Genomic DNA, 60,948 nt, shown 5'->3' on the forward strand with positions numbered 1-60,948 from the left:
TATAACAATACAAAATCCCTGCATGTTTCCTTCATGGAAGTGGGGTCTTTAACAGAGATGTAGGGGGTTTTGTTTAGTTTTGAAATACACCTTCATGTTTCCAATTCCTTCAGTGCAGTTTTGTAGGGACTTTGTTTGATAGAGGTTGACCAAAACAGAGCTGTTGTAAATCTTCACATTTATAAAAACAGACCGTTCCTAGTATATTATCTGTTAGGATGATGAGGTTCCAGTATTATAGATGGGCCCTGACCTAGCCAACACCTTGTAAACCATCACAGACATTGGGTGCGATCAGCAGAACGCAACATTTAGGAATGTTAAGTTAGAAATATAATTTGTAGAACAAACAGGCTTCTCTTTCATGTAGAAAATAAGTACATTGTGGCATTTCTGTCTGCAACATTCCAACGTTTGACTACTGAATGTGGCACTGATGAACCAAACCCTCTGACCTACACAGCTCTGACCGGCATTACAAAATACATTTACTGGCAGCATAGCCTGGAGCAGCATGCACATACCGATAGAACACATGGGGATTGATTAGCTCTGTTTGTACCAACAAAACTGTGGTTATATGTAGAGACCAGACAACAAAGTTTAAATCAAACCTCTAATCTTGATAAATCAACATATCCCCAAGCAACTGGGAGAGTGTGAGTGATCAATTTTGTACAACAGCGAACCAATCAGTTTGTAAAACAGTGCAACTACACGAATCCGACAAGTAATATTTTTCCCTAAAAGGAAAAGACAAAGAGCAACTTGGAGACATAAATGAGAGTAATATACAGTTCAATGCTATCCAGGAAAACATAGCTAACATACTCTCAACAAAACAAACAAATTGCTACAGTCTGTTGTTAAAAAGTACATGCACTCGAAATGAAAGTAGAGGCTATCGCGTCAGACATGCACAAACAAGGCATGTGCAGGAACGAACACGACAACAAAATGTGCCTTTTGGAAACAAAGTTGCAAACTTTAGAAGATTAATTGGTCCAGCAAGAAAACAGAATGAGATTAAAAAGCATGAGAATATTGTCTTTACCAGAAGACCAGCTACTTGATCGAACAGATATCAGAGAAACTTGAAATGGGTGTAACACCAGAAGATCTTGAATGACTCCAAAGGATTGAGGTGAAACACACTAAATTCCCAGCATGGTAATCTTCAATGTGGAACTACCAAACCAAAACCAAAATTCTGAAGGCACAAGGGGGAAAGGAGATCAAAATCCAAGGCCAGACCATTCGAGTCATCCAGTATCTGTCTGCTAAACTGAGAAAAAGACGCAAGGAATACCTTCCAATCAGTCACTGGACGAAGAGGGGATTAAATCTCATTCCCAGCAGTGTTGTGGGAATGGAAGGGAACGCAAAGGATGGAATTCACAAGTGCTGATGAAGCCCTAACCAAGCTGCAAGAAACCTTTCCAGTCAAAGTCCTACAAACACTGCGTATAATTGAGATCTCCACGGGCAAAGTAGAGTCCCCTGCACTGAGAAGATGATGAAGTGGGAAAAAGCTATGAGCACACAGTGGGCTACATACAGTGCGGCCTGAGACCAGCTTATTGTACGTTGAGACAATATTCGTTCCACCCCCCCCCCCCCCCCCCCAATATAATCTATACTCTACTTTCCCCAATTCCCCAAGTAACTGTTCTTGTCTTATGGAGTAATGATAGAAGTAGCTAATGTCAATGGGCTACATGGACACTGACATGACAATTCAAAGGGGGAAATCAAATATGTGTGTCAATAACTGTTCTGTGTGTGTGTGTGTGTGTGTGTGTGTGTGTGTGTGTGTGTTTATAGCTAAGATCCAATGGTGGTAATTGGTGAGAGTGGAGATGGACTCTATCTGAGGGATTGGGACTCGGTAGCTGGGAGGGCATCTGACACTTCCCTGAAGAACGTGAGGTTCCTCCAATAATCTCACTTCGGTCTTTCGGTGGACCCATTCTCCCCGAGTATAGCCCCACCAGCCACTAAACTTGAATTACAAACTGACCACAGTCCTTAAATTCCAGCCTTTCTCTTTAATCTATTTACAATAACATAATCCACAGATTTTTGGTACATTAGAAGTGGAGTTTAATGAGGGTGAAAAACCCAGAAGCGTTGCAGTTCTTGACAGAAACCAATGCGCCTCGCACCTACTACCATACCCTGTTCAAAGTCACATATATATTTTGTCTTGCCCGTTTACCCTCTGAATGGCACACATGCATGTCTCAATTGTATCAAGGCTTAAAAATTGTTCTTTAACCTGTTTCCTCCCCTTCATCTGCACTGATTGAAGTGGATTTAACAAGTGACATCAATAAGGGATCATAGCTTTCAACTGGTCAGGTCAGTCTGTGTCATGGAAAGAGCAGGTGTTCTTAATGTTTTGTACACTCAGTGTACATATTTGTATGTAAGTAACTAATATTTACAATAGCCCTGTTGTGCATGGCCATTCGTTTCCTCTAAAAACATCTTGAGTAGTCTGACGGTGGCACGATTATATTTTTTGTACAACTTCTATGACACTCTACAAAGGACCCAGGGCTCTAAAGTGTGACCAACTTGGTCGACTATGCGGCAAAACCTTTTGCAGTGTGACCAGGACTGTGCCATCATAGGGCATCGGTCAGAATGCTATGACGAGATGGAGAAGATGGTACAATTCCATTTATTTCACACACAGCAAAGGCAAACACAGACACAGAGTGGGGGGGGGGGGGGGGGGGATTTTGATCCTGGATTCTGTTGGCTTGTAAGTTTGGTAGGTAGGGTTAGGAAGGATGTGAGACAGAGGTTAGCTTGAATGATGCTGTGGAGCGGTGAAGGTTTCAACTTCTTGCCTGATGGTCCACAGTGTTACGTCTTCAACTTCACCCTGTAGCTGGAGGTGTCAGGCAGCTGGTTGTAGGAGGGGGGGGGGTTCTCTCAAAAACATAATCAGGATTGCATAAGTGTCAAGGGATCTTTCTCTGTTGTGTAGGGTTACCTTGACTAGTTTAAGGAGAACTCTGTTGTTGGTATCAGGTCTGTTGAGGTAAAGAGGTAAAGGGTCCGTACAGTTGAGGCACCTGTTGTTACCCGGATGCTGGTTGACCTCACGTAGGATCTGTAGGTGTCTCCCTTTGCAGGTTGAACAAGGTTTCTTTAGTTAAATTTGAAAAGCCTGGCGATTACGTGCGCCAGCAACGCCGTTACTCCTGTACACAGCTCAGCCTTTAGCCCCTTGACATATGTTGGAATTGATCAAATCTACTGATGTGGTGGTCAGTGGAGCTTTAATAAGGACAGGTTGGGGAGTTTGTCACTGTTTGGAAATATGGTGGAGGAGGGTTACTGTCTGTGGTCTTTTGGGTCCCATGGAGGATGGTGGTGGCACCCCAGCTGGACCTACGGGACTTCCCCTGTGGAACCTGAGCAGCTGGGTAATGCTCCTTTCTTGGCAGACATCTTGCTACGGTCTGGAGCCAGGCAGAGAAGTCCCGAAGGTCATAAGTCATGGAGCTTGTGTGGTTTTGGCAGATTTACCTTTTGAAGAGAATATTGTTCTGTCGGCAGCTTTTCCTGCATGAGACCCACAGAGCAATTCAGCCTGACCTCTTCCATCCATTGTGTGTGTGGCCGATGTGAAATGGCTAGCTAGTTAGCGGTGATGCGCGCTAATAGCGTTTCAATCGGTGACGTCACTTGCTCTGAGACCTAGAAGTAGTTGTTTCCCTTGCTCTGCAAGGGCTGTGGCTTTTGTGGCGCTGGGGGTAACGATGCTTTGTGAGTGAATGTGGATGATGTGTGCAGAGGGTCCCTGGTTCGAGCCCAGGTTGGGGCGAGGAGAGGGACGGAAGCTATACTGTTCCATTGATGCTGTTGACCCGGATAACTGGTGCTGTGGAGAAGGAGTAGGTCAAAAGGGGAGTGAGTGTGGCCAATGTGAAATGGCTTGCTAGTTAGCGGTGGTGCGCGCTAATTGCTCCACAAGGGCCGTGGCTTTTGTGGTACGATGGATAACGATGCCTCGTGAGTGACTGTGGTTGATGTGTGCAGAGGGTTCCTGGCTCGAGCCCAGTTTGGGGCGAGGAGAGGGACGGAAGCTATGCTGTTGCATGTGCATGAGGCCAACAAGGGACTGGACGCATAGCGCGAAGCCATCAAGGGCATTACCATCTCCTGGCCTGATGGATGGCAGGTCCATGATGGCTATTAGTTCCCTCATGGTCAGCTGCCGGGGTTGCCCATACCTCTGATCCAGAGCCGGTACTGCCTAGCTAAAGGAGGAATAAAGGCATTTCAATTAATTATATGTAGAGTGCCTTGGTCCTCCTTTCTTTTGATGACCAATTCACCCCTTTTACCAAAGAGCACCTTCTGTCTACCAACATTTACTATTGTGTACCTTAGTAGCGCTTCCCTTCCTCCTCTTTCTACTAGGTAACATATAAATATGTTCTTGCTCTTAACCATCTCATCATATTGTAGTTTCACTTATCTGCGAACATTTGTCTGAAATAAGTCGGTTCTGGGAACCCCCCGGGTGCACGCTTTGGTTTTTTCCCAGCACTACAAAGCTGTTTCAAATAACAAACTCATCCACAAGATTTGATTATTCAAATCTGCTGTGTAATGCTAGGGGGAAACCAAAATGTGCACCCAGGGGGAGCCCCAGGACCGATTTTGTGAAACCCTGGTTTAGAGACCATGTGAGAAAACCAGATTGGGCAAGAGCAATAGTGGTTTTTATGTGCACAAACCCTTATGAAAAAAACATATGAATTTCACGTGAACACGTGATAACATAAAACTACACATGGTAACATGTTAGCACATGTGAGAACATGATCTCATGTTGAATACACATGACAACATGGGGATGCAAAATCTCAACATGTGATACCATGAATGTGATGCTGTATTCTTACAGCTAAATTAAGGTGGTCATGTGAAAGTACAGTATGATACTGTAAGCTGATTACTTGGGACTCAACCTCACTTGGGATTTGGTCCAGCAACAATTAGGACTTACTTATTGTAAAGAATGCATTTCTGCACTTTGCTTAAAGCTGCCCAGAATCAAGTAAATACTTGTCCAATTATAACCACCAATGTAAAACTAGCAGTGCTCAAGGACATTTGACATTGGAGAGTAAACATGAATTCTTTGGGGATTTGAACTTGCGACCTCTTGGTTGGGAGAGCATTCATGTTTCTGCAGTGGCACCAGGTTCATACTTATTGCTTGGACCATCTATTAATATGACAGTGTTATCCATTTTATCACTTTATTTGTATATTTGATTAGTAAAATAGAGTTATAGTAATGATTAAAGTCCAGTTACATTTTGTTTACACAAAATAGAAATGAAAAAGATTATAATAATATAACCTGCCATGTCACAGGTGAAATGATTAGCAGTATTACTAAACTAAAGCACCATTGCATAAACAATTGTAAAGGATGAATTGCATAAAGAAATATTAATGGAAATATATTCATGGCAAGATATAAAAAAAGTAATTTGTTAATTGTATTGGACACTGTATTGTGCCCTTATACGCGTGCCTGTGCCTTCACACATGAATCAATCTCGTCTTCTCTTTATCCTTCGGGTCCACAGTCAGCACAGAGCTTCGAGGCTTTGTGCGAACAAGCCTCACAGACAAATCGGTTGCACTGCACAAAGTTTTCATGGGCCTTGATTCGTGTGCACCTGCCGCAGGTGTGGCATAATCTCTCTGAAGCAGCTGTGTGGCATGGTCTCTCTGAAAAAAGTCCACCCCATACCGATCAGATCAAAATGACTCCATATCAATGCTCTTTCTGCCGTAAGCCCTGTGGACATACAAGAGTGCAATAAATGCTTTGAGTTCATCCATAGACATGACCCATGTACTGTTTCCTTTCCCGCGTGCATGAGCAACACTACACACTCTGATGTGCTCCAACAAAATTAGATTTGACACATGTGCTGAATACAGGTGAAGGGCTTGCAGTGAAATGCTTACTTTACAAGCCCTTAACCAATGATGCAGTTTTAAGAAAATGCCTAAACAATAAAAAGGTAAGAGATCAGAAAATAGTCTGGGTAGCCATTTTATTAGCTGTTCAGGAGTCTTAGAAGCTTTTTAGAAACCTGCATGTTACAAACTGCTCACTATTTTCTACCCAAACTGTGCCATCCCTCCCAGACACCTGTCTCACTGTCTCAGTTGACTCTGTTCTGCCTCTGGCGAGGCTCAGGAATCAGAGGCGGAAGCTTGAAGTCAACTTCAGAATCAAATGAACACTGTTCATCAGAAACGTTGATTTCAAGCGCAATACCAGATCCTCCATCCGACTCCAACTTATCTAAATTCTGCAGGATTTTGCAATGCTGGCAGTGCATCCATTCGTTTGGTTCAGCTTGCCATTGTGATCTACACACATTGTATGTTGTATTCAGTTTCTGATTTCTCTCAGAGTGGAAATTATATCCCATTTCCAGCCATTCATAAAAAAACAATTTGACTGCCCACAATTCTTCATCATTACGCTATTGTTCTAAATTCAATCATCCTCTTCACCCTCATCATTCAGATTGATCAAATTGAATCACCATCATCATTCAGATCTGTCATGATGTTGCCCTGTTGGGGTAGGTTTATGACCCCCCCATAAATACCTTTCCCCCTTTTTCTCTCCACTCTACAGAATGGACTCTTGTAAAGCTCTTTGTTAACATAGAGAGAGAATGGTAACATCAAAAGTTTGTTATTTTCACCAATCTTTCTGTAATCCAACCAGTTGAAAGTGTCCATTGATACTTGACGAGTATGATGTCAGATCAGTTGTCATCTGAGACATTACTACTGATGATAGGACAACATGAATTTAATCTTGGAAATTCTACACATTCTAGTTATCAGATTCACATGGAATTGTTGTGCAATTTAAATGTTTAAATATGAAACTATTTGTGAAAAGATTAAATGTAATTTTAGCTTCTAAATGAGAGAATTGTTTTCATAAGTGGGCATTGGTTGAGAACTATGAATCACACCTTCTCTGCCCCACTACAAAAGCACGTTCACGAAAGTCAACCGGCGTTCCCAATAACGTGAGGACTGATATCAATACATTTAAAAGAGCTAATATCAACGACAACCTAACGAAATTAACTTTAGTTCCCGACGACGTGAGGACTGGTGTCCATACGTTCAAAAGGGCTAATTTCAACATAAAGGTAACGATCACCATGCTGGAAGGATACATTTCGACCACACCAGCCAGAATACAGCACGAGCTGAGTATGGCAACTTGGTATGAACTTTGAACTCTTATTCACTAAAGTGAAACATCCCAGATGTTGAGTTATCAGCAGCAGCTGTGAACGTACTTGGGCTAAGAAAGGACAGACAATCTCCTGAACGACAGGGTGCAATAATGTATCCGTTCTACTATACGACGACAGACTTCAATGTATCTGCCCTACGACCAGAAATATTCTTCAAAGGACAAGGGCTCTCTCTGCTGGACAACCCAGCCTTCCATCTTTGACCAATCTATCAAAGTGCAGCTCAGAGTAAGTATATTTCTGGCATTTTCCTTCTCCGAATGGGCGGTTATGTAAAATGCATAAGATTCTGTATTTACGATAGCATAGCTTCATAAGGTCTGATAGAGACCCAATCCTTTTGTTCCTCAGTCTTCCCGCTCTTTCATTCAAACCCAACCCTGTCTTTGTGTAACCAGGCGTCATATCAGTTTTGTCCGCTAGAGACGCTTTTTATGACATCATTTGTAATCAATATATGATCCATCCTGTGTATATGTCATCCTGTGTGATTATTTAGTAAATCAATAATTAAACCAAATGTTGTATTGCTGATTCAACTTGTTAGCCAGGGTTCGTGAAGATGTTACCAAGAATGTTACGACGCTCAGGTGAGACTGAGAGAAGGTAAAGAATAATTCATGACTGACTGCTATTGATATAAAAGATGACCAAATCTTTAAGAGTATATTCGGAAGACAAGAGGTCTATAAACATTCTTCCATGGTGCCCCGATTTCCTAGTTAATTACATTTTCATGATTAGTTAAAACTTCTTTGTGATAGGGGGCAGCATTTTCACTTTTGGATGAATAGCGTGCCCATAGTGAACTGCCTCCTACTCTGTCCCAGATGCTAATATATGCATATTATTAATACTATTGGATGTAAAACAGTCTGAAGTTTCTAAAACTGTTTGAATGATGTCTGTGAGTATAACAGAACTCATATGGCAGGCAAAAACCTGAGAAAAAATCCAAACAGGAAGTGAGAATTCTGAGGCTGGTCGATGTTCAACTCATCTCCTATTCAAATCCCTGTAAGATATAGATATGTTTGCACTTCCTACACCTTCCACTAGATGTCAACAGTCTGTAGAACATTGAATGAAGCCTCTACTGTGATGTTGAGCCGGATGGGAGGTGTTTCAGTCATTGGTCTGCCAGTTCCTGGTCACGCGCATTCCAAATTATATCGTCTTGCTTTCCATTACTTCTAGAGACACAAAGGAATTCTCCGGTTGGAATGTTATTGGATAGTTATGATAACAACATCCTGAAGATTGATTCTCTACTTACTTTGACCAGTTTATTCGACCTGTATAACTTTTTGAAGTTGTTGTCCGGGTTCGTCTGCAGCTGCGCGAGCGTTTGGACATGTGCACTAAACGTGCTAGCAAAAGTAGCTACTTGGACAAAAGTAATGGACAGTATCGAACAAAACAAATATTTATTGTGGAACTAGGATTCATGGGAGTGCATTCTGATGAAGATCATCAAAGGTAAGGGAATATTTATGATGTAATTTTGTATTTCTGTTGACTCCAACATGGCGGAGAAATGTTGTTATATCTGATCGCCGTCTCAGATTATTGCATGGTGTGCTTTCGCCGTAAAGTTTTTTTGAAATCTGACACAGCGGTTGCAATAAGAACAAGTGTATCTTTAATTCTATGTAAAACGTGTATCTTTCTTCAAAGTGTATGATGAGTATTCCTGTTATTAGATGTGACTCTGCAATTTCTCTGGATATTTTGGAGGCATTTCTGGACATGGCGCAAATGTAAACTAAGATTTTTGGATATAAACATGCACATTATTGAACAAAACATACATGTATTGTTTAACATGATGTCCTATGAGTGTCATCTGATGAAGATCATCAAAGGTTAGTGATGAATTTTATCTCTATTTCTGCTTTTTGTGACTCTTATCTTTGGCTGGGAAAATGGCTGTGTTTTTCTGTGGCTATGCACTGACCTAACATAATCGTTTGGTGTGCTTTCGCCGTAAATCCTTTTTGAAATCAGACATGTTGGCTGGATTCACAGCATGTGTAGCTTTAATTTGGTGTCGCTTTGAATTTGTCGCGTTGCATTTTTTCTGGCTTTTTGCCAAGTGGGACGTTAGCGTCCCACATATCCCCTTACAAGTTAATCAGGTAATATTAATTGGATAATTGATTTGATAAAATAGCATGTCATATATCAAGACACTACAGTTCATTGAAGTCACATGGACTATTATCAGCTTGTATCTGGTTTCTATCTCCCATTAAGTTAATCGTTTTTGCTTAGTAGCCAGAGCAATGCCGCCGTGTGAGTGGTCATATACTGAATGCATAGACAGCATGGATATTCTTGGAAAAAGTGACATTTGTAAATATAACTGCACCTCTTAGGTTTTGAGAGTTATTTGACGGAGGTAAGAGTCATAGAAACTGCAGAATATGCTCTTTCTGATATTATATAGAAATCAAAATATTTGACCTGCATGTGACTGAAGGAGGATTTGATAAAGTGATGCTGCTTTTCCTGCATCTGTCAATGACAAGATACACCCATCCCTTCATGTATTATTTGACAACTGATACGCCTAATTTGGTCACTTATCATATTATTGTCAATTTAGTCATGTCTATAGGCTAACTCTTATGTGTGAAATTAGTTTCAGTATAGTTTAGGTTTCGATGGGCCGGCTGTGCAGGCTGACTGGTATCATTTCTTTCCCTTTCATCAACTTAGTCAAGGATATGTTTTATACTATTCTAAAGGCCTACTGCAACATGTAGCATGTTTTAGTTTCCCTTGCAATACATTAGAATGGTAACAGAGTTATGGTAAATAAAACAGTCCCATAACAGCTTCTTTTTACAAAATGTAAAAAGAGAATGGTATCAACCCACACGGCACGCAGTCAAATTATTTGCTGCTGATAAATAGGCATAACACAAACTTATCATTACACTATTGTCTTTCTAAATTAAATCAACCTCTTTACCCTCCTTATCATTCAGGTAGGCCTAATTTAAATTAAACTGAAGTAAGGTGCACAATTATCGCCCGTTCATCCATTCATTCAGTGAGGAGAGAGGGAGACGCATTAGCACCTGGCTGATTACCAACATTATTTGTTACAAAATCAAACGTCAGTGGCAGTTCGCCTGTGGCCATTCTAGGGTTAAATCAAGAACAAAACATTATTAATGAAAGCACTCTATTTTATTTGGTTTTTGAAAACAAATTTGTTTACAAGCATGACAGGTGTACTTTTAGTTTATGATTTACGCAGCTTGTTGGCTTTTAGAGTTCAAAGCATGTGAATGCATCCAACTGGTGTTTACGATTTCCCAAATAGTTCTAGAAACAGCATTAAATGGAATATATTGGGTAGAAAACATTATACTAGATTATCTGAACATTTACCCTAAAAGGGATCGTCCAGTACCATGTGAGTTCCTCGGAGGGTGCCTTATTGTACACCATGGAACAACACCGTATCGTAACTCAGATACACCTCTGACACTGCCAAAACACCAGCTATGCGGGTGTCGACTGTCCCATTTTACGCTTGATCTGATTAAATCTGGGCATTAATGTCATGTGTCCCTGAGCAGTGCTACTTTCTCATTGGTGTTGTCAGATAATCTCACAATTATTGACTTGATTTCAGGCAAGTTTTCGCAACGTGCAGAAACGTACACTGAGTACACAAAACATTAAAGATGCCTGCTCTTTCCATGACAGACTGACCAGGTGAATCCAGGTGAAAGCTATGATCCCTTATTGATGTCACTTGTTAAACCGACTTCAATCAGTGCAGATGAAGGGGAGGAGGCAGGTTAAACAAGTATTTTTAAACAATCGAGACAATCGAGACATGGATTGTGTATGTGTGCCATTCATATTAATACCCATGATATTGGAATGAGTTGTTTGATGAGCATGATGATGTTTGAACCGCCACTTTTGGTCATGTTGTGTGTGTTAAAAGCACTGTGTGTGAATCATAATGACTCATTTTGTTGCAGGGCATAACCTGTGAAGCCTCATGTGAAAGTTTGAATCCACATGTGAATGGCTATGCGATCGTGTGAAAATCCATGTGAACTTCACGTGAAATATCACGTGAATTCTTCCAAAAGACATGGTTTCACATGATTTTACATGTACAAAACGTGGAAATGTCACATGTGAAATCGTGTTTTTTTCCATAAGGGACGCCATCATGCACAGCCTTTTATCTGCAACAAAGTCAGTCTGATGGAAACACCTCTGGCGGGGAAATGCACATATTTTTATGCAGATTTTATGCAGATTTTATTATTCACATGAATCTGTTCACAAATTAGATGGAAACCTAGCTGTGTCTGTGTCACTCTCACACATAGTCATAGGTCACCCCCCTCTTCAAAGGGGGGGACACTCTTGACCCAAACTGCTACAGACCTATATCTATCCTACCCTGCCTTTCTAAGGTCGTTGAAAGCCAAGTCAACTAACAGATTACCGACCATTTCGAATCCCACCGTACCTTCTCCGCTATGCAATCTGGTTTCAGAGCTGGTCATGGGTGCACCTCAGCCACGCTCAAGGTCCTAAATTACATCTTAACCGCCATCAATAAGAAACATTACTGTGCAGTCGTATTCATTGATCTGGCCAAGGCTTTCGACTCTGTCAATCATCACATCCTCATCGGCAGACTCGACAGCCTTGGTTTCTCAAATGATTGCCTCGCCTGGTTCACCAACTACTTCTCTGATAGAGTTCAGTGTGTCAAATCGGAGGGTCTGCTGTCCGAACCTTTGGCAGTCTCTATGGGGGTTCAATTCTTGGACCGACAGGGTTCAGGGTTCAATTCTTGGACCGACTCTCTTCTCTGTATACATCAATGATGTCACTCTTGCTGCTGGTGAGTCTCTGATCCACCTCTACACAGACGACACCATTCTGTATACTTCTGGCCCTTCTTTGGGCACTGTGTTAACAACCCTCCAGGCAAGCTTCAATGCCATACAACTCTCCTTCCGTGGCCTCCAATTGCTCTTAAATACAAGTAAAACTAAATGCATGCTCTTCAACCGATCGCTGCCTGCACCTGCCCGCCTGTCCAACATCCCTACTCTGGACGGCTCTGACTTAGAATACGTGGACAACTACAAATACCTAGGTGTCTGGTTAGACTGTAAACTCTCCTTCCAGACCCACATCAAACATCTCCAATCCAAAGTTAAATCTAGAATTGGCTTCCTATTTCGCATCAAAGCATCCTTCACTCATGCTGCCAAACATACCCTTGTAAAACTGGCCATCCTACCAATCCTCGACTTCGGCGATGTCATTTACAAAATAGCCGCCAATACTCTACTCAACAAATTGGATGCAGTCTATCACAGTGCAATGCGTTTTGTCACCAAAGCCCCATATACCACCCACCATTGCGACCTGTACGCTCTCATTGGCTGGCCCTCGCTTCATACTCGTCGCCAAACCCACTGGCTCCATGTCATCTTGTTACTGTAATTGAATTATGCCAATGTGCTTTCATCAATTTTCTGTACAGCACTTTGAGATATCAGCTGATGTACGAAGGGCTATATAAATAAATTTGATTTGATTTGATCAATTGAAAGCCCTTAATCTATTTTATGAGAATTTCTAAGATTTCTTGTTTGCATAAAATAGACGCAGACCAGTCTTTCAATAATAGGTAATATAATTTATTCTCGGAGCGCGATCCCACTTAAACACGTGCAGCAGTTTATATACAGATCATGACGTCATTTCATTAACAGAATCCCCTCCTCTCGACCGGGACAAAGTGAGGTGAAAAGTTCATTCTAACTTACTAGCACACTCCCAGATAACTTTTGACCCCTCAACATTATCGATCACCACTGAACTGACAGTTTTAATTAACAGAAAAACTAGGAATGCACTCACTGCCTTATCTAAACACCCCAGAGTTAAGTTTCTGTAGGGTCAACCATAGGCTAACGACCTTATCTGTTTTCACAGTCCACAACCCATTCGTTCTATTCCTAGTTGGAATGGTGTTCATCAACTTTTATTACTCTTTGTCCGTGTCACATAATCCCTTCTTATGAACTCATATTGTTAATCAGATATAATAAAACAGAGTATAAGTTTACTTAGTTACAATTCTATTTAAAATGGGGATATTGTTTATTAATTTATCCATAATAAATCCAACACATCTACAAGACCCTGCTAGGTAAAGTCCCCCCTTATCTCAGCTCGCTGGTCACCCCGAAAACCAATACTTTCTTTGGCCGCCTCTCCTTCCAGTTCTCTGTTGCCAATGACTAGAACAAACTACAAACATTTCTGAAACTGGAAACACTTATCTTCCTCACTAGCTTTAAGCACCAACTGTTAGAGCAGCTCACAGATTACTGCACCTGTACATAGCCCACCTATAATTTAGCCCAAACAACTACCTTTTTCCCTACTGTATTTAATTAATTTATTTATTTTGCTCCTTTGCACCCCATTATTTTTATTTCTACTTTGCACATTCTTCCACTGCAAATCTACCATTCCAGTGTTTTACTTGCTATATTGTATGTACTTTGCCACCACGGCCTTTTTTTTGCCTTTACCTCCCTTATCTCACCTCATTTGCTCACATTGTATATTGACTTGTTTATACTTTATTATTGACTGTATGTCTTTTACTCCATGTGTAACTCTGTGTTGTTGTATGTGTCTAACTGCTTTGCTTTATCTTGGCCAGGTCACAGTTGTAAATGAGAACTTGTTCTCAACTTGGCTACCTGGTTAAATAAAGGTGAAATAATAAAAAAATAAAAAAAATAGTGCTGCTAAATGCAACACCTAAAAGGAAACTACGCCCCTCACCCTGACCACAGATTTTAACGTCTTCTTATTCTTGGGGTTGTGTTCAGTAAAAGTTTGGGAACCCCTGTAGTAATCGGTTTAGACACAACTGTTTAGACATTGTCTCTAAGTATTCAGATCCTTTGCTATGAGACTTGAAATTGAGCTCCGGTGCATCCTGTTTCCATTGATCATACTTGTCTTTGCCAATCTTTACAATTTAGACAGTCTTTCAACCATTTTGAGATTGAAAGGTAGAGCTAGTATAAGCAGTCTAATGTCTATGGTGAGGCCAGTTAGGAGATGTTTATTAATCCCTCTTTCTCATGTGCTTTGCAATCATCAGATCAATGTTATAGCAAATAAGAATGTGGTGCAAAACAGCCCAGATCTGTGCAAAACATACTGTTAATCTAGTTAAAATCTGGAATTGTTATTCATTCTTTATTTTTTTGTTGCAATGTGCCTCCTTAGAAGATCGTTATTTAACTAAAACACTCTTCAAACTTTTCACCACAAAGAAATACCCCAGTGAGTAATAATAGTGTTTTCAGAAACAATTCAGACCCTTTCCCTTCTTCCACATTTTGTTACGTTACAGCCTTATTATGAAATTGATTAAGCAAATTTTTTTCTCATCAATCTACACACAATAACCCATAATGACAAAGCAGGTTTTTAGACATTTTTGCAAATGTATTACAAATAGAAAACAGAAATTCCTTATTAACATAAGTATTCAAACCGTTTGCTGAGACTCGAAATTGAGCTCAGGTGCATCCTGTTTCCATTGATAATCCTTGATGTTTCTACAACTTGATTGGAGTCCACCTGTGGTAAATTCAATTGATTGGACATGATTTGGAAAGGTACACACCTGTCTATATAAGGTCCCATAGTTGAAAGTGCATGTCAGATTAAAAACCATGCCATGAGGTCGAAGGAATTGTCCGTAGAGTTCCGAGACAGGATTGTGTCGAGGCACAGATGTGGGGAAGGGTACAAAACAATTTCTGCAGCATTGAATGTCCACAAGAACACCTTGGCCTCCATCATTCTTAAGAGGGAGAAGTTTGGAACCACCAAGATTCTTCCTAGAGCTAGCCGCCCGGCAAACTGAGCAATCGGGGGAAAGGCGAGGGGACCAAGAACCCGATGGTCACTCTGACAGAGCTCAAACGTTTCTTTGTGTAGATGGGAGAACCTTCTAGAAGGACAACCATCTCTGCAGCACTCCACCAATCAGGCCTTTATGGTAGAGATGCACAACATTCTCTGGTCTGATGAAACCAAGATTGAACTCTTTGGCCTGAATGCCAAGCGTCACATCTGGAAGAAAACTGGTACTATCCATATGGTGAAGCATGGTGGTGGCAGCATCATGCTGTGTGGATGTTTTTCAGTGGCAGGGACTGGGAGAGTAGTCAGGATTGAGGGAAAGATGAATGGAGCAAAGTACAGAGAGATCCTTGATGAACACCTGCTCCAGAGTGCTCAGTACCTCAGACTGGAGCGAAGGTTCCCCTTCCAACAGGACAATGACAGTAAGCACACAGCCAAGACAACACAGGAGTGGCTTTGAGACAAGTCTTTGAATGTCCTAAAGTGGCCCAGCCAGAGCCCGGACTTGAACATCTCTGGAGAGTCCTGGAAATAGCTGTCAAGCAAGACTCCCCATCTAACCTGACAGAGCTTGAGAGGATCTGCAGAGAAGAATGGGAGAAACTCCCCAAATATAGGTGTGCCAAACTTGTAGCGTAATACCCAAGAAAACTCAAGTCTGTAATCGCTGCCAAAGGTGTTTCAACAAAGTACTGAGTAAAGGGTCTAAATACTTATATACAGTGCCTTGCGAAAGTATTTGGCCCCCTTGAACTTTGCGACCTTTTGCCACATTTCAGGCTTCAAACATAAAGATATAAAACTGTATTTTTTTGTGAAGAATCAACAACAAGTGGGACACAATCATGAAGTGGAACGACATTTATTGGATATTTCAAACTTTTTTAACAAATCAAAAACTGAAAAATTGGGCGTGCAAAATTATTCAGCCCCCTTAAGTTAATACTTTGTAGCGCCACCTTTAAGAAATGGCTTTCTTCTTGCCACTCTTCCATAAAGGCGAGATTTGTGCAATATACGACTGATTGTTGTCCTATGGACAGAGTCTCCCACCTCAGCTGTAGATCTCTGCAGTTCATCCAGAGTGATCATGGGCCTCTTGGCTGCATCTCTGATCAGTCTTCTCCTTGTATGAGCTGAAAGTTTAGAGGGACGGCCAGGTCTTGGTAGATTTGCAGTGGTCTGATACTCCTTCCATTTCAATATTATCGCTTGCACAGTGCTCCTTGGGATGTTTAAAGCTTGGGAAATCTTTTTGTATCCAAATCCGGCTTTAAACTTATTCACAACAGTATCTCGGACCTGCCTGGTGTGTTCCTTGTTCTTCATGATGCTCTCTGCGCTTTTAACGGACCTCTGAGACTATCACAGTGCAGGTGCATTTATACGGAGACTTGATTACATACAGGTGGATTGTATTTATCATCATTAGTCATTTAGGTCAACATTGGATCATTCAGAGATCCTCACTGAACTTCTGGAGAGAGTTTGCTGCACTGAAAGTAAAGGGGCTGAACAATTTTGCACGCCCAATTTTTCAGTTTTTGATTTGTTAAAAAAGTTTGAAATATCCAATAAATGTCGTTCCACTTCATGATTGTGTCCCACTTGTTGTTGATTCTTCACAAAAAAATACAGTTTTGTATCTTTATGTTTGAAGCCTGAAATGTGGCAAAAGGTCGCAAAGTTCAAGGGGGCCGAATACTTTCGCAAGGCACTGTATATATTTTTATATAACATTTATATATATTTTTTTTGCTCTTTCTCAATTAATGAAAAACACAATTGAAGAAGGTGATGAGATGAGTAATGAGATGAGTAATGCATGAGTAATAAGATGAGTAATGCTCCAGTCACCATGTTTTTTTCTTCCCCCAATCTTTTTCAATTCACTCAGTCTTTACAGAGATCATAGAATGATGCCAGACTGTATCTCTCTCAATTCTAAATTGAATATTCTGTGGTTTCTACTCATCCTGACAGGTAATCTATATACATTTATTTTAAGTGACTGAACAGGATCTTAAGGACAAAAAATGTCTAACGATTTGTATGAATTGGTTTCATATATCAATTGGAATTGTAAACAATGTTATGATTTGAGAAACATTTACAGATTCAGGTACCAGTTTTGGCACGTGAGCACTGCTTAAAAAAAATACTGGCTGATATTATACAAAACGGACAGATTTACTAAATATGGACAGATTTACTTAATGGTGCACCTGTATTTTCCAAAGGGATTAAGCATTGAGGACAGAAAAAAAAGTTAAAATAAGAATTGTAAAAATACATTGAAAATGAAAATGTTTTAGCCTGGTTTGTTTTTGGTGTTTTTCCCTCGCTGAAAAAACGGGTGCAACCTTTTCCTCTCTTTAGATACCTGGGCTGAAGACGCTCCAATTGACCAGTATGGGTTGAAGGGAGGTTCAGTGTGTCTGACTGTAGCAGAACAACCTGAGGAACTTAAAGGACTTAGATGGAAGGTCAATAGTACTGTAATAGTTGATAATAAAGAGATCTCTCCTAAATACAAGGATAAGGTGGATTATAATCCAGTGAACCACACTCTGTGCATGAAGAATCTGACAGACACAGACAGTGGCATTTACATTGCAAATACAAAGAAAAACGATTGGACAGATTCAACGTCTTCATACAAACTTAAGGTGTTGGGTGAGTTTTGTGATTTGTTGTGTTTTGGTAGCCTGCTATAGTGCCTTGCGAAAGTATTCGGCCCCCTTGAACTTTGCGACCTTTTGCCACATTTCAGGCTTCAAACATAAAGATATAAAACTGTATTTTTTTGTGAAGAATCAACAACAAGTGGGACACAATCATGAAGTGGATCGACATTTATTGGATATTTCAAACTTTTTTAACAAATCAAAAACTGAAAAATTGGGCGTGCAAAATTATTCAGCCCCTTTACTTTCAGTGCAGCAAACTCTCTCCAGAAGTTCAGTGAGGATCTCTGAATGATCCAATGTTGACCTAAATGACTAATGATGATAAATACAATCCACCTGTGTGTAATCAAGTCTCCGTATAAATGCACCTGCACTGTGATAGTCTCAGAGGTCCGTTAAAAGCGCAGAGAGCATCATTCAAGAACAAGGAACACACCAGGCAGGTCCGAGATACTGTTGTGAAGAAGTTTAAAGCCGGATTTGGATACAAAAAGATTTCCCAAGCTTTAAACATCCCAAGGAGCACTGTGCAAGATAATATTGAAATGGAAGGAGTATCAGACCACTGCAAATCTACCAAGACCTGGCCGTCCCTCTAAACTTTCAGCTCATACAAGGAGAAGACTGATCAGAGATGCAGCCAAGAGGCCCATGATCACTCTGGATGAACTGCAGAGATCTACAGCTGAGGTGGGAGACTCTGTCCATAGGACAACAATCAGTCGTATATTGCACAAATCTGGCCTTTATGGAAGAGTGGCAAGAAGAAAGCCATTTCTTAAAGATATCCATAAAAAGTGTCGTTTAAAGTTTGCCACAAGCTACCTGGGAGACACACCAAACATGTGGAAGAATGTGCTCTGGTCAGATGAAACCAAAATTGAACTTTTTGGCAACAATGTAAGACGTTATGTTTGGCGTAAAAGCAACACAGCTCATCACCCTGAACACACCATCCCCACTGTCAAACATGGTGGTGGCAGCATCATGGTTTGGGCCTGCTTTTCTTCAGCAGGGACAGGGAAGATGGTTAAAATTGATGGGAAGATGGTTTGGAGCCAAATACAGGACCATTCTGGAAGAAAACCTGATGGAGTCTGCAAAAGACCTGAGACTGGGACGGAGATTTGACTTCCAACAAGACAATGATCCAAAACATAAAGCAAAATCTACAATGGAATGGTTCAAAAATAAACATATCCAGGTGTTAGAATGGCCAAGTCAAAGTCCAGACCTGAATCCAATTGAGAATCTGTGGAAAGAACTGAAAACTGCTGTTCACAAATGCTCTCCATCCAACCTCACTGAGCTCGAGCTGTTTTGCAAGGAGGAATGGTAAAAAAATTCAGTCTCTCGATGTGCAAAACTGATAGAGACATACCCCAAGCGACTTACAGCTGTAATTGCAGCAAAAGGTGGCGCTACAAAGTATTAACTTAAGGGGGCTGAATAATTTTGCACGCCCAATTTTTCAGTTTTTGATTTGTTAAAAAAGTTTGAAATATCCAATAAATGTCGTTCCACTTCATGATTGTGTCCCACTTGTTGTTGATTCTTCACAAAAAAATACAGTTTTATATCTTTATGTTTGAAGCCTGAAATGTGGCAAAAGGTCGCAAAGTTCAAGGGGGCCGAATACTTTCGCAAGGCACTGTATGTGTTTCTGCTTTGTTTCAAAAAGCTAATCTCCTTTAAAGTGTCTTCACCAGTCATACATGTAAAATGTATCTTTCTGAACTGTGTTGGTTGTTGTAGAAGCTGTTCCCATTCCAGCCATGCAGGTGACATATTACAACTCAAGTACAGGACTTTGTAACATCACAGTGAATTGTTCAGGCTGTATTTTTTCTGTCTGTGATGGAGGTCAGTGCCCACTGTACCAGGATTCTCTGTCAGTCTTTGAGGTCAACATCACTGTTTCCAGTGGTAATGGATTCATCCAGTGTATCGTCAACAATCATGTCAGCACAGAGACCAAATCACAACGCATGAATGACATATGTAAGTCTAATTTACTAACTTTTACCTTCTGTTCATACCTTCTATCATTATACAAATCTATTTATATATCAACAAGATTTTAACTTCATAGTTATTATTATTGTTCTCCAGCAAAATGTTGATTTGTGCGCGTGTGTGTGTGTGACCTCTCAGGTATTGTTGAGAAGAAGGGGAGAGCTGCAGCATCACCATTTGGCATCATTGTGGGTGGTGTTAGTGGTGGATTGTTTTTCATTGTGTTAGTTGGTGTAGGATGGATCATGTCAACCAGGAGATGGTGTAAATAGGATCTGACAATGCGGGTACTTTCAATTCATGTAAAAACAAATTAAAATCACCAAAATGTGAGATACAAGGTCTTTCTAGGATGCTGGAGCTTTGTTTCTATAACATTTTATAGAATGACTATTTGAATGTTTTTACAGTATGTCTCTCCTAACATGTCAACCCAGTGAGCGCTCCACCAGGGGAGAGGCTGGAACCACAGAACACAGGGTTTCCTGAGGTAACATCAATCTACAACACTGCAAGTCAACCAGGAGCAGCATCGGGAGGAGAAGAGGGCAAACCAGGGGACAAGTACACCACCAGAAGAGAGGAAATAACTACAGTTCTCCCAACAGGCAGAGGCATTTTACAGCACTGTGCAGCAACCAGCGGTACAAGATCGCCATCAAGTGGACAAAGTGTGCTTCTGAGGCAGAGCCTATATCAGTCTTCGACAGCAACCGTACAGAAACCAGCTGCAGCACAGCACCACCCAAAGTGTGGAATAACTTCAACAAACCAGACAGTGAACTGCACAATGGGAGATACATCCGTCTCAGAAACCCTCTGATGTTACATGTCTGTAGCTAGGCTCCCATTAATTTGTCCAGTGACCTCCAGTGCCTTCGTGCACTTAACCACACATTCTAAGTTTTGCTAAATTCTGAGTATTTCACATTTCTTTCTGGTAATATTTTGCTGTATGTTCATTAGCACAGCATACATGATCCCAATTTTAGCTTCAAGATGCTGGCAATTTGAAAAAGTAGATTGTGCTGATTTATTGGCACATTAAACCATGTCATTTAAAGACTCAGTGGATATTGCTAAAACAATGATGTCATATCTGAATTCTGCCATCTTTATGCATCTTCACCATTACCTGCTACGGTGCATTTCCATTGCACTGACTTGAGACGTAATCGGAAAAAAAATATTAAAACATTGAATTATTGAAATACAATTTCAGTTTAGGTCCTGAATTGGACTCACTCACTCACTCACTCACTCACTCAATCAATGAATTCACCATTCCAGCAACCATCCAACCAATCAGTCATCTGAGTATATTATTATTTTTCTAATATATACTGTATGTCTAATTATGAATACTAATTTCACTAGAAAGTTATCCATCTATCCATTTCAGTATGTTCTGTAACATCCAGCTGGTTGTGTGGATGAACTACAAAAGTAAGACAATCAATTACAGCTAAAAGCAGAAGGATCTGGGAATAATGTCAGCAAACCAGACACAGTGTACTGCACAACAGGAGATAAACTACCCCTCCAACCCTCTCAGAGACTCACTGCTGTGACATTGACTAAGACTTGACATAGACTCAAACACCGAACCGCAAACACATGGAGAATAAAATGTTTACATCTTTTCACTTCATGTCTAATTACATCTAGCATTGTACATACTTTACATATATATGTATACAAAACAGTGGAATTTACAAATTAAATCCAATTGCTATAACCCATCTCCAACTACATAGTTACATTTTCCTGAATAGAAGGTTGAGATGACAGTGTAAATCAACAATAGCAATACAAGGGCCTTGGTCAGGGAGGTGCCCAAGAACCCGATGGTCACTCTGACAGAGCTCCAAAGTTCCTCTGTGGAGTTGGGAGAACCTTCCAGAAGGTCAACCATCTCTGCAGCACTCTACCAATCAGGCCTTTATGGTAGAGACCAAATGTTTTTTTTCTATTTCAACTTATTTGAGAAGAAATAGGGAATTATTTAATAAAAGTGGAGGGTGCCAATATTTTTGGTCACAACTGACCTATGTATACAATGTTTTGCTTTTGAGTGTTCAGCTGAGTTGTGTGTGTGTGTGTGTGTGTGTGTGTGTGTGTGTGTGTAGATGTGTGCAAATGTATGCCTTAAAAACATCCTGACTTGATGTTCTCATTAAGAGTTGTATTGTCCATCCAGACCCACAATTTCTCTTGCTTCTCATCTGTCAGTCCAATCCAGGGACTGTGTTCATAAGGATCAATTCTCAGAAAACCACACATTTGTCAATCAATGGACCAACGGTTCTCATCCTGATGAAAGTCTTGCTGGCTGAACGTTCATTTTTTATACTATTCTAAATGAAGTATATTTTTAACTTGAAGAGTGAGAGCCCAGTCTGCTTTCCACTCAAGTCAACCAATTGAGACCGACATGCAAAACACAGAGATACTGAAAGAAGGATGTATCCTAACGTGAAGTCTGCACTTATATCTGAGAGTCATGTAACAATAAATTACACTAAATGACTAAGAGTAAGTGGACAACTTTTCGTCAAACATCTCATTCCAAAATCATGGGCGTTAATATGGAGTTGGTCCCACCCTTGCTTCTATAACAGCCTCCACTCTTCTTGGAAGGCATTCCACTAGATGTTGGAACATTGCTATGGGGATGACTTACTTTCATTTAGCCACAAGAGCCTTATTGAGGTAGGGCACTGATGTTGGGCGATTAGGCCTGGCTCGCAGTCGACATTCCAATTCATCCCAAAGGTGTTCAATGGGGTTGAGGTCAGGGCTCTGAGCAAGCCCGTCAAGTTCTTCCACACTGATCTCGACAAACCATTTCTGTACGGACCTCACTTTGTGCATGGGGGCATTGATATGCTGAAACAGGAAAGGGCCTTCCCCAAACTGTAGCCACAAAGTTGGAAGCAGAAAATCGTTTAGAATGTCATTGTATTCAGTAGCTTTAAGATTTCCCTTCACTGGAACCAAGGGGCCTAGCCCGAACCATGAAAAAGAGCCCCAGAATTTACAGTTGGCACTATGCATTGGGGCAGGTAGTGCTCTCCTGGCATCCACCAAATGCAGATTAGTCCAGACTGCTACGCTTCAGCACTCTGCGGTCCCGTTCTGTGAGCTTGTGCGACCTACCACTTCGCGATTGAGCTGCTGTTGCTCCTAGACCTTTCCACTTCACAATAATAGCAGTCACAGTTGACCAGGTCAGCCTTAGCAGGGCAAAAATGGAACTGACTTGTTGGTAATGTTGACTGACTTGAAGGGGTGTCCATGTACTTTTGTATATATAGTGTACTACACCTCCAATCCTACCTGCTCCTGCTGACTCTCTATGATGACCAGGTGTCCTCCATCGTGGATGCAGGCGTACTAACTCTGTTCCCAGGTCAGTTTGTCTTTAGAGAAGTAGTAACATGATCCATTGTAGAACTCCCAGCCAGGAGAACACAGCTGACTGGTATTACATCTCTTCTGATTCCCTAGAAGAGAGAAGAGATAACATCATTGAAATGTGATAACTTCACTTCTATATCCTGTGATGGTCTTGTTAAATGTGTGTGTGCCCCTTTAAAACTTCTTTGGTATAGGGGGCAGCATTTTCACTTTTGGATGAAAAGCATGCCCAAATTAAGCTGCCTGCTACTCAGCCGTAAAAGCTAGAATATCAATATATCCTCAGTCCCAGTTGCTAATACATGCATATTAGTAGTAGTAGATTTGGATAGAACCCACTCTGAAATTTCTAAAACTGTTTGAATGATGTATGTGAGTATAACAGAACTCATTTGGCAGGCAAAGACCTGAGAACAATCCAAACAGGAAGTGAGAAATCTGAGGTTAATAGTTTTTGAACTCTGCCCTATTGAATACACAGATGGTTAATGTTGCACTTCCTACGCCTTCCACTAGATGTCAACAGTAATTAGAAACTGTTTTGAGGATTCTGCTCTAAAGGAGGGGGAATGAAAGGGGAATGACTGAGTGGTCTGGCAGAGAGCCCAGGGTGCGCGGCACGCGGTCATGTGAAAGAGACTTATTTTTCCATGGATGTTCTACAGACAAAGGGATTCTTTATGATTAAAAACATCCGAAAGATTGATTATATACATTGTTTGATATGTTTCTACGACCAGTAATATTACTTTTTGGAATTTTCGTCCACCATTTCCGCTGGAATTGCCTGCGCCTCATGAGTTTCGATTTGTTTACTAAACGCGCGAACAAAAGGATTATATTTGGACATAAATGATGGACATTATCGAACAAATCAAGCATTTATTGTGGACCTGGGATTCCTGGAAGTGCATTCTGATGAAGATCATCAAAGGTAAGGTAATATTTATCATACTATTTCTTACTAATGTTGACTCCAAAACATGGCGGAAATCTGTTTGGCTAGCTTGGGTTCTGAGTGCCGTACTCAGATTATTGCTTTTTCGGTAAAGTTTTTTTTTAAATCTAACACAGCAGTTACATTAAGGAGAAGGTGGATCTATAATTCCATGTACACTGCTCAAAAAAATAAAGGGAACACTAAAATAACACATCCTAGATCTGAATGAATGAAATATTCTTATTAAATACTTTTTTCTTTACATAGTTGAATGTGCTGACAACAAAATCACACAAAAATGATCAATGGAAATCAAATTTATCAACCCATGGAGGTCTGGATTTGGAGTCACACTCAAAATTAAAGTGGAAAACCACACTACAGGCTGATCCAACTTTGATGTAATGCCCTTAAAACAAGTCAAAATGAGGCTCAGTAGTGTGTGTGGCCTCCACGTGCCTGTATGACCTCCCTACAACGCCTGGGCATGCTCCTGATGAGGTGGCGGATGGTCTCCTGAGGGATCTCCTCCCAGACCTGGACTAAAGCATCCGCCAACTCCTGGACAGTCTGTGGTGGATGGAGTGAGACATGATGTCCCAGATGTGCTAAATTGGGCGGGCCAGTCCATAGCATCAATGCCTTCCTCTTGCTGGAACTGCTGACACTCCAGCCACATGAGGTCTAGCATTGTCTTGCATTAGGAGGAACCCAAGGCCAACCGCACCAGCATATGGTCTCACAAGGGGTCTGAGGATCTCATCTCGGTACCTAATGGCAGTCAGGCTACCTCTGGCGAGCACATGGAGGGCTGTGCGGCCCCCCAAAGAAATGCCACCCCACACCATGACTGACCCCCGCCAAACCGGTCATGCTGGAGGATGTTGCAGGCAGTAGAACGTTCTCCACGGCACGTCACGTCCACGGTTCGTCACGTCTGTCACGTGCTCAGTGTGAACCTGCTTTCATCTGTGAAGAGCACAGGGCGACAGTGGCGAATTTGCCAATCTTGGTGTTCTCTGGCAAATGCCAAACATCATGCACGGTGCTGGGCTGTAAGCACAACCCCCACCTGTGGACGTCGGGCCCTCATACCACCCTCATGGAGTCTGTTTCTGACCGTTTGAGCAGACACATGCACATTTGTGGCCTGCTGGAGGTCATTTTGCAGGGCTCTGGCAGTGCTCCTCCTGCTCCTACTTGCACAAAGGCGGAGGTAGCGGTCCTGCTGCTGGGTTGTTGCCCTCCTACGGCCTCCTCCACGTCTCCTGATGTACTGGCCTGTCTCCTGGTACCACCTCCATGCTCTGGACACTACGCTAACAGACACAGAAAACCTTCTTGCCAAAGCTCGCATTGATGTCCCTTCCTGGATGAGCTGCACTACCTGAGCCACTTGTGTGGGTTGTAGACTCCGTCTCATGCTACCACTAGAGTGAAAGCACCGCCAGAATTCAAAAGTGACCAAAACATCAGCCAGGAAGCATAGGAACTGAGAAGTGGTCTGGTCACCACCTGCAGAAACACTCCTTTATTGGGGGTGTCTTGCTAAATGCCTATAATTTCCACCTGTTGTCTATTCCATTTGCACAACAGCATGTGACATTTATTGTCAATCAGTGTTGCTTCCTAAGTGGACAGTTTGATTTCACAGAAGTGTGATTGACTTGGAGTTACATTGTGTTGTTTAAGTGTTCCCTTTATTTTTTTGAGCAGTGTATATATATAGTAGTGTATTATGTTGCATGAGCATAATTACTGTCTTACCCTAATTAGCCAGGACGTCCCTAGTTTGACAGTGGTGCTCCATTTTCAAATCAAATCAACATTTATTGGTCACATACACGTGATTAGCAGATGTTATTGCGGGTGTGCGAAATGCTTGTGCTTCTACAAAAAAAAATATATATACCAGACACACAAATCTAAATAGGAATGAATTAAGACTATATACATATAGACGAGCGAAATGAGTAATGCAAGATATGTAAACATTATTAAGTGACAGATACCGTAGAATAGTATAGAATACAGTATATACATATGAGATGAGTAATGCCAGAGGGAGAGCCCGTTTCATCATAGCGCTTAATGGGTTTTCCAACTGCACTTGAAGAAACTTTAAAAGTTCTTGAAATGTTCCGTATTGACTGACCTTTGTGTCTTAAAGTAATGATGGACTGTTGTTTCTCTTCGCTTATTTGATTGTTCCTGCCATAATATTGACTTGGTCTTTTACCAAATAGGCCTACCTTCTCTAGGGAGAGCAAACAAGGGATCCGCTCTAGGGAAGTCATAATCCTGGTCGTAATAATGGAAGTTCTGGTGAGTTACCGCTGCTCTAATATCCAATAACTCTTCCCGGTATAATGACACAAAACAATTCCTGAGCTAATAACGTAAAAAATAGTACAAAAACAAACAAAATACTTCCCGGTGTAATGACACAAAACAATTCCTGAGCTAATAACGTAAAAAATAGTACAAAAACAAACAAAATACTTCCCGGTGTAATGACACAAAACAATTCCTGAGCTAATAACGTAAAAAATAGTACAAAAACAAACAAAATACTTCCCGGTGTAATGACACAAAACAATTCCTGAGCTAATAACGTAAAAAATAGTATAAAAACAAACAAAACACTGCAGAGTTGCTTAAGAGCTAGTCGCAATACTGCCATCTCCGTCGGCGCCATCAAAGCACTTCATGATGATAGAGGTGAGTGCTACGGGGCGATAGTCAGTTACCTTTGCCTTCTTGGGTACAGTAACAATGGTGGCCATCATGAAGCACGTGGGAACAGCAGACTGGGATAGGCAGAGATTGAATATTCCCTTAAACACACCAGCCAGCTGGTCTGAGCATGCCCCGAGGAAACGCTAGGGATGCCAACTGGGCATCCTTTTGAGGGTTTAAATGTTTTACTCATGTCGGCCACGGAGAAGGAGAGCCCACAGTCCATGGTAGTGGGCCGCGTCAGTGACACTGTGTTATATTCAACGCGTGTTGAATGTGTTTAGCCTGTCTGGAAGCAAGATGTGGATCTCGGTGATGTGGCTGGTTTTCCTTTTCTAGTCCGTGATTATCTGTAGTCCCTGCCACATACATCTCATGTCTGAGCCATTGAATTACGACTACACTTTATCTCTGTACTGACTTGTAGCTTGTTTGATTGCATTGCGGAGTATATATTCTGCCATATTACCAGTCACCTTGCCATGTTTAAATGCGGTGGTTCGCTCTTTCAGTTTCGCGCGAATGCTACCATCGATCCGCGGTTTCTGGTTAGGGTAGGTTTTAATAGTAACAGTGGGTACTACATCTCCTATTCACTTCCTTGTAAACTCAGTCACTGAATCTTTTCAGTTTTCCCAGTTTTCTCCTACATTTCCCCCATGTGGGCCAGCCCCCTAGCATTTTGAGTTCTACCAATGAGCTTTAGCCCCTCGCCATATGAGTGACATCTAGCAAGACGTACATCATGCAATCACAGCAGAGTGAGAGCAATCTGAACATATGTGAAGTAGTACGCAATTTTCAAAGACCACTTTTGGCTCATGAGAGATACTTTCACAACTACTGGCTAAAAAGTATACAAAAGTGCCGGAGAATCTCTTTAATGGTATATATACCCATTGACTCTTGAACAATGTAACTTATAAATGCCTCGTGAGCTAAGTTCAATTGCCGTACCCCATCAGCTGAAGACCCATTGAGATTTGTATAATTACTTTTTAGGGAAGGGTGTGCCTGAAAAGGACAGTTTTCTTATGTCATATCCTCTCTGCAGCAGTTCTGATGAGCTGGTCAGTACTGGTACTGTGTATCACTTCCTATTTACCAAACCAGGAAAAGTGCTGGGGTGGCAACATTTCAGTTTGAACCACATTGCTAATAACAAAACTCTATCATTGAATGTCTGGCATTACATTGGAATACCCCTGGTAACAAAACGGAATAGAATATTATAGACTATTATAGAACATTATAGAATAGAAGAGAAATGTCAAAATAGAACTCTGCAAACAGCTACTTTAGGTTGATCAGTTTTAGTCCAGTTGCAACATCAGGAAATACTAACAGAAATAACTTGAGACGTGACATCCTTTCTCTGATAAAAATAGTGATGTGCAACGTTTTATAACATCTAAGATAGAAAGGACCTCTCACTATACTTTAACATTAAACTACTGTAGTTCTTCAACCAACACACACAAATGACACGCTTTTTCTGTAATTTAGCACATGCTCTTACCCAGAGTTATTTACAGTGACTGCATACAGTTTCATACTTTTTCGTACTGGTCACCTGAGGGAATCGAACCCACAACCCTGGTGTTGCAAGTGCCATGCTGTACCAAATTATTCATCATTTCCATTACTGTATTACGTTCCATGTGTAAACAACTTGACCAGGTCTGGCTCATAGCATCAAAATCCCTCAAAAATTCTGTACAGTATGTGTTTATATCTACGATGCATTTCGGAGACTATTCAGACCCTTTGACTTTTCCACATTTTGTTACATTACAGCCTTATTCTAAAATGGATTAAATAGTTGTTTCACCCTCATCAATCTACACCCAATACTCATGACAAAGCAAAAACACGTTTTTAGAAATGTTTGTTAATTTATTTTTATTTTTTAATGAAAAATTAACATTTACGTAAGTATTCAGACCCTTTACCCAGTACTTTGTTGAAGCAATTTTGGCAGCGTTTAAAGCCTCAAGTCTTCTTGAGTATGATGCTAAAAGCTTGGCACACCTGTATTTGGGCAGTTTCTCCCATTCTTCTCTGCAGATCCTCTCAAGTTCAGTCAGGTTGGATCGGGAGCGTTGCTGCACAGCTATTTTCAGTTCTCTCCAGTGATGTTGGATCAGGTTCAAGTCCGGGCTCTGGCTGGCCAATCAAGGACATTCAAGGACTTGTCGCTGAAGCCACTTCTGCGTTGTCTTGTCTTGGCTGTGTGCTTAGGGTCGTTGTCCTGTTGGAAGGTGAACCTTTACTCTAGTCTGAGGTCCTGAGCACTCTGGAGCAGGATTTCTCTGTATTTTGCTCCGTTCATCCAGCCCTCAATGCTGACTAGTCTTCCAGTCCATGGGTCTGAAAGACATCCACACAGCATGATGCTAGCCACCATTGGAATTTAGGCCAAAGAGTTCAATCTTGGTTTCATCAGATCAGAGAATCTTGTTTCTCATGGTCTGAGTCCTTTAGGTGCCTTTTGACAAACTACAAGCGAGCTGTCATGTACTTTTTACTGAGGAGTGGCTTCCATCTGGCTACTCTACCATAAAGGCCTGATTGGTGGAGTGCTACAGAGGTTGTTGTCCTTCTGGAAGGTTCTCCATTTTCCACAGAGGAACTCTGGAGCTTTGTCTGAGTGACTTTCTGGTTCTTGGTCACCTCCCTGACTCATGCCCTTCTCCCCCAATATCTCAGTTTGGTCGAGCGGCCAGCTCTAGGAAGAGTCTTGTGGGTTCCAAACTTCTTACATTTAAGAATGATTTATGCCACTGTATTCTTGGGGACCGTCAATGCTGCAGAAATGTTTTGGTACCCTTCCCCAATTCCTTCGACCACATGGCTTGGTTTTTGCTCTGATGTGCACTGTCAACTGTGAGACCAAATCATGTCCAATCAATTGAATTTACCACAGGTGGACACCAATCAAGTTGTAGAAAATATTTAAGGATGATCAATGGAAACAGGATGCACCTGAGCTCAATTTTGAGTGTCATAGCAAAGGGTCTGAATACTTATGTAAATAAGGTATTTCAGTTTTTTTATTTTCATACGTTTGCAAACATTTCAAAAACCTCTTTTCACTTTGTCATTATGTTGTTGTTTTTTTTAATCCCCTTTTCACCCCAATTTCGTGGTATCCAATTGTTGTTAGTAATTACTATCTTGTCTCATCGCTACAACTTCCGTACGGCTCGGGAGAGACGAAGGTCGAAAGCCATGCATCCTCTGAAGCACAACCCAACCGCACTGCTTCTTAACACAGCGCAACTCCAACCTAGAAGCCAGCCGCACCAATATGTTGGAGGAAACACCGTGCACCTGGCTACCTTGGTTAGTGCGCACTGCGACCAGCCCACCATAGGAGTCGCTGGTGCTCAATGAGACAAGGATATCCCTACCGGCTAGGCCGATTGTGCGTCGCCCCACGGACCTCTCGGTCACGGCCGGCTGCGACAGAGCCTGGGCGCAAACTCAGAGTCTCTGGTGGCACAGCTAGCGCTGTGATGCAGTGCCCTAGACCACTGCGCCACCCGGGAGGCTTCATTATGGGTTATTGTGTGTAGATTGATGAGGGAAAAAATATATGTAATCCATTTTAGAATAAGGCTGTAATGTAACTAAATCTTGAAAAAGTCAAGAGGTCTGAATGCTTTCTGAATGCACTGTATGTGGACAGACAGACAGACAGACAGACTGTGTCTCTGTCACAGAGACCACCATGCAGGAAGTGACACAAGATGTTACCTGAAACGTAGAAGGGACCTTTGTCAGTAGTCAAGGGCCCACTTCCTCCCGAAAACACACAAGTCTGCGGGTTTTTCATGTACCTCAACCACACTGAACAATGAGCATGCAGGAGAACTCATGCAAACCCTTCCGCTGGCACATGACGCCTACATTAAAATATACACACACATTGTTCTGAAACCATTGTCATAGAAATATTTAGTCTGTCATATTTCACAAATACCGGAGCATGTGAGTTCAAATATACTTTTTATTACTTTATAATAAATGCCGAGCTGGATGATGAATACAACGGCCTTCCAGTCTTGGCACACACGTTTTACACATTTGTCCTCCTTACGTCATACTCATAGTAACTACTCTTAATGGCTCATCACCTCTGGTATTTAGCCACCGTTATCATATTGACTTCATATTAGGACATGGAACCTGTAGAGCCACAGAAATAGTTTCATGCATGTAGGACCATAGCAACAGATCTTGGCACTCTTCAGGAATAACCAATACATGTCATCCTGCTAACTCTTCTGAAAGGGACACCCCTGTTCTGGAAAATACCCAAAAAGTGTAACCACAGCAACAGTAAACAAGTTGGCCATAATAGTTACAAGAATATCCATCCGTGCATGTCTAATAGTGTCAAATGACCCAAAGCACATAACTAGTTTTGCTGGCTCCTTCTGAAAAAAATAATTGCCACATATGTCCTGAAACATTCACAATACCATAAGTCTGATCAGTATAGTAACAGACCCCAAACACACCCACTCCTCATGGTCTAACTCTCAAGCTGATGGAGGGGTGTTTTCAGAGAACCACCATACAGTGTGACTTCCTTTTTAACTAACATACAGCGAGTCTATTCTAGAACAGCAGCCCTCATCAAAGGAAATCTCTTCTCGCTCTTCTTTACTCTCTCTCTCTCTTCTCTGTTTGTTTTCGCAAGTCTAGCTAGCTACCAGTCAGTCACAGAGAGATAGGGAGGACGTACAGCCAGAGGAAACAGACATACAACTCCTAACAGAGATGTCTGGTGGTCCCCTCTCCTCCTCCTCCAAACAGGGAATACTCCTACTCTCTATCCTCCACTATGGTTGGTATTGTATGGAATCTTTACTTTCTGTTTCTCATGTTTTGTATCAATTACATTTGCTTGCTTGCATGATAAAGTTAGGAATAATAGTTAAACTGTTAACTTCCTTTGTTTTTAACTCTAACTTTAACCCTTATCCTAACCTTAACTTTTACCCCAACCATTATTCTAAACCTAACCTTAACTTAATTTTAGCAAGCAGTTGCTTATCAACTGATAGTTTCTTGATAATTTGACCATCTGTATATCATCTACAGTGCATTCAGAAAGTATTCAGACCCCTTCCCTTTTTCCACATTTTCTTAAGTTACATCATGATTCTAAAATGGAATAAATAAATACACATTCTCATAAATCTACACACAATGCCCAACAATGACAATGCAAAAACAGGTTTTTAGAATTTCTTGAACAATTATTTAAAATAAAAAACTGATTCCTTACTTACATAAGTATTCAGACCTTTTGCTATGAGACTCGAAATTCAGCTCAGGTGGATCGTGTTTCCATTGATCATCCTTGAGATGTTTTTAACAACTTGATTGGAGTCCACCTGTGCTAAATTAAATTAATTGGACATGATTTGGAAAGGCACACACCTGTCTACATAAGGTACCCCAGTTGGCAGTGCATGTCAGAGCAAAAACCAAGCCATGAGGTCGAAGGTTTTGTCAGAGGCACAGATCTGGGAATGGTACCAAAAAATGTCTGCTTCATTGAAGGTCCCAAAGAACACAGTGGCCTCCATCATTCTTAAATGGAAGAAGTTTGGAACCACCAAAACTCTTCCTAGAGCTGGCCACCTGGCCAAACTGAAACTTCCAGGTCAATCATCTCTGCAGCACTCCACCAATCAGGCCTTGGAGTTTGCCAAAAACACCTGAAGGACACTCAGACCATGAGAAACAAGATTCTCTGTTCTGATGAAACCAAGATTGAACTATTTGGTCTAAATTCCAACTGTTACATCTGGAAGAACCCTGGTACCATCCCTACGGTGAAGCATGGTGGTGGCAGCATCATGCTGTGTGGATGTTTTTCAGTGAAAGGGACTGGGAGACTAGTCAGGATCAAGGGAAAGATGAACAGAGCAAAGTACAAAGATATCCTCCATGAAAACCTGCTCCAGAGTGCCCAGGACCTCAGACTGGGGTGCAGGTTTGCTTTCTGACAGGACAATGACCCTAAGCACACAGCCAAGACAACGCAGGAGTGGCTTTGGGACAAGTCTCTGAATGTCCTTGAGTGGCGCAGCCAGAGCTCGGACATCAACCTGATCGAACATCTCTGGAGAGACCTGAAAATAGCTGTGCAGCGATGGGAGGAAAGCACAAGTACAGGTGCGCCAAGCTTGTAGCGTCATACCCAAGAAGACTTGATGCTGTATTGGCTGCCAAAGGTGCTTCAACAAAGTACTGAGTAAAGCAAGCCTGGGCAACTCCAGTCCTCGGGGGCGTGATTGGTGTCACACCTTTTCCCCAGCCCCAGCTAACACACCTGACTCCAATAATCAACTAATCATGATCTTCAGTTTTAAATGTAATTTGTTTAAATCAGCTGTGTTTGCTATGGATGGAGAAAAGTGTGACACCAATCAGGCCCCCAGGCCTAGAGTAATGCTTATGTAAATGTGATATTTCAGTTGTGTATTCTTTATACATTTGCACACATTTATAGAAACCTGTTTTTGCTTTGTAATGATGGGGTATTGTGTATAGATTGATGAGGGGAATAACAATTTAATCCATTTTAGAGTAAGGTTGTAACGCAATAAGATTTGGAATAAGTCAAGGGGTCTGAATACTTTTTTCAGGACAAGAACAACTGCTGTTATGTTCGACATATTACATTTTGCTTTGTTGTAACTGTATTATTTTATTATTTTATTCTTACTTCAGGAAAGAAGACATTGTTTAAAGGTTAATGATATGTGATTAATAGTAGACTGCCATGAATGTATTATGTTGCCCATGCAGTGTATGTATCACGACTCCATATATTGACCCAGATGCAGACACAAGAGGCGGATAGTACAGTTCTCAGATGATTTACTGGATTCTGGAGTCGCCTCTTCACTGTTGATGTTGAGTCTGGTGTTTTGCGGGTACTATTTAATGAAGCTGCCAGTTGAGGACTTGTGAGGCGTCTGTTTCTTAAACAGGACACTAATGTACTTGTCCTATCGCTCAGTTGTGCACCGGAGCCTCCCACTCCTCTTTCTATTCTGGTTTGAGCCAGTTTGCGCTATTCTGTGAAGGGAGTAGTACACAGCGTTGTACGAGATCTTCAGTTTCTTGGCAATTAAATAGTCATTTACAACATCAACAATGTCTACACTGTATTTCTGAGCATCGCCTTCCAAGGCGAGATACAGTTATTTAGTTATACCGTCCTTAATGATATCACAAAACAACAACTGATTTGATTTTTGTTTAAGTCTCACCAACCATTTCCCACATTATTTACGTTAGAAATATCGTTTCAATGTCCAATCTTTTGATGTTACAGTACTGCAAAATGTCTCTCTGTTGTAACAAAGGAATTTTTTACTTTCATTTCTGCATAGTGGGAGAGAGAGAGTTCCTGTAAGGTATTTGTGACACTCATAAAACTGTCCAACTGCCCCCACTTCCCCCCCTTCCTCTCTGGTGGGAGAGGGGGATCTCTCTGATCCTCACCCAGGAAGGAAAGTTATGACAACACGCAGGGGTTTGTGATCAGGTCAGAGTCAGGCAGGTACAGGGCGGCAGGCAGGATTGGGGTCAGGGTAGGCAGAAATGTCAGAACCGGGAAAACTAGGAAACAGAACTTGACAAACATGAAGACAGGAAAGCACACTGGTAAGACCTGACAAGTCTAGACGAACTGGCAACAGACAAACAGAGAACACAGGTATAAATACACTGGAGATAATGGGCAAGATGGGTGACACCTGGAGGGGGAGGGGACAAGCACAAAGACAGGTGAAACAGATCTGGGTGTGACAGTATGATTCATTTCTGGTGCATAATTACACAGTAAACACATTATGTAATAATAATAATAAAGTAATAGTACAATTAATAATAACATTAATAATAATAATAGTAATAGTAATAATAATAATAATACATGGTATTTATGTAGCACTTTCAAGGATCCAAAGTCTCTTACATGTGGTGTTTGCATTTCCACATAGTTGATTTGTACTTAGACGTGAGCAGAGGAGCATTTATTGATAAAGATCCACCCCCACTTCTCTTTTCCTGTAATCTCGTCCTGCTCTGCTGAATGTTGGGGAGGAGTGGACTTGAATAAAGTAAAGTAGACCCACACACTCAAATATGTACAGATATGTTAAATGCAGATATGTAAAGTGTCATGCAGTATACAGTATATAAACTTTGAAAAGTGCTATTTAAATGAAGTCCATTATAACCTATTCATTGATGGGGTAAGACTTTACATTGCAGTGTATTATTGTGTCATTATTTGTGTAGGCACACCGTCGGCACACTGTGTACAGTGAACAATGAGTAATTACAATATCTTCTACACTGTACTTACATGAGTAAAAATTACACAGTAATTAGAGCCCTGTAGTGAAAAGTGTAACCATTGATCAATGTCAGAATGTCATGATGTGTATTTGTGTGTTTCAGGTGTGGGTATTTCTCTGTTCAACAAAGCAGTGGGGGACTCAGTGGAGCTGCCCTCAGGCTTAGAAAGGGAAGGTATCAAGTCAGTGGAGTGGAAGTATAAAAAAATGGTCATTGTAGAATTTGATAGGAACATTTCCTTACCAAGATCACAGTTTAAGGGGAGACTAGAGATGAACGACAGTAACTTCAGTTTAACAATCCAAGAACTGTCACTGCAAGACTCAGGGGAATTTCTAGTTTCTGCCGCATCAAACAAAGGAAGACAGATTCCAACCAAGACCATCCATCTTCAAGTCCATGGTAGGCTGCTTTGTGTTATTCCATCTTTTTATCTTGTATTGTCTTTCTCCTGGAGGTATGGTCCATTTAGAATAATTATCTCTCCTTCTGTCTCTCTCTCGTTTTCTCTCTGTTTTTTTTTTCTCTCTCTCTCTCTCTCTCTCTCTCTCTCTCTCTCTCTCTCTCTCTCTCTCTCTCTCTCTCTCTCTCTCTCTCTCAGAGCCTATATCCAAGGTGGTGATCCAGAAGGAGATCACGCTATTGGCCAACCAGTCCTGTTCAGTGTGGCTGCTGTGCAACGTGTCAGTCGGCTCCAAACTCTCCTACACCTGGGAGAGAGGGAATGAGACGTACAGGGACGACGAGCAGATACACTTCTCTCTGTCACCTGCAGACGGAGACATCAGTGTAACCTGCACTGCCTCCAACTCAGTCAGTGAGAAATCTGCCTCAGCAACAGTAAAGTGTAGTAATGACACAACCACCCCAGGTAACTAGATATAATAACAATCCAACATACACTTTTCATATAGTGTGCTTCTATGCTTATGTTGTGAAATATAATATACAGTATTATGTAGTACATGTGATGACATTGGTTAGATATAATATACCGTATTATGCAATATATGTGATGACATTGAATAGACATAATATACAGTATTATGTAATACATGTGATGACATTGTGTAGATGTAATATACAGTATTGTGTAATATATGTGATGACATTGGGTAGATATAATACACAGTATTATGTAATACATGTGAGGACATTGGGTAAATATAATATACAGTATTATGTAATACATGTGATGACATTGGGTAGATGTAATATACAGTATTATGTAATACATGTGATGACATTGGGTAGATGTAATATACAGTATTATGTAATACATGTGAGGACATTGGGTAGATGTAATTTGGAACTCTGTAGGCTTTAGCATATTGCATAGTCTAATCCAGTAGTTCCCAGCTCCAGTCCTCCAGTACACCCAACAGTACACATTTTTATTGAAGCTCCGGTGACAAGCACACATGATTCTACTTGTCATTAATCATCAGGCCCTCAATGAGTTAATTCAGGTTTTTTTTGTCTGGGGCTACAACATAAAATGTGTGCTGTTGGGGGTACTAGAGGACTGGAGCTGGAAACCACTTCAGTATTTCTTAATCCTGGTCCTGGGGACCTAAAGGGGTGCACATTTTAGTTGTTGCACTAACACTACACACATGATTCCACTAAGGTATGATGATGAATTGATTAGTGGAATCATGTCTAGGGCAAGAAATGAAACGTGGACCCCTTTGGGTCTCCATGAGCAGGTTTCAGAAACACCAGTCTAATCACATCTGTGTTTATAGAGTATGATACATGGATGGAGTGGTATAGGATCTACATCGTTGTACCAGTAGGCGTCGCTGTGTTGCTGATCCTCACTGTAGCTGTGGCAATGTATTACTGCAGGGGGCGCTGTAACACGGGTATGTACAGCATAGGGGTCTCATCTATACTTAAAGTGACATTTTAGGCCCTGGAAGTATTCTTAGGATTATTATGTTGTGGCATACGCTTAATTAGATTATTTTTTCAAAACGTTGGCCTTAGGGACATTATGGATATTGGAAAAAGATTATGGAACCTCAGAAGTGCGTAATTTATTCATTCTTGGGTATGTTTGTGGATATTCTGACTAGTATCTATCTGATTGGTTGATATTTTGTTCTTGTCATACACAGCAGCTCTGACTGACGACACAAGAATGAAAGATGTAAGTATGCATTGCCGTTCTTATGTACTCATTTTTCAAACACTCCACAAATTTCTTGTTAACAAACTATAGTTTTGGCAAGTCAGTTAGGACATCTACTAAGTCATTTTTCAAACAACTGGTTACAGACAGATTATTTAACTTATAATTAACTGTATCACAATTCCAGTGGGTCAGAGGGTTACATGCACAAAGTTGACAGTGCCTTTAAACAGTTTGGGAAATTCAGAGGAGTACCTGTGGATGTATTTTAAGGCCTACCTTCAAACTCAGTGCCTCTTTGCTTGACATCATGGGAAAATCAAAAGAAATCAACCAAGATCTCAGAAAAAAATGCACACCTCCACAAGTTTGGTTCATCCTTGGGAGCAATTTCCAAATGCCTGAAGGTACCACGTTCCTCTGTACAAACAATAGTAAGTATAAACACCATGTGACCACGCAACCGTCATACCACTCAGGAAGGAGAGATGAATGTACTTTGGTGTGAAACGTGAAAATCAATTCCCAGTACAACAGCAAAGGATCTTGTGAAGATGCTGGTGGAAACAGTTAAAAAAGTATCTATATCGACAGTAAAACGAGTCCTATATCGACATAACCTGAAAGGCCGCTCAGCAAGGAAGAAGTCACTGCTCCAAAACCGCCATAAAAAGCCAGGCTATGGTTTGCAACTGCACATGGGGACAAAGATCGTACTTTTTGGAGAAATGTCCTTTGGTCTGATGAAACGAAAATATAACTGTTTGTCCATAATGGCCATTGTAATGTTTGAAGGAAAAAGAGGGAGGCTTGCAAGCTGAAGAATACCATCCCAACCGTGAAGCATGGGGGTGGCAGCATCATGTTTTGGGGGTGCTTTGCACAGAAGGGATTGGTCATGAGGGAGGAAAATTATGTGGATAATTATGTGGATATATTGAAGCAACATTTCAAGACTTCAGTCCGGAAGTTAAAGCTTGGTCGGAAATGGACAATGACCCCAAGCATACTTCCAAAGTTGTGGCAAAATAGCTTAAGGACAACAAAGTAAAGGTATTGGAGTGGCCATCACAAAGCCCTGACCTCAATCGTATTGAACATTTGTGGGCAGAACTGAAAAAGCATGTGCTAGCAAGGAGGCTTACAAACCTGACTCAGTTACACTAGCTCTGACAGGAGGAATTTGGCAAAATTCACCCCATCTTATTGTGGGAAGCTTGTGGAAGGCTACCCGAAACGTTTGACCCAAGTTAAACAATTTAAAGGCAATGTTACCAAATACTAATTGAGTGTATGTAAACTTCTGACCCACTGGGAATGTGATGAAATAAATAAAAGCTGAAATAAATCATTATTTCCAATATTATTCTGACATTTCACTTTCTTAAAATAAACTGGTGATCCTAACTGACCTAAGACAGTGTCACGCCCTGACCTTAGAGAGCTTTTTATGTCTCTATTTTGGTTTGGTCAGGGTGTGATTTGGGTGGGCATTCTATGTTCTGTATTCTATGTTCTTTTATTTCTATATTTTGGCCGGGTATGGTTCTCAATCAGGGACAGCTGTCTACCATTGTCTCTGATTGGGAATCATACTTAGGCAGCGTTTTTTCCCTTTGCTATTTGTGGGAAGTTATCTTTGATAGTGGCACTATAGCCCTGTTAAACTTCACGGTTGTTTCTTCGGTTCTTGTTTTGTTGGTGACATTTATATCTATAAAAACTAAATGTACACTCACCACACTTCACCTTGGTCTCCTTCCGACGACGGCCATGACAGACAGGGATTTTTACTATGACTAAATGTCAGGAATTGTGAAAAACGAAGTTTAAATGTATTTGGCTAAAGTGTATGTAAACTTCCAACTTCAACTGTATGTGTACTGTATTACACTATACTGTGTACTGTAATTTCTGATTGCTGTGTATATTTCAGCACAAATAGGCAGTATTTTTGTGTTTTTGTGCAATGTTCATCCATTTTGTTTATTGGTTTAAGTACCTTTTTCTGTTTTTATTCCAGACAAGAACAAACAGTCAGGTAATGTCCATCTATGAGAACGTAGATGATCTGGCTGTCCCAAGACTGAACAAGGTGAGAGCGAGACATGAATGGTCATACCTGATATATTTGAACAGAAATAAAATAAAACAGTCTCTGTGTGAAAGGGAGACTATGTAGTCTACTTGGAAATTGTATACATAATGCTGAAACAATTTGTTCTTGGTTGCTTTTAACATTTAGTCGCAGACTCTATATGACAAGATCACATTTGGACGCCAGCCAGAAACCCCCTGTTCTTCCTACCAGGAAGTACTGTGAGCTGAACAGGATGTGGTCATAAGCTGGTCATCTTTAAATATAGAACCCTCTGCATCTTCTGCATCCTAAATGTGTACCTTCTGTAATAGATGTTACAGTTTCACTTCATCACAACCTGCACATTTCTGTTTTTATTTTCTTACTTGTTCAGAACTGCAACCTTCGTCTGTTCATGGTCATTGTGTGGTACAACTTATTATTTTCAAGATAGTCAGTGTTACATAACTTTTTGTTAGGTTCTATCGTTGCATGAACTGTTTATATTTGTGTATTAACGACTAATGGCAATTCAAAATGATATTCTTAAAGATTACTTGTGTTTCTGTGGGACTACAAGAGTTGAAAACAAGTTATTTCTATTTATTGTAGTTTAGATGTGTCTATTGTACAGTAAAATGTTTTACATTCCACAGACATGCTTTGTAGAAATCACATAGGCCACATTCACATCAATTCATCATATACTCACTAACTATCTTTTGTTGTTGTGTGAAATCAGACAATGAATAGACCTTAATAATACAATAATACCATCTTTACATATTGAGAAAAGGGAGAGAACATCCTAATAAATATAACGATTTGTAGCAATCATAATGCATAGATCATATAATGATTCTGTTAAGATAATTATGTGTTCAATGTTCATAAACTGAACTTCAATTAAACTACTCGGTCTGTTACCAAGAATTTGTAAGGTTCTTGTTGAAATGAAACAGACAGAGGCCAGTCTACAATAGTCAGCAACGTTTATTTACAAGAGCTCTGGCTATCATTTCATGTACATTGGTTTATATACCTCTCATTTCGTCATAAATGACCCTCCTCCTCTCAGACAATGATACTATAGTTTACAAGTCTTCTCCTATGCATACATTGCTTATCACATCCTGCAATATGTCACACAATCTACTGCAAGCCCAAGGTTTCTCCCCTCCCTAGGTGGGGAGACTTCCTTCCCTGTTATCAGTTTCACAGTGGTCAAAGGTTGTCTGCCACAGTTCCTTGCCTGCTAACAGTCCCTCTTTCTTATGGACAAACATTCTTCATCATTATACAGAGACGGGGTAGAATTCTGTTTGAGAAAGGCTACCTTCAAGTGATAGAAAAACAGGAATTACAACATTCCGGTGTATTATCCTTTATATGACATAATAATAATAATAATAATACATATATTTTATAAAGCACTTTCATTTAAGAACCTCATAGTCACTTACAAAAACAAAGGGATATGGCAGATTCTTGGGCGATTAGCTTCAACAGCTTCAGATGATAGGGCATTGAGGCGGTATGGGTAGGCAGTAGCGTGAGTGGGGGAGCATAGATGGTACAACCTATAGGTAGGCAGGAGTTTTGGTTTGACGGCTACGATGTTTACCTCCTCTCTATAGGTAGGCTGGAGTTTTGGTTTGACGGCTACGATGTTCAGCTCCTCTCTATAGGTAGGCAGGAGTTTTGGTTTGACGGCTATGATGTTCAGCTCCTCTCTATAGGTAGGCTGGAGTTTTGGTTTGACGGCTACAATGTTCAGCTCCTCTCTATAGGTAGGCTGGGTTGTTTTTTCAACTCCCGAAAGTGTAGGACCCACCTGCTTGATGCTTCGACACCTGTAAAAATGCCCCAAAATACCAACACACCTTGGTACAGACATGTGATGTACATACCCACTTGTCAAACATTGGTTGAATTAACATTGTTTCCAAAACAATCTGTGTGAGGAGATTGAATCAACGTGGAAAAGTGATTGGATTTGCAAACAAATCAGCAATGTAAGGGCATTTCATCTTTTTTTAGCTAACTTTTAACCTAAATCCAAGGGCATGCTGATTTGTGGGGGTTGATTTCACATTGAATTCACATTATTTGACAACTCTAGATTTGTAAATCAAATCTAGTAGTTCAGATGATTGGTGTCTGTACCCAGTGGAAAGTAGTGACTTGTTGAACCTGGATGATAAGCATGTAAGGGACTCTATGACAGACATTAAACAAGGCAGTAAGTGATATCTTTTATTTTCCACGTAGCACACAAAAGATAAGTTGCAACGCATCTTCATTTTAGCAAGGAAACTCCCCCCTGAAATGGACAAAAATGAATGGGAACATATTGGCACTGTAACAACCATATATACACACGGTCATTTCATTCAAAGTTGATTGCAAATGCCATATGGCAAATGCCAAGTGTAACACAGCAAAAATCCAATAGATGGCGAGTGCGGTCAACCGTAATTTTTCATATTGCAAATGTAACACAAGTCAAGACCCAAGAGTAACATTTTGAAAATTTGAAAAAAAAAAAAAAAACTTTTCACCCCCTTAAAAAAGTGTTTTCTGGAGCGTTTTTCAAAATTCTTTCGATTTTTGTGTCAATTACACATGTATAAGAACTGTATCAACATACTTTAGTCATATTTTATTATCATCATTTTTTTATTTGTCCACGAGGCATATGTTTTGTCCATTTGCAATATGATTTCATAGGAAGTCAAAAGTCGAAAATGTGAAAACAAATTCAAAAACGTATCACCTCCTTAAAAAAGTGCTTTCTGCACCGTTTTACGAAATTCTTTCGATTTTTTGTCAATTACACATGTAAAAGAACTGTATGAACATACATTTGTCATATTTGATTATCATAATTTTTTTATTTTACTTGTCCATTTGTAATATGATTTCATAGGAAATCAAAAGTCGAAGTCAAAAGTAACTTCTTTTTTTTGCCACAAGCCATAAGAAATGTCCAAATGCAATATGAAAGATTTGAAAGTGGAAAACTGACTGGCCTGATGAACTCGGGATGGCCGGGCAGTGACAGTGCACTGTGCATTTGCAATATGTTTCAATGGGCATTTACCATCATGAATTTGGCATGCTCAAACATACTGCAGAAATGCAAAATTGACTGGCCTGATGAACTCGGGATGGCCGGGCAGTGATAGTGGTTCCTCTCCATCGCCCGTTGTGTTGATTTCATCATGTCCATTTGGTGTTGTTTTTTCACTGTTGAATCATATTGCAAACGCACAGTGCGTTTGCAATATGTTTCAATGGGCATTTATCATCACGAATTTGTCAATCTCAAAAATACAGCAGAATTGCCAAATTGACTGGCCTGATGAACTCGAGATGGCCGGACAGTGATAGTGGTTCCTCTCCATCGCTCGTTGGTGTTGATTTCAGAATATCATTTTGGTGATGGTACCTCACTGTTTAAACATATTGCAAATGGACAAAAGTCAGCCAGCAAGTCACCGTCCATCAGTCAATTAGATATCATTCTGACACCAAACTGATACAAACTGATCCCACACCCACTTTTTCCAACTCGTTTAGAAGCCAACTATCACATATTTCAGAGCTGGCCCAAAATTCGCAGCGCCTTCTGTTCAAACCATAATAAAAACATAAAACACAAAGTTACGTTCTAGCTGCGGGTCCAGTTCTGACATTATGTGTAGGCCTAGCTGAGGCGACCCCGAATCCCAAGTTTCGGCTCGATAGGTCATTCGGTGCCCGAGCAAGACCTTAATTGGTGCTGAAAATCCACTTTTTTCCATGCCTTGCCACGGGGTCTTTGAATGAGTTATCGGACAGAAACGTTGGGGTCCGTCTCTATGGGCCGAGGCGGTTGCAATTCACCTAGTCTTGCGACTCTGGGACATTTCTAAATGTCGTCATTTTCGTGATGTCAAAATTAATTGACGTTATTGCAAATGTACGAGGCTGTTTCTCGGTCCAAGAACCTTCTAGAGCCACATAACTCACCACGCACTGGGTGATCGACCTGGGCTCTAGAACCGATTTCTAAAGTTTCAGAACCCTAGGTCTGACGGTTCTTTAATAGTTCGAACAAAGTTAACTATTGCAGGCTCTGTCTGTCTCTACGCACCACACTGTGTCCCTCCGTCCAAGCTGTGTGTGTGTGTGTGTGAGTTTTTCTTGGAAATTTTATGGGAGACATGACTGATTTGCAGTTAATGAGGGTTGCCTAATCACACATATGAAGTTTTGGAAAGATCTGACTTTTTTAACCCTTCGAAACAGCCCCTATGACACCAATTATGGCACTTCCGGTTGGCACCCGAAGCTAAAAGTAAACACATATCCTCATCGGGGTATGCTTTTACAGAATCCGTTAAGAACTGACTGATTTACACAGGGTTGAATGCACTATTTCTATCAAACATCAGGTTGGGTATGGAAAAACACTTTTAGGGTGATTTTAACCACTTCCGGTTGCTTCAGGAAGCTTAGAATCGACACAAGTAGACCTCATAGTGGCCTGATGGATTGTCATCGAAGACAGGTTCGTAAGGCATTATTAACCCACATAGGCTCTAGGTTGAATTTAGGTTAGCAGGCAATGTATTCCTATAAGGACAGATGTCATTGTAATCTGTTAAAAACTCTGATTTACTGTTAAGGGTTAATGCCACACGGTCAAGGTTAGGCTTGCACAGATCGGGAGGACCTCAGGAACGTACCTGAGGTCGAAATGTGCTTCTCACCCTAATGGTTCTCTCACTGTCACCCAAAAGCAAATGAAATTTAGGGTCAGGCTTCATTTTGGACCTACTTTTTTCACTGTCGCTGCAGTCAGAGCGAGCTACGGTCAAGCGGGGCATCTCGTTAAATTCGGTACGGCCTTGAGAATATGGAAATATCATTGCAGTCTCTGTGTGTCTTTAAGCACCGCACTTGGTCACTCCATCCTTGCTGTGTGTGTGTGTGTGAGAGAGAGATTTTATTTGACACCTGTTGGGAAAAATGACTGAGTTACAGTTCATGAGGGTTGCTTATTCACACATATGAAGTTTTAAAAATATCTGACTTTTTTAACCCTTCGAAACAGCAACTATGACACCATTTTAAGGCACTTCCGGTTGTTACAGGAAGCTGAATGTGAACACATATCCTCATTGGGGTAGGCTCTTACAGAATCCTGAGTTTTAAGTCTTTATGTTTACAATTGACTGTCTACATAAGGTTGAATGCAGTGATTTTCATAATTGCAGGTTATGTATATCAAAACACTTTTAGGGTGAATTTAATCACTTCCGGTTGCTTCAGGAAGCTTAGAATCAACACAGGTAGACCTCATAGTGGCCTGATAGATTGTCATCGAAGACAGGTTCATACGGCATTCATAACCCACATAGGCTTCAGGTTGAATTTAGGGTTGCAGGCAATGTATTCCTATGGGGAGATAAGTCAATGCAAACTGTTTGATGTAAACACCTTATTTTAACTGTTAAGGGTTAATGCCACACGGTCAAGGTTAGGCTTGCACAGATCGGGAGGACCTCAGGAACGTACCTGAGGTCGAATTGTGCTTTTCACCCTAACGGTTCTCTCACTGTCACCCAAAAGCAAATGACATTTAGGGCCAGGCTTCATTTTGGGCCTACTTTTTTCACGGTCGCTGCACTCAGAGCGAGCTACGGTCAAGCAGGGCATCTCGTTAAACTCGGCACGGCCTTGAGAATATGGAAATGCCATTGCAGGCTCTTTGTGTCTTTAAGCACCGCACTTTGCCACTCCATCCTTGCTGTGTGTGTGTGCGTGTGAGGTTTTTCTTTGACATTTGTTGGGAGAAATGACTGATTTACAGTTCATGAGGGTTACCTAGTCACACATATGAAGTTTTGGAAAGATGTGACTTTTTTAACCCTTCGAAACAGACACTGTGACCCCAATTTGTTACGATCTACTAGGTGTGGTGGGTGGAATCAGGCGCAGAGAGCAGGGTACAGTCGTTTTCCTCAGATTTATTCCCCAGCGCAACAAAAACAGTCACGCCAACACACAAGGCGTAAATACGTTGCTAGTCCAAAACAACACCAGGACTAAACAGTCCGGAGAATAAATACAATAATAAATCACACCAACAAAACACAGAGTAACAACAACAAGCCCGCACAAATACCCAGCGGGCCTAGTGCCCCTAAATACCCTACAAACAAATCCTAATACAAAACAGGTGTACCCAATTAACCAATAACCCAAAACAAACGGAAAGGGAATCGATGGCAGCTAATAGGCCGGCGACGACGACCGCCGAGCACCGCCCGAACAGGAAGAGGCACCATCCTCGGCGAGGTTCGTGACACAATTAAAGGTACTTCCGGTTGGCACAGGAAGCTATAAGTAAACACATATCTTGCTCTTACAGGATTCCGAGTTTAAAGTCTTTATGTTAAGAATTGACTGATCTACACAGGGTTGAATGCAGTCATTTTCATATTTGCAGGTTATGTACATCAAAATACCTTTCGGGTGAATTTAACCACTTCCGGCTGCTCCAGGAAGCTTAGAATCGACACACCTCATAGTGGCCTGATGGATTGTTATTGAAGACAGGTTCATAAGGCATTATTAACCCACATATGCTCTAGGTTGAATTTAGGGGAGCAGGCAATGTATTCCTATGGGGAGAGATGTCATTGTAATCTGTGAGATCAGAAAACTATGTTTTCCTGTTAAGGGTTAATGCCACACGGTCAAAGTTAGGCTGGCACAGATCGGGAGGACCTTAGGAACATTCCTGTGGTTGAATTGTCCTTCTAAACCTAACGGTTCCGCCGCTGTCCCCCAAAAGCCCCTGGAATTTAGGGCCAGGCTTCATTTTGAGCCTGCTTTTTTCACGGTTGATGCACTCAGAGCGAGCTATGGTCAAGCGGGCGTCTCGTTGAACTCGGCACGGTCTGGAGACTATGGTGATGCCATTTTTAGTGTTGATTTCAGAATGCCATTTTGGTGATGGTCCCTGTTTGGTCACTGTTTCACATACGTTTGGATTTGCACTCCCATAACAAATTCAGGCTCGCAAATTGGAATCTCTACATCACCATTTTATTTTTATTCTCTTTATACATCATTTCCCCACCCTGCTCTACACATCTCTGAGCCTGATGGTGTTTTTCTGTTTCCAATGAAGAGGCAGAATGCAATAAGCTCATTCCTGCATTTGTTGACTGGAAATGTCCATTGTCAGCAGCAGCTGGACCTGTTGATGTGACCTACTGTATGATGAGGTTGACCTAGAAAAGAGGGTTTGCTGTGCTTTGGCAAAGTGGGTGGGGTTATATCCTTCCTGTTTGGCCCTGTCCGGGGGTATCATTGGATGGGGCCACAGTGTCTCCTGACCCCTCCTGTCTCAGCCTACAGTATTTATGCTGCAGTAGTTTATGTGTCGGGGAGCTTGGGTCAGTTTGTTATATCTGGAGTACTTCTCCTGTCTTATCTGGTGTCCTGTGTGAATTTAAGTATGCTCTCTCTAATTCTCTCTTTCTCTCTTTCTTTCTCTCTCTCGGAGGACCTGAGTCCTAGGACCATGCCTCAGGACTACCTGGCACGATGACTCCTTGCTGTCCCCAATCCACCTGGCCGTGCTGCTGCTCCAGTTTCAACTGTTCTGCCTGCGGCTATGGAACCCTGACCTGTTTACTGGATGTGCTACCTGTCCCAAACCTGCTGTTTTCAACTCTCTAGCGACTGCAGGAGCGTTAGAGATACTCTTAATGATCGGCTATGAAAAGCCAACTGACATTTACTCCTGAGGTGCTGACTTGCTGCACCCTCGACAACTACTGTGATTATTATTATTTGACCATGCTGGTAATTTATGAACATTTGAACATCTTGGCCATGTTCTGTTATAATCTCCACCCGGCACAGCCAGAAGAGGACTGGCCACCCCTCATAGCCTGGTTTCTCTCTAGGTTTCTTCCTAGGTTTTGGCCTTTCTAGGGAGTTTTTCCTAGTCACCGTGCTTCTACACCTGCATTGCTTGCTGTTTGGGGTTTTAGGCTGGGTTTCTGTACAGCACTTTGAGATATCGGCTGATGTAAGAAGGGCTATATAAATAATTGTGATATGATTTGTAACATATTTTTGAACAATGATATGGTGTAATATAATGTATTTTATCTGCAGCTACAGCAATTGTATCTGCATTGTATTGTGTATTGAATTGTATTGTTTGTTGGTTCATTCATTTTTTAGTTTTGACATTTTAGTAATATAGCAGCCGCTCTAATCCAGAATGATTTACAGGAGCAATTAGGGTTAAGTGCTTGCTCAAAGCACAGACAGATTTTTATCTTTGTCGGTTCGGGGATTTGAACCAGCAACCTTTTGGTTACTCCTAACCACTAGGCTACATGTTGCCCTAGTTTGGTTGCATAAATGGGAGCAAAACAAAATTTAAATTCTGAGAGTAATGGAACTAGAAAAGATGATGCATGATCAGAGAAGCAGATCTGATGTCATTGAGATCCGAGGGACCATTGATATACTTGTGATACTATGAGTGGAGGAGGGAGCTGGTCAGGGGAGAAAGACAGTCAGTGTCTGTAGCCTCAGCAGGGCACCATGCTGTCCCCTCATGTCCTCTGTGATCTGGGCTGGTGATAGTTAGCTTAGCTGGCTAGCCACTCTTCTTCACTAACTTTATGTAGCACCCACTTGGGTGATGCTATTATGCTGCCATAAAGGTGCTAGAAGAATAACATTAGCAGTCAGGATAGCTTATCCACTAGTCCCAGCCATCTCCTCATGCAGTCCTCTCACTTCTTCTGCATCTCTCCAAACCAGTGTTGTGGCATTCTAGTCCATTCACATCCAAACAGTCTCCAAACTAGCTTGTTACAGTAGTTAGCAAGTGAGCCACAACTGGCAAATTCAACCTAAACCTAGTTCAGGATGACCAATTATTCACTGATTCTGAATAAGCAATCAAAAATCGGACAGAAAATTTGCAATACGAAAAGTTTTAAAGCCCAGTAAGAGGTTTTAGTGTAAGAGCTGTATGAAAAGAACGCCTGAAATTTCGGCTTGTTTTGGTGGGATGACATTTTGACCTACCTGGTAACATTATGAGGGGGTACATCGGTTAATAGACCAATATGAAAAATAGTTCCAAACCTCTCTGCCAATAACAGCTAGTTTTCAGTTTTCCTCTCCCCACTCAGACCACAGTCAGGCCTAGCAACATTTTAGCTTGATAAATCACTTTTTGCTAAGAAGCTATTTTTGATTGTTGATGACAATTTTAATTGAAATAATCACAGTAAGGTACTTAATTGTTACCCATAAATTATTTGATATTGAGCTAAAATCAGCTGCATTAGACCTTTAAAAACAACCAAATAAGGTGCCATCATGGTAATAAAACAATTAAATTACATTTTACATGTTTGAAATGTATTATTTTTGATTAATTATTCATGTAATTCATGATGTAACATATTTGTATATTAATTTCACAAAATATTATAGGTATTCTATTCACCTGTACTTTTACAATATATTTGCATTGTGTTTCTTGAATAAACTTTTTTTTTCATCCATCAGATGGCATCAGTGTTTATTATTATTATTTTAAATGGATGATGTCATAGTCAACTCTTCCATACAAGCTACTTCGGTCAGCCCTCCTTTCAGCCTAGTATTGGCTTCCCCAATCTGTGAGTTAAAGTGGCAATGGTTCATACATTTTTGGGAATTTTAAATGAACTATTTATACCTATTTATTTTGAAAGAACATAACTCATTAAAACTTCTTATGTCTGCAATCCCGTTAACGGGATGATATGACAACAGCCAGTGAAAGTGCAGGGCGCCAAATTCAAACAACAGAAATCTCATAATTAAAATTCCTCAAACATACATGTATCTTATATAATTTTAAAGGCAATCTTGTTGTTAATCCCACCAACGTGTCCAATTTCAAATAGGCTGCACAGCGAAAGCACCACAAACGATTATGTTAGGTCACCGCAAAATCACAGAAAAACACAGTCATTATTCCAGCCAAAGACAGGAGTCACAAAAAGCAGAAATAGAGATAAAATTAATCACTAACCTTTGATGATCTTCATCAGATGACACTAGTCAACAAAACTCATAAAAAGCATTAGAAATCTTCACTTACCTTTGCTGATCTTCGTCGGACTGCACTACCAGGACTCCCACTTCCACAACAAATGTTTGTTTTGTTCGATAATGTCCATCATTTATGTCCAAATAGCTATTTTTGTTCCAAAGTCAGAAAGCGCATTCACTAAAAGCTGACGAAATGTCAAAAAGTTCCGTAACAGTCAGTAGAAACATGTCAAACGATGTATTGAAGACCCATTGAGATGTTCCTAATTACTTTTTAGTGAGGGTGTGCCTTAAATAGAATACAATACAATACATTTAACTTTTGGTGATCAGTTATAAATCAGGAAATACTAACAGAAATACATATCATGATCTTGAGACGCAACATCCCTTCTCTCCCCCCCCCCCCCCCCCCCCCCCCCCCCCATCTAAGATACACTCAGAAAAAAAGGGGTCCAAAGGAGTTCTTCGGCTGTCCCCATAGGAAAACCCTGTAGAAACGTTTTTGGTTGCAGGTAGAACTGTTTTAAGTTCCATGTAGAACCCTCTGTGGAAAGGGCTCTGCATGGAACCAAAAGGTTTCTACCTAGAATCAAAAAGGTTTTTTACAAAGGGTTCTCCTATGGGGACAGCCAAAGAACCCTTTGAGGTTCTAGCTATTACATTTTTTTCTAAGAGTGTAGCAAGGAGCTCTCACTAACATTAAACTACTTTAGTTCTAAAACCATCACACGCAAATGCCTTGTGTGTTTTTTAATATTGAAATGTGGACGTGCACGCATATGTTTGCAAAGGAGTCTTCCAAGAAAGCAAGGTCAGACTCATAAGACAGAGTGTGGTATTTACATTGAAAGAGTATTCAATATTTTAATTACTGTGTTACATTCCATGTGTAAACTACCTGACTAGGTCTTGCTCATAGCCTCACCATCCTACAGAAAAGGTAACAACCCTGCTTGGTTGGTAAGGCCACTCTTCCAGTTAGGGGGTTTATGTGTCTGTGTTTTTATCCAATACAATCTCACACTCAATTCATGCAAATATGGACAAAAGGTATTTCAGCAAAAAAACATGTATGTAGCTTAATTAGTGTGAAAAGACACACATTTTTGTGCAACTTAATTCCGTCGAAGTCTGTTCCTCTCCTTGTTCGGGCGGTGTTCTGCGGTCGACGTCACTTGTCTTCTAGCCGTCGCAGATCCACCTTTCATTTTCCATTTGTTTTGTCTCGTCTTCCTTCACACCTGGTTTACATTTCCTACTAATTAACATGTGTATTTAGCCCTTTGTTCCCTCCATGTCTGTGTAGGGTATTGTTTATTGTCAAGGTTGGCACACTTCTGGCTAATTTGCGCCGGGTTTTGTTTTATACCTGTGCTTTGTGGCAGCCGGTACTTTGTACTTGGGTTTTGTACTTTGTGCTGCCTCAGTTGTTCTTTGGACATTTGTGTTGTGACGTGATTGCGTTCTGTATTATGATTGCCTGAGTAAAGTGTCCATTCATCTCTGCTCTCCTGCGCCTGACTTCCATGCACCAGCTACACCCACCGTTGACAAAGACACAAATTTTTATGCAACTTCATTCATAGGAAAATAAACTCTGTTCAAAATCGGATAAAAACAAAGTGGAGCGAGCTTTCAGGTCACGCACCTCTAACAAACAGTACACTAGACTCGAGCCTCATTCTGAACTGCCCTACGTCTTCATTACACAAAGGAAAAACATCAACCAATTTCTAAAGACTGTTGACATCCAGTGGAAGCTAAAGGAACTGCAAGCAAGTGCCATAGAAATCTAGATCCCATTGAAATTTATTGAAAAGAGAGTGACCTCAACAAAAAAAATCCTGGATGGTTTGTCCTCTGGGTTTCGCCTTCCAAATAAGTTATGTTATACTTACAGACATCATTCAAACAGCTTTAGAAACTTCAGAGTGTTTTCTATCCAAATCTACTAATAATATGCATATCCTAGCTTCTGGGCTTGAGTAGCAGGTAGTTTACTTTGGGCACGCTTTTCATCTGGATGTGAAAATACCACCCCCTAGCCTACAGAGGTTAAATTGTCACTAAATAATTATACATTCTAAATAATTATAATAAAATAGTAGTCTTAGATAGTTTTTTACATTTATTAATGCCAATACTGTTTTCTATGTTTTTACTTAACTTTGGAATACTGGTGCACTCACAATTTTCTTCATAACACATTTAATATTTCGTGGAGCTTACATTACACAATTTTCTTCAAAATGAATTGAATACAAGGCTCCACTTTTTGTGTACATTACACCATTACAATTACAATTAATTTTATACAAAGCTATGTTGAATTTTATGAGGGTTGCCAGATTGGACAAAAAAAAGGTATATGGTATTGATGAAGGTATTTGATTGCAGAATGGGGATACATTGTATGATGGGAAATTATACACACCATAATATACACACACAAACTTACACACATATACACACACACACTCTGTTTGTACTCATGTTATAGCCAACTCTTGACTTTTGTATCAATTATTTTTCATAAAATAGTTGTATCTTGTTGTCAATCATTCATTATCTTTAACTGGTTAAATGATTGTAGTTTGCATGTTTCATTAATGATTAACATGTTTAAAAAGTCGTAAATCTATGCTTAATTTAGCTTTTGGTATATTTTGCATTTTTATACATATTCTGCATTTCCACTGAAGAAAGCAATAATTAATCAACATACTGCTGTAAATAAATGGGCACTACCTGTTGGAAATTGGAAATGCTGAGTCTGTAGCCATTCAGCTATGGCTTTCACAGCCCTATAATAATGATACAAGTATTATCAGCTTACCAAACCAAACAGATTTTCAGGTCTTCTGTTTCCCACATTTATTGATTAATTCATTTCCCATCATGAAAATGTATCCCCATTCCCCAATCCAATACCTTCTTCAATACCACAAAAAAACAGACAAATACAGCTTTTTACGCCAATCTGGCAACCCTCATAAAATCTGACATAGCACCAGTATCCCAAAATATTAAGCGAAACCAAGCATAGAAAACAGCATTGGCATGAAAAAAAATATATATAAAGCTACTGATATATTATAAGTATTTCAGTGACAACCTAGTTGATTAACAATTTTGGGTTGTTAAATTAACACGTTTTTTTTCTAAATAAATGTGGGACACAAAAAAAGTCCAAAATGTATTGCTCCAATAACTTTCAAAAGATTGTTCTGAAGTTCTCCCCCCAAAATGTATTTTCCTATGAATGAAGTCGCACAAAAATGTGTGTCTTTTCCCAGGAATTAAGCTGCATAAAAATGTGTCTTTCCTACGAAAACTTACTTATTTACTCTTTTCTCACAAAAACTTACGAAATCTGCTGAAATAGTTGTTTTGTCAGACAGACAGACAGTAGTGAGGTCATTATGTCACTTCATCAAAGAAACAGAAGCAGTTTGCCACAGAGATCAATAGACACAGGAAGAGACATCACCACAAGATGTTACCTGAAACATAGAATGAGGCCATTGTCAGTAAGCTAGGACCCACTTCCTCCTGAAAACACACAAGTGGGCGGGTTTTTCATGTACCTCAGCCACACTGAGAAATGGGCATGGAAGATAACTCATGCAAACCCTTCTGCAGGCATGCAACACCTACATGAAAATACACACACACTGTTCTGATACCATCAGTCTGATCAGCACAGTAACAGACCCCAAACACACCCACTCCTGATGGTCTAACTCTCCAGCTGAGTGAAGGGGTATTTTCAGAGAACGACTATAGATTGTGACTTCCTTTTCAACTAACATACAGGGATTATTTTCTAGAACAGCAGCCCTCATCAAAGGAAGTCTCTTTCTCTCTTCTCTACTCTTCTCAGTGTGTGTTTGTGGGTCGCGCTAGCTTACCAGTCAGTCACAGAGAGATAGTGAGGACGTACAGCCAGAGGAAACAGACATACAACTCCTAACAGAGATGTCTGGTGGTCCCCTCTCCTCCTTCTCCAAACAGGGAATACTCCTACTCTCTATCCTCCACTATGGTTAGTATTGTATGGAATCTTTACTTTCTGCTGCTCATGTTTTGTATCTATTAAATGTGCTTGCTTGTATGTTAAATTTAATAATACAGTTAGCTTTCGCTAACTTTCTTGTTAGTTTTTTGCAGTTTCTCCTAAGGTATATTGATACAATTAGTTTTTAATGAAACACATTCACATATATTTGATGCGAGTGTCATGGTGTAGTTGGGTCAGCAGCTTTTTTTAATGCTTCCAGAAGCAAGATATCTTATGACCAAGTACCATATGATTGTAAACTTCCCCCTGCAGGCCAATTAAAACTTCTGCATCTTATTGATAACCTATAATACAGTATATGGTTGTAGACTGCCATGTAACAATCACCGTTTCCCATGTGTGTATATACAGTGCATTCGGTATTCAGACCCCTTGACTTTTCCACATTTTGTTACATTACAGCCTTGTTACCTTGTTGAACAGAAAGAAAATGTGAAACAGTTGGGAAATGTTGTAGTAAACTTATGGATCTGCTGTTTAGGGAGCGCGTATATGAAAAAGTAATTTCAAGGGTAGGTATGCCTGAGTATAAGTAAGAGCTGTGAACACTACGAGCGACAAGACACCTCAAGAGAGATACACCACAGAACACTCTAAAGAAGAAATAAATAAAACATGGATTTGTTAAGTACTGACACGCCCGTGACGACCTTAACATCGGAAGTAGGACCACGGCTAAACATAGAGAAAGGGATGAGTATAAATCAACAATATATGATGCCCCAGAAAATGTGTATAGAACCCAAATTCCTCCCGTAACTGGACTGAAAGATCAAGTGTTGATGTCTAATGGACAACTATGGGGGTATATGTTTGATTACCCTGCCTGTGGAGTGAAACTCTATACTTAAATTTTTTTATTTTTTATTTTACCCCGTTTTCTCCCCAATTTTGTGGTATCCAATTGTTTTAGTAGCTACTATCTTGTCTCATCACTACAACTCCCGTACGGGCTCAGGAGAGACGAAGGTTGAAAGTCATGCATCCTCCGATACACAACCCAACCAAGCCGCACTGCTTCTTAACACAGTGCGCATCCAACCCGGAAGCCAGACGCACCAATGTGTCGGAGGAAACACCATGCACCTGGCAACCTTGGTTAGCGCGCACTGCGCCCGGCCCGCCACAGGAGTCGCTGGTGCGCGATGAGACAAGGATTTGTATACCGGCCAACCCCTCCCTAACCCGGACGACGCTAGGCCAATTGTGCGTCGCCCCACGGACCTCCCGGTCGCGGCCGGATAGAAAACACTCTAAAGTTTCCAAAACTGTAAAAATATTGTCTGTGAGTATAACAGAACTGATATTGCAGGCGAAAATCCGATCAGGAAGTGTCTCTTATTTTGAAACCTCTCTGTTCCTATGCATGCCTATCCTCCATTTAAAGCAGGGGTGTCAAACTCAAATACCCAGTGGGCCAAAATGTAAAACCTGAACAAAGTCACGGGCCAACATTGAACAAATTAACCTTTTAATATGGACCCAAACAAGTTTTGCTTTAACATTGAATATGGAACAAGCATCGCTTATTACCATACAATATATAATTTAATAGTGGAGACATGCAAAATCGAATTTCAAATGAAAAAACACATCAATGGCATTCATTTATTAAATAAATAAAATTTAAATAAAAATTGTATGCCTCTTTTCTATTTGCAGCCTTCTGATTTAAATACCAAAATAAACTTTTTCCACTGGCTAATAATTTTACAAATAAAATGATAATAAATCAATCAACCATTCAAGCCCATGCCTTGTAGCAAGAAAAAGTGCATAAAGAAAACGTTAATTATTGCACACTGGTCTAATCTGATGTGCCCAAGCCAGATACCTGGCATCTCTTCTTGGATGCTAGTTCATCAATGTCTGGGCTCAAGCTCTGAGCTGAAGAAATCCTCAGTATCGAGCGAAGATGTTCATCAGTCAGACGTCTCCTGTGAGTTGTTTTGGTCATCTTCATCGAGGAGAAAAGTTGCTCGCATTGATAAGTGCTGCCGAACATGGAGAGCATCTGAGCAGCTTGGGTGCGGAGCTGAGGCATTGTGTCAGGGATGAACCGTGGAAACTGTGCGGCGCCCAAAGCATCATACTTTGACTTCAGCGTGTCGTTGCACTGGAGTTCAATCAGCTCCATTTGGATGTTGGTTGGTGCATTTTCCACATCAACTGCGAAGGGATTACTAAGCAGTTCAAACTTGCATTTCTGGGCATCGAAGTCGGCAAATCGCCGGCTAAACTCAGCGGCGAGAACACTGAGTTTTTCAGCAAACTGTGCGCATGGGAACACGACGGTAGAGATCTGCGCTTTTATGGATTGGCAGCAGGGAAAATGGCAAGGGTTTCCTTGCAGCATCTGATTCTCCCACAGGCACAGTTTAGTTTTGAAGGCCCTCACTGCAGCGTACATGTCTGTGATGATGCGCCCCCGCCCCTGAAGCTGCAGGTTCAGCGCATCGAGATGGCTCGAGATGTCACAGAGAAAGGCCAGCTCACACAGGAACTTTTGCTCCCGGAGCTCTGCTGTATCCTTCCCTTTGGTTTCCAGGAATTGACATATTTCCTCACGCAGCTCGAAACATCTGTTCAGTACTTTTCCTCTGCTTAGCCATCTCACCTCTGTGTGATACGGCACGTCTGCGTATTCCGAACCACACTCCTCCAGAAAAGATTTAAACTGGCGGTGATTTAGACCTTTGGCTCTTATAAAGTTAACTACCTGTGTTACTGTGGTCATAACATGTTCCATCTTTAGGGCTTTGGCACACAGTGCTTCCTGATGTATGATGCAGTGGTAAACAGTTAGCTCACCTGCACAGTTCTCTTCCCGCATCTTCTCCCGAACCATGCCCACCAGTCCACTCTTTTTACCGCACATCGCTGGCGCACCATCTGTCGTTAATCCAACGAGTTTATCCCACGGCAGCTTTATTTCAGTTACACATTTGGAAACCTCCTCAAAGATTTCCTTTCCTGTGGTTGTGCCATGCATTGATTTGAATCCTAATAGCTCCTCCGTAACACACAGATTTGAGTCCATTCCACGGATGAAGACTGACAGCTGAGCAGTATCAGATGCGTCGCAGCTCTCATCCACAGCGAGGGAGAACGCAACAAAATCTTTTCCCTTTTCCATCAGCTGGTCATACAGATTGGTGGCAAGATCACATGTGCGATCAGCTACTGTGTTCCTGCTCAGGCTCACGTTTGAAAATGCTTGTTTTTTCTCTGGGCATACGAGGTCACAAACCTTCATCATGCACTTTTTCATGAACTCTCCCTCATTAAAGGGCCGGGCTGATTTTGCGATCTCTGCTGCCACTATATAACTAGCCTTTACAGCAGCCTCGCTTTGTGATGTGGCTTTTTTAAACATATTCTGTTGTGAAACCAAACTTCTTTTCATCTCCTCTACTTTCTGGCTCCTTTGAGTCATGTCCAGGTCCTTGTATTTGTCATGGTGTTTCGTTTCATAGTGTCGTCTAATGTTGTACTCCTTACTTACAGCCACGTTGACTCCACAAACAAGACAAACAGGTTTGTCTTTTACATATGTAAACAGATATTCTGCCTCCCACTTGTCAAGAAAGCTCCTGTTTTCTGCCTTTCTTTTCGCCATTTTTGGGAAGGGTTAGCTCGCTGACAGTTGTAGCGTCTATGTTGCTATGACTACTGTCACAGAGGAGAGAGCGTTTCTGGGTCCTGTCCTGATTGGCGCGCGAAAACAGCAGAGCATTATGGGATTCGTAGTATTAGTGGTGAATGCGCTGTATAATACCGGCGGGCCAGCTCTAGTAGTAATTTGGTATTGTCTCGCGGGCCAAATATAATTACCAGAGTTTGACACCCATGATTTAAAGGGATATTAACCAGATTCCTTTTTCTATGGCTTCCCTAAGGTGTCAACAGTCTTTAGTCATAGTTTCAGCCTTTTATTTTTAAAAATGAGCGTGAAAGATCACATTGCGTAAGTGGATAGGTGGGGGAGAGTGAGTTTTGCGCTACAGAGTAAAGCGGCCATTGCTTCTCCCGGTGTTATTGAAAAACCTACACACCCGGTTGATATATTATCGAATATATTTTTTTTAAACAACCTGAGGATTGACATGTTTCTGTGGACATTATTATTTGGAATATACGTCTGCGTTGTCGTGACCGCTCTTTCCTGTGGATTTCTGAACATAGCGCGACAAACAAACAGAGTTATTTTGGGTATCAAAATGATCTTTATGGAACAAAAGGAACATTTGTTGTGTAACTGGGAGTGTCGTGAGTGAATACATCCGAAGATCATCAAAGGTAAACGATTAATTTGATTGCTTTTCTGATTTTCGTGACCTAGCTACTTAATGCTTAGTGTACATAATGTTATGCTGTGCTATGTTATCGATAAACTTACACAAACGCTTGGATTGCTTTTGCTGTAAAGCATTATTTCAAAATCTGAGACGACAGGTAGATTAACAAAAGGCTAAGCTGTGTTTTGCAATATTGCACTTGTGATTTCATGAATAGAAATATTTTTTCGTTATATTATTTGAATGTGGCGCTATGCTATTTAGCGGTTGCTGACGAAAATGATCCCGCTAACGGGATGGGTAGCGTCTTAACTATGACAAGCCACACTATGTACCTGTAAGCAAGAAATATATTGAAAACATTCAGGTTGAGCTTAAAACGGAGCAGCACGAAAATATAGATTTTACTGTAAAGTTATTGTAAAACTCAACTTTAGACCTGTCAAATCTTCTCTACATATCTAAAATATTCTTATAATTATATAAATTACATATATTTTTTATATAAACATAATAAAAAACAAAAATACATTTAAATGGTTATGGTACACAACCACCATCTTGATCCTAACCAATATGTATCATACTATGTTGATCAAGTGGGTAATGGATTACAAAGTTATCTTTTCTTTTGAAGACTGGCCCTTTTATTGGCAGAGAGTTTGATCGCTGTCTTTTGTCTCTTTAATTTTGTTAATTGGGTCAGGGTGATTGGGATGCGGCAGGGTAGCCTAGTGGTTAGAGCGTTGGACTAGTAACCGGAAGGTTGCGAGTTCAAACCCCCGAGCTGACAAGGTACAAATCTGTCGTTCTGCCCCTGAACAGGCAGTTAACCCACTGTTCCCAGGCCGTCATTGAAAATAAGAATTTGTTCTTAACTGACTTGCCTGGTTAAATAAAGGTAAAATAAAAAATAAAAAAAATAAAATGCGTCCTTTGAGAAGATTCAAAGTAATCTCACATAGTGATAATATGAGATCTGAAGAATAATGACCCAAGATGGCCTTACGTTCTTTATGGGTAGCCCCAACTAGCGATCTCAACCATTGAATGGAACCGCTAGAGTATGACTTGAATTGTCGGCGGTAGTTGTCAGGCGATGGAATAGCTATAGATGCTGAAAGTAAAAAGTGTGTATGATAGGTTTTCATGCATGCTAATGCAATAGTCGTACAACTCAAGGGGTCAATGTAGGCATCTTTGATTACCTCTTCTCTGAATCTGAAGCATCCGTCATGCAGTATAACCACAGCATTGTCACAGTATAATTCCATCTATTCATGGAAATCAAAGGTATTATGACGTACAGTCTCAGACCAAGTCATGAATCTCTCACTCTCTTTGGGAGACATTTGATCACACCCGTACATTTCAGGACTGGGATAAGATCCAATATAATGTAGGTTCTCCTCAGATGTGAAGAAACTTCAACTGTTAATGTATCTCTGGTTGAAGGCGGGGTCTACACAACACAAGATTTTACTACCTTGGGATATGACACTGGGTGCAACGCCTTGTTGTATCAAGGGGGTTCAAAAGAAAATAGGAATCATAGGCTCTAGAATTGTGAGCTAAAAAAGCGAAGTTTTTGTACTGGAGATTTCTGAAATGTTTTAGAAAGAATAGTCTTTTCAACCCTGAAAGTCATCGTAGATACGAAAATAGGCAGATGAAGCCCTGATTTCTGATTTCTCTCGAAGTCATAAAACACATTTTTCTCTGAATGTTCATCTCTAGTCAATGGTTGAATGTAGCACTCATGTTCCACTTCTTGAACCACTTCAGTGTCTCTGCTTTTCAAATGCCCTTAACATTTGGGTGGCAGGTAGTAGCCTAGTGGTTAGAGCATTGGACTAGTAAAAATCTGTCGTTGTGCCCCTGAACAAGGGGCGGCAGGGTAGCCTAGTGGTTAGAGCGTTGGACTAGTAACCGGAAGGTTGTAAGTTCAAACCCCGAGCTGACAAGGTAAAAATCTGTCGTTCTGCCCCTGAACAGGCAGTTAACCCACTGTTCCTAGGCCGTCATTGAAATTAAGAATTTGTTCTTAAACTGACTTGCCTAGTTCAGTTAAGGTGTAGGATACCACATGTTGGGGATTGTCTATTTTAAGGTTTGGACATTTTGGAAACATTTTCGTAGCAGTCGGAGGAACGACATGTACGATGACAATCCTCACATGGTGTTAGGTGTAACGGCTGCATCGGACAGGTCACTGGCCTTTTGTAAAGCATCTAGATCAGTACATATAGGAATGAGTAAATATTATATAACTTTTACAAAACATAACTGATTACCAGGATTGTTAACGTTTATGAGATAGCCTTTCTTATTTTTTGAGACTATCATGTTTCCTTCTCTGACCCCCTCCGCCCCAGGGGGGGTTCTCTGACACCCTCCGCCCCAGGGGGGTTCTCTGACCCCCTCCGCCCAAGGGGGGGTTCTCTGACCCCCTCCGCCCCAGGGGGGGTTCTCTGACCCCCTCCGCCCAGGGGGGTTGGCGGACTATTTGTACAACAAGTTCTAAGGTCCTATCAGCTATGATGGATACATTAGATAGAACAAGACGTTCCAACAGGGCTGTAAATTGTCCCAAGATCTGCTTCACCATGAGGTAAAACAAGAGATACTGTGTTTTGCAGACGATCACCACATATTTCAACTCATATTTCATGAGTTGTGGCAAAATCTGTAGCCCATTCTAAAAGTTCTCCTAG

General features: G+C 40.9%; 1 protein-coding gene and 1 long non-coding RNA gene across 3 annotated transcripts; both read left to right on the top strand.

Moving 5' to 3' along the window:
• Positions 1-17,681: 17,681 nt before the first annotated feature.
• On the top strand, positions 17,682-20,295 carry LOC139417112 (uncharacterized). Its single transcript, XR_011635160.1, has 3 exons — positions 17,682-17,978; positions 19,748-19,993; positions 20,147-20,295. It is a non-coding gene; the product is annotated as an uncharacterized lncRNA (long non-coding RNA).
• An 11,487-nt stretch (positions 20,296-31,782) lies between these two features.
• Positions 31,783-40,651, top strand: LOC139417114 (CD48 antigen-like). 2 transcript variants are annotated; one of them, XM_071166357.1, is made up of 7 exons: positions 31,783-31,962; positions 35,604-35,903; positions 36,103-36,372; positions 37,250-37,369; positions 37,625-37,656; positions 39,662-39,733; positions 39,884-40,141. In XM_071166357.1, exons 1-7 carry the CDS (start codon positions 31,896-31,898, stop codon positions 39,959-39,961), a joined length of 939 nt encoding a protein of 312 aa, XP_071022458.1. In that variant the 5' UTR covers positions 31,783-31,895; the 3' UTR covers positions 39,962-40,141. The 2 variants fall into 2 exon arrangements, with proteins under 2 accessions (XP_071022458.1, XP_071022459.1); XM_071166358.1 differs by lacking the exon at positions 37,250-37,369 and having other exon boundaries at positions 39,884-40,651.
• The last annotated feature ends 20,297 nt before the right edge of the window (positions 40,652-60,948 follow it).

The sequence above is a fragment of the Oncorhynchus clarkii genome, chromosome 9, assembly GCF_045791955.1.
Source record: "Oncorhynchus clarkii lewisi isolate Uvic-CL-2024 chromosome 9, UVic_Ocla_1.0, whole genome shotgun sequence".
Classification (NCBI taxonomy): domain Eukaryota; kingdom Metazoa; phylum Chordata; class Actinopteri; order Salmoniformes; family Salmonidae; genus Oncorhynchus; species Oncorhynchus clarkii.

Excerpts from the sequence above, each read along its gene's own strand:
- LOC139417114 (XM_071166357.1), top strand. The coding sequence starts at position 31,896 with ATGTCTGGTGGTCCCCTCTCCTCCTCCTCCAAACAGGGAATACTCCTA. Across the intron at positions 35,904-36,102 it reads CATCCATCTTCAAGTCCATG|AGCCTATATCCAAGGTGGTG; the intron begins GTAGGCTGCTTT and ends TCTCTCTCTCAG. Across the intron at positions 37,657-39,661 it reads ACGACACAAGAATGAAAGAT|ACAAGAACAAACAGTCAGGT; the intron begins GTAAGTATGCAT and ends TTTTTATTCCAG.